The sequence below is a fragment of the Oncorhynchus gorbuscha genome, linkage group LG18, assembly GCF_021184085.1.
Source record: "Oncorhynchus gorbuscha isolate QuinsamMale2020 ecotype Even-year linkage group LG18, OgorEven_v1.0, whole genome shotgun sequence".
NCBI classification, from domain to species: Eukaryota; Metazoa; Chordata; class Actinopteri; order Salmoniformes; family Salmonidae; genus Oncorhynchus; species Oncorhynchus gorbuscha.
In genome coordinates, this window is record NC_060190.1 from 16274784 (window position 1) to 16346096 (window position 71313).

At 42.3% G+C, this 71313-nt stretch overlaps 5 protein-coding genes across 7 annotated transcripts; 2 read left to right on the forward strand and 3 right to left on the reverse strand.

Moving 5' to 3' along the window:
* Positions 1-6131: 6131 nt before the first annotated feature.
* LOC124004232 (E3 ubiquitin/ISG15 ligase TRIM25-like) lies at positions 6132-18601 on the forward strand. 3 transcript variants are annotated; one of them, XM_046312999.1, is made up of 12 exons: positions 6132-6414; positions 7758-8465; positions 9390-9485; positions 9674-9907; positions 10092-10260; positions 12557-12598; positions 12825-12932; positions 13297-13347; positions 13666-13692; positions 13990-14109; positions 16029-16088; positions 16735-18601. In XM_046312999.1, the coding sequence occupies exons 2-12, from the start codon at positions 7857-7859 to the stop codon at positions 17265-17267; spliced, it is 2049 nt and encodes a 682-aa protein (XP_046168955.1). In that variant the 5' UTR covers positions 6132-6414; positions 7758-7856; the 3' UTR covers positions 17268-18601. The 3 variants fall into 3 exon arrangements, with proteins under 3 accessions (XP_046168955.1, XP_046168957.1, XP_046168956.1); XM_046313000.1 differs by lacking the exon at positions 13666-13692 and having other exon boundaries at positions 6135-6414; XM_046313001.1 differs by lacking the exons at positions 13297-13347; positions 13666-13692 and having other exon boundaries at positions 6134-6414.
* Positions 18602-18820: 219 nt separating this feature from the next.
* On the reverse strand, positions 18821-28266 carry LOC124004233 (diacylglycerol kinase epsilon-like). The gene is made up of 11 exons (XM_046313002.1): positions 27101-28266; positions 26610-26769; positions 26308-26427; positions 25856-25999; positions 25112-25269; positions 24742-24790; positions 24165-24278; positions 23708-23779; positions 23285-23412; positions 22827-22938; positions 18821-22443 (listed from the first exon to the last, which is right to left on the reverse strand). Exons 1-11 carry the CDS (start codon positions 27550-27552, stop codon positions 22225-22227), a joined length of 1728 nt encoding a protein of 575 aa, XP_046168958.1. The 5' UTR covers positions 27553-28266; the 3' UTR covers positions 18821-22224.
* Positions 28267-29573: 1307 nt separating this feature from the next.
* On the forward strand, positions 29574-38092 carry LOC124004377 (uncharacterized protein C17orf67 homolog). Its single transcript, XM_046313228.1, has 4 exons — positions 29574-29723; positions 36653-36741; positions 37320-37472; positions 37746-38092. The coding sequence occupies exons 1-3, from the start codon at positions 29666-29668 to the stop codon at positions 37434-37436; spliced, it is 264 nt and encodes an 87-aa protein (XP_046169184.1). The 5' UTR covers positions 29574-29665; the 3' UTR covers positions 37437-37472; positions 37746-38092.
* Positions 38093-39958: 1866 nt separating this feature from the next.
* On the reverse strand, positions 39959-43719 carry LOC124003283 (chromobox protein homolog 8-like). Its single transcript, XM_046311403.1, has 5 exons — positions 43549-43719; positions 43406-43449; positions 43119-43184; positions 42905-42971; positions 39959-41716 (listed from the first exon to the last, which is right to left on the reverse strand). Exons 1-5 carry the CDS (start codon positions 43615-43617, stop codon positions 40847-40849), a joined length of 1116 nt encoding a protein of 371 aa, XP_046167359.1. The 5' UTR covers positions 43618-43719; the 3' UTR covers positions 39959-40846.
* An 11949-nt stretch (positions 43720-55668) lies between these two features.
* On the reverse strand, positions 55669-62231 carry LOC124003354 (E3 SUMO-protein ligase CBX4-like). Its single transcript, XM_046311528.1, has 5 exons — positions 61899-62231; positions 61671-61714; positions 60502-60567; positions 58406-58472; positions 55669-57670 (listed from the first exon to the last, which is right to left on the reverse strand). Exons 1-5 carry the CDS (start codon positions 61965-61967, stop codon positions 56249-56251), a joined length of 1668 nt encoding a protein of 555 aa, XP_046167484.1. The 5' UTR covers positions 61968-62231; the 3' UTR covers positions 55669-56248.
* Between the last annotated feature and the right edge of the window lie 9082 nt (positions 62232-71313).

Sequence of the window (71313 nt, forward strand, 5' to 3'; positions counted from 1 at the left end):
AGGCCTGTGTCTTGTGACCGTAGAGTACGTGTAGGTATATATGGCAAGACCAAATCAGAAAGATAGGCAGGAGCAAGCCCATGTAATGCTTTGTAGGTTAGCAGTAAAACCTTGAAATCAGCCCTTGCCTTGACAGGAAACCAGTGTAGGGAGACTAGCACTGGAGTAATCTGATACCACACCATGATATGTAATTAAATACATAATCTTTGCCCTCTTTTGACACACCACTTCTCAGAATGTTGTCCATTTTCCATCCGTTTTGAATGCAGATTTACAATTTCTGTTAATTTAACAAATAAAATAAGCAATGTACCATTCAAAGTGTGTGTGAACTTGTGTTGTGTGTGACTACGTGTTCTACTTTGTAAGAATGACTAAATTACTATTGCTGAATAACAAAATAAACAATGTCCATGCAAGGAGTCAGAGAATAGTTTAATTGGTTTATTTGAGAGTATATACACACACAGGTATACACTGTATACCCACCTTTTAGTGGGCATTGTGTATACTCACTTCTTAATCCCCAGTGACGCATATCAAAGTAGCGTAGAGGACGGTTGGAATGGGTTGCCCAAAAACCATTTCAATTAAATGTTAAAGGGGAACACTAACAACAAGGCGGACACTAACAACAATCCTTTGGGCAAAAATTAAAACTGAGCAGACGCAAATGCCGTTATGTTTCCTGCAAGCATTCCTAGCCAACTTTAGTTTATCTACTGAAACAGTGTATTGCTGGCTAACATAGCTACTACTGTGTTACAGTGGGGGGGGGGGGGATCTAATTATGTAGCTAGCTAGGTAGGTAAACAACTACCGGTAGCCATATCTATGACTGAAAATAGAAGAGTTTTTACAAAATAGGAGCTCTTTTGTATCTTGATTGTAAAACCTCTTTGTTGTAGATATGGCTAGCTACTAAAAAGCAAGCTATAACATTACAACCAGCCACCTAAAATTAGGTTTAACAGCCAACATTAGCACGACTGGAGTTGGCTAGCTATTTAGCCTGGCACCTGCTAACATGTTATGCACCACGCTTCACATTTGTAACTTGTTAGCAAGCATGTGTAACATCAGCAACTGTAAATAATTTTACTAGCTAGCTATGTAACATTGATGAGGGTTGACAATGGTTATGACCATGGATGCATTTCAATCTCACAGAGTTATAGGCATGATGCAATATAGGATTCCAAAGACATGTAAATAACAAGTATTGCATATCCCGCAAACTACCTAAGTTTACTAGCGAACAGTGAGCAGAAACTACACAACAATTTAATGTTGTAAATCTCAAAATCTATAGCTGGTTTTACTATAAAAATATTTGCCTAGTGGACATGGTTGTATGTAGATACTGTCTGCCTGCCTACCTACCTTGGCTCATTTGTACGGTCTGCTCACTGTGCAAAGGTTGAGGGTTATGCCATATTTCATTCGATTAGTCTAGATATTATTGTAAATGTAATCTTATGTGCCTGTGCACATGTATGCATGTTCAACTAGTCTACCCTAGTGTTGATGTTATGCTGGCATGGTTTAACTGTTGTTCAAACTGTACAATATAGTATTTGTTTGTGTCTTACAGACATTACCATCTGGTGCCTGTGCTTCTTCCTGGAGTGGATTCTAGATACAAAAACATAATTATTTGCCTGTGTGTAACTGTAGCTTAACTGTATCCAGTGAGCTGTTTCCTTCGAGGGATAAAACATTATTCTGGATTTCAAGCTAATGACTCATGAGGAGCTGAATAGCAGTTTGATCATGACAATCCTCCTTCCACAGCTTTACAAGTATTCCCTGAACTCACTGTATGTTTCTTTGGAATAGCAATTTCTCACCATCATCTGCTGATCACCAGTTCTCTTAGCTACAGATTGTTGCACCAGATAATGTGATTTAACCAAATATTTTTGGTATCCATTACTGGGTGTTATAGGATAGATACTGTTTGGTGTAGCACAGAGAATTTTCAACCAACATTAGCGATGCCATCATCGTCCTCGATTCGGGGAAAACAGGAGTCTCACAATGTCCATGTCCAGTTGCAGAAAGTAAACCAACAATATGTGCGCCGACATCGTGTCTTTCAAGTCTTTTCATTCATTGATCGAGACAGGAATTTTGGGGTAGACAACCACCTGTCTCGATCAATGAGAGAAGACTTGAAATAGACAAAATGTCAGCAAAAATCTTTGGGTAAATCACATTATCTGGTGTAACAATCTGTAGCTACAGTTCTCTGCACTTGTGTGTCCCTACACCTGAAGGACACTCGGACACACTGTTCATAAAAATTGGGGTGTTACTTTTACCACATAACATTGTTTAATACACAGTTCTCTTGATTTAGCAGTAAATAGTGTACACTCCTGTATTTTAGAGATTTAGACAAAGACATTCTTTGGATATCTGAATACCTATCATCTGCTACAGAGCCCTGGACAACTTATATAAATACACTACATGTGGAAAACCATTCAAATTAGTGGCTGTGGCTATTTCAGCCACACCGGTTGCTGACGGGTGTACAAAATCTGAAAAAAAGGTGTACAATCTCCATAGACAAACATGGGAGTAGAATGGCCAGTACTGAAAAGCTCAGGTACTTTCAACGTGGCACTGTCATAGGATACCACCTTTCCAACTAGTCATTTCCTCAAATTTAACCAATTCCATATTAATGCCCATGATTTTGGAATGAGATATTCAAAAAGCAGGTATTCACATAATTTTGGCCATGTAATGTATCTTCTGTGCATCTATAAGGGCAGACACATTTCAAGGACTGAAAGAAAAATCAATATTTATTTTTAGTGATTGTCTTTTATTTTTAGTTCACCTTTATTAAACCAGGTAGGCCAGTTGAGAACAAGTTCTCATTTACGACTGCGACCTGGCCAAGATAAAACAAAGCAGTGTGACAGAGTTACAAACAAATGTACAGTCAATAACACAAAATAAAAGAAAAACCTATGTACAGTGTGTGCAAATGTGGAAGAGTAGGGAGGTAGGCAATAAATAGGCCCTAGAGGCGAAAATAACTACAATTTAGCATTAATACTGGAGTGATAGATGTGCAAGTAGAGATACTGGGGTGCAAAAGAGCAAGAGGGTAAGTAATAGTATGGGGATGAGGTAGTAGGGTGTGCTGTTTACAGATTGGCTATGTACAGGTACAGTGATCGGTAAGCTGCTCAGATAGCTGATGCTTAAAGTTAGAAAGGAAGATATAAGACTCCAGTTTCCGAGATTTTTGCAATTCGTTCCAGTCATTGGCAGCAGAGAGCTGGAAGGAAAGGCGGCCAAGGTAAGTGTTGGCTTTGGGGATGACCAGTGCAATGTACCTGCTGGAGCGCGTGCTACGGGTGGGTGTTACTATGGTGGCCAGTGAACTAAGATAAGGCAGGGCTTTACCTATCAAAGACATAGATGACCTGGAGCCAGTGGGTTTGGCGACAGATAAGTAGTGAGGGCATACAGGTCAGTGGTATATAGGGCTTTGGTGATGAAACTACACAACATACTTCGTATTACTTTCTTAGCTACAGTATACATATCTCCTCGGCATACTCCATTCATGCCGCAGCATACAATACATTTTTGGACTCACCTTGTGGTGCTGTGCTCACTTGAACAGGAAGGTGGTGCGAATATTATCCACCACAGAAAGCACTGAGCTAGGCTGAAACACCTGCCTTTTGGAACTGCATTACTCAAGAAAAAAAAAAGAGACCATGTTTGTATATGACTTTATTAAACCCAATGATAATTACATATTTGACATTGTTTGCAAACTGATGTGACACGTATTAATGCCAAAATAACAAAAACCAGGCAAGCCCCCCCCAACAACAAAAAAAGTGGGGCTCAAGCCACACCTGTCCTGAATGATGGGTTGCCACTGGTCATTAGGCCTGTAGCCTGATTTGATGCGTCCATGCACGCCTCTGTCTCGGCCACTCATCTCCGCCTTGACAACAATGCAAGTGTTCTCCTCAAACCACAACGAGCACATACCACCCAGTTTCCAGTCAATTCACTAATGTTTCAGGTGGCTGACATGCAGTACTGTTAAATAATGGTGCAAACCGCAACTGAATCAACATTCCACACAAAGCAATGATATTTACTCAGGTATGGCCGGGTATTGAGGACCATGTATGTTGCATTGATCCGATCTGTAATAGACTATGGCAGTATAGCGCATGGTTTGGCAGCCAGGACCTCATTGGAAAGGCTAGATGTCATACAGGGTCAAGGACTATGTAGTAGTTTCGCTATAACCTGTTACGCTGATATATAGGTCTAAAGGCAGAGTCAATAAGAAGACGAGGTGTCAGAATAAATTCAAACACACCTTTGTCACAAATCACAAAACCTGATCGCAACCTCTGTTCAGTGAAGTCCACAAAGCATATTGCATGTACAGTAACATGACCTACAGCATGGTCAAGCTAAACTACTATTGATTACCAGAAGTCACAAAGAAAACAGGAGCTGCCTCCACTTTTCCACCATTTCAACATCAAATCACCTCTGCTTAGTCAAATACAGTAACAACTTAAAAGATACCAAAAATGATTTAGTCCAATCAATGTAAGCTAAATATGACGTGGCCAGGGGCACAACAAGGTATGAATTAATAGTTGGATCAGAAACGATGTTATAATCATTGGCCAGTACATAGAATTAAGTAAAACCACAAGTCCAAATCCCCATCTCCATCCAGATACATTCAGAGTCTTGCGAATTTAAGGGAAATTATGAAACACAGAAAACAAAATATTTTTTATTTATATTGGTATTTTTTTGGGAGAAACCTGGCTTCCCTTGGCATCCATGAATACACTCCACTGACTACATGTAGAGATGGGGGAGATGACATTGCAGATGAGACAGCAGCTGGCAATTATTGGGTGAACCTACAGGGACATGGGGCCTCTTTTTATTTCACCTTTATTTAACCAGGTAGGCTAGTTGAGAACAAGTTCTCATTTGCAACTGCGACCTGGCCAAGATAAAGCATAGCAGTGTGAACAGACAACACAGAGTTACACATGGAGTAAACAATTAACAAGTCAATAACACAGTAGGAAAAAATGGGGGAGTCTATGTACATTGTGTCCAAAAGTCTCATCCTGTGAAAGTCATGCTGGGAACATGAGCGAGGACAGAACACGATCTTTGAGTGGGTAATACCCATGCGAGGGAGATGGACTACATTCTCTTCCCGACAGTCCCAATAGTAGCTATTCTTGTGAACCCACCATGCCTCCTCCCCACCTCTTGCAGTTGATCTAGAAGTGATGGAGAGACTACAGAAAGATGAGGACAGTGTTGATCCATCTGATTTGTTTAAGAGACATCTGGATACTGTGTATCAGCATTGTGGCCATTTACAGATGGTTTAAAAGATCTACGGACGGGACGTACTGGGCCAGCATTTGTAGTACAGGAATGTGGGGTGGCAGGAAACGTATTACAGATCATCTGGCGGTATATACATTAGAGCGGATGGCCATACTGGCCTTGCTGCGGGTGGAAGAAGTCAAGTCAGACAGTAGTTATGTACTCTGATTCACGCGCAGTGTTGGAGTCTGCAGTCCTTTAGTACACGTAGCAGACAATACTGGCTTTGTGCCGTACTACAAACCCATGGTAGGGTTAGATAGATGGGTATACAGACAAGATTGACTTGGGTCCTAGCCCAAGTGTGTGTGTGAAGGGGAACAAGGCAGTTGATGTACTGGCTAAACAAGAACTTAGTCCCCTCGGGATGTTGATGTTTAGGTTTCAAATGAGCAAGAGGCAAAAAGCCTGATATGGACAGTGGTGGTGCAGAGATGGCAGGAGCAGTGGAATAGAGATACTAAGGGTAGACATGTATTCTAAGTACAGAGGAATGTCGGGAAGGGGAGGACGGCAGGAAGAGACAGAAGAGAGGGGGCTATTTTTTACAAGATTAGGGGGTGGGACACAGCCGGTTAAATAAGACTATGGGAAAGCATCCAACAGGAAAGTATGATTATTGCCAGGAAACAGAGACAGTGGAGCTTGTATTGACATAGTGTAGGCAGTATGAGTGTGGAAGAGGCTGAGATCCAGTATAAGGGAGAAGTGGATACAGGAAATTAGTTTAAAGCGTATACTAAGTAGAACGTCATTATATACAGTCTACATTTTTTGTCGTATTTTTTAAGAGAAACAGGCTGACAGGTAGAATTTTGTTTCTCCCAGTCTCTGGCCCACACTCCAGTACAGTAGGCGGCGGTAATGCACCATAACGTTGGATGCCAACGAACCCCACCGAAGAAGATGCCATAGGAACGGGCCGCAGAACTCAGACAAGTCAGGGGACATGTGTAGACAAGTACAGTTGTCAGCACACTTTACAGCCTGGTAAGTTTGATTCCGTTGGCTACTTTACTTAAAATATAATGGTTCAGGTACATTCTATTTTAAAAACACTAAAATCATGAAGGCCTAATTGTTCACTCAAGCAAGTAATGTAATATTGTCTCTTCAAAAGGGGAAACTGTAAGGTTAGATTGAAAATAAAGTAGATAATGACTATGCGCAAAGATAGTACCCAAATATTCCGTAGCTGCACCACGGAAGCAAAGATTATCAATACGTTTTGTTTTGCTGATGCATTTTGTTTCGCCAGAGTGACTGGCGACATACTGCTGTGTTAATACAGTGTTGCTGGCCTTTTACTCCACCCATTCCATTGGCCACAATGCAATTTAAAAAAAAATGTTATTTTAAAAAAGTGAACCTTTATTTAAACTAGGCAAGTCAGTTAAGAACAAATTGTTATTTACAGTGACGGCCTACACTATATGAATTACATACTGGTTTATAGAGAACTTTGTGCCGATGTTCCCCAATTTCCCCTTTGTGCCCGATGTTCACAATCATTGTAAAGCCCTAGTTATGTTGTTTTTGTAACCTGTGTGAAATGGCTAGGTAGCTAGTCATGCTCTCTAGTAGTGTTTCAAATCAGTGACCTCAGACCTTGAAGTAGTTATTTCCCTTGCTCTGCAAGGACTGCAGCTTTTATGGAGCGATCGGAGAGGGGCGGAAGCAATACTGGTTCACTGACAGTCATTTCTGAAGATTAAATAATGTGATTAGAGACTAATTTAAGGAATTAAACATCTGTCCAAGATTTTAAGGTCACTTACGTTAACTAAACTCTTTAATATGGTGAAGCTATTCCTGCAAAAGTTAATTGGACATTAATAGTCAAATCAGTGTTAAAGCAGGTGAGCTGGTTCTACTCTTTTTGGACATTTTCTGGTGCTTTGTCGCGGGAAACTGAGCTGGTCAAGAACAACATGTCAACCCTGCTACTCTATGTACGGTCAACCCTGCTACTCTATGTACGGTCAACCCTGCTACTTATTTGTCACCCCTAAAAATATTTAAGGGATTGGGAAAATTCTTTACATTAGGTTGAACATGTGTGTTTTGACATGTTAAATTCAGCTAAGTAAACTTTTTCCCACAGTTGCACTACTCCCAAGGCACCTAATTGGTGGAGCTACCCCAGTATTGGGAGCATACCAATAGCTATACCAAGTGGTCTTAAGTCTTCATTTTTGTACACTTTTTTTTTTGCAAAACAAAAAAGACCTTGCATATAAGCACCACGTAAAAAGCAATTGATTACGATTTAATATCTTTAGAATGAGTTATCAACATTGCAATGTTTTGAACTGTGTGCTTTTATTTTTAAGGTTTCCATACAAAGGTGATGTCATTTCTGCTGTTGTCAGATTAGTAGTTTAAACAGAATACTTACAGACAACACAGCAGCAGACAGTTGTAGTTCCATCATGGCGGAGCATATGTTTTCCCTCATGAGTCTCGAAGACGAACTGAGCTGTAGCATCTGCCTCTGTGCTTTCGACTGTCCGGTGACAATTCCATGTGGACACAACTTTTGCCAAGCGTGTCTCCTAGAAACATGGAAAGACAACTACAGCTGTCCACAATGCCGGACCCACTTCACCACCAAACCAGTGCTGAAGAAGAACACCGTCCTCAGCGCTGTTGTGGAAACGTTCAAAATGAAGTCGAATAAAAGCGACCTCCCCAATGAGATGGGCGACTTAATCAAGTGGGATGCGGTCAAGATGGAGCCCAAAGAGGTGGTTATCTTGTGCGACACCTGTATGGAAGCCAAAGCATTCAAGACCTGCCTCACCTGTATGGCGTCATTCTGCCTTGAGCACGTGAGGCCTCATCATGAGAACCCAGTGTTTGGCGCGCATCAGCTGAACGAGCCTCTGGGCGACTTGTGCGACCGTATCTGCCCCGACCACCACAAGCTAATGGAATTCTATTGTGTCCAACATGGCCGCTGTATCTGTGGTGTCTGTCTGCAGCAGGTGCATAAAGGATGTACCTTCTCCAACCCTGATGAACAACGGGCACTGCAAGAGGTAAGTTTACAATACATTTTAATACACCCCATCCACGGTCAGGCACACAGTGTTGTGCCAGCCCATTGCACCCATGTAATGCATTACAATCTCTGTCTAGAGGTCTGAACCTTTTTATGAGGGAAGGGGAATAGACCAGAGCGTGTCGATTCAATGGGAGCAAAATAATCATAGTGGGCAGACCAAGCAAGGAGGTGGGCAGAGCCAAGCACGAGCTAGTGAGATCCTATTGGCTCATTCTAGTATTTATTTGCATATTTCCGTTATGGAACGCCTACTCTGTGTGTATGTACACAATAACTCAATTCGCCCTTGTACTCCTTAACAACGCAGTTAAGAAACTGTGGCAAAAGTTAGTCTACAAAACCCAGTCCACTCTTACAGATTCTAGTTTTGTAAATGGATAAGTAAATGTTGGCCAAAAATCTACCCCTGGGCTTCCTCTAATCACCATATTTGGTAGTGAGTGGAAACTAACCAGATGCTTCACATTTATACATCTGGTAAAATACCTAGCATACTGTTCTGTGGGGATACCTAGTAAGTTGCTTGCACAACTGAATGCGTTCAACCAAAATGTATCTTCCGCATTTAACCCAACCCCTCTGAATCGGAGAGGTGAGGGTGGCTGCCTTAATCGATGTCCATGTCATCAGCACCCGGGGAGCAGTTGTTAAGGGTTAACTGCCTTGCTCAAGGGCAGATTTTTCCACCTTTCGGGTTACTGGCCCAACGCTCTTAACCGCTAGGCTACAGGTGTAAGGTCACAGGTTCAAGCCTCACTACTGACAGTTTACCCTATTTTGCTACAGAAGTAATGTGATTGATCACTAATCCTAAAAGAAAACTAACTATCCCATCTTAAGAGTTAGAAATGTTTTGATTTATTTGGTTGAAGATAATATTAATTCATGTCTCATTCAGTCTGATTTGAGGGGCAAGTTGAGTCTGCTGGATGGAAAGATTGACAAGAACCAGACGGTCATCTCTCAGATGAGTGACCAGCAGAGCAAGTTGAAGGTGAGCGATCACTTTTTAAACAAAGGACTCAAGAAATTGTCTTAACTACCGTATTCAGTATATAAAGCAGTTTGAAACCTTGGAGCACCTGGAAAAACTAAATATCGAATACCTACAGGAAGAGCGGTGTGAGATGCTATGAGAGATCAATTTGAGAACTCCTTGTACTTTGTGTCCACCTCCTCCAGGACTCTGCAGCCAGCAGGAAGAGAGCGCTAGAGGATGACTACCGCCAAATCCGGGAGCTGCTGGACCGTGACGAGCGTGAGGCTCTGAACACTGTGGACCGCGAGCAGGAGAGCGGTCAGACCAAACTCCAGAACCTCATAAAGAAGTTCAACCAGAACATTGTGAAGCTTAGCGCAGCAAAAGATGGCGTCAACAGCCTGCTCAGTCGGACTCAGACCGTGGCTTTCCTACAGGTGAGTCCAGTGTAGCGAAGGTGGCTTCGGTGAACTGCCCTCACTCAGGTGATGAGCAACCTTACCTGAAATCAGAAGACTTGCGTCAGCTCCCGGCCGTAGCTCAGTGGGCTAACAGTCTTGAAATTCCGATAATGACTATAATGCATCTTATTGTTGGTTTTCTACCTTTCCTTTGGGACAGGCCTCAGTTGACATGCCGGCAGTGGTGGCCTTTGACCCCTATACCCCGAAGGTGAACCTGGACTCTAAGGCCTTGGCAGCCTGTCATGCCTACTCTGCAGTCCTGAGGGAGCATCTCACACATGTACTGAAACAGCCTGTAGAGGCCAGACTGCAGATACTCAAACCAGGTGTGTGTGTGTGTGTGTGTGTGTGTGTGTGTGTACAAGTGTATAAAACACGCTTATGGGCGGCATTTGTATGATGCCTTGTGATATTTAATTCCAAAACTTTGCATGGACATGTTCGACAATGGTGATTTTTATATTGGAGAGCAATAAAGGATCAAACAATGAGTCCAATCAATCAATAATTCACAATCCAACATTTTATCCCTCAAATTGGTTACCAATCTGGTGGTTTGAGGTGTTAGTTTTCCAGATTCCAAGCATTATACTTAGGTCATCTAAGTGAAATAGTCACCACTTGCCGGCCTCCACCCAGTACCCTGCCCTGAACTGGGCACTCACCCATTTTCCCATGTGTATCAAGAATGGTCCACCACCCAAAGGACATCCAGCCAACTCAACACAACTGTGGGAAGCATCAGCGTCAACATGGGCAGCATCCCTGTGGAACACTTGACACCTTGTAGAGTGGGGATGGGCATGACATCAAATCTAACCATAGATTATTATTTTTTAAATACTGTGCTACAAAGTACCAGGCACATCTTTCTCCATGCTGGCAGGTAGCCTAGTGGTTAGAGCTTTGGACTTGTAACCTAAAGGTTGCAAGATCGAATCCTAGAGCTGACAAGGTACAAAATGTCATTCTGCCTCTGAACAAGGCAGTTAACACACTGTTCCTAATAATTTGTTCTTAACCGACTTGCCTAGTTAAATAAAAAATCAAATGCTCATTCTCCCGCCAATTCATACATATTAATTGATTTCATGGTGTAAATTGTTTGTCAATCTTTATGAAATCCCTGCTATATATCAATAGTAAATGTAGGCTAGTGTTAATCATTTGCCATTTCTCCATTAATCCAGACTGTTTGGTTATGGTAATTTCCATTTATTCAATGTATTAATACGGCATAGCGTTGTCATTCTCGCAGTGTACAGGTTGTTTGGAGAACTCAAACGGTCTAATGTTTATCATACAATGTAACCAGCTACATTTCCTAATCTAATGTTTTGCTTCTAGTTAATCTAGCATTTTACCAGAGAGAAAAGAGGCTACACATCAGAGCGCTGTCTGTTGATAGAATTTCAGTTCGTGAATTCTCATCCGAGTGGAGAAGTGCAACTGAAGCACACAACTTGTCTGATGCAGAGCAGAAGCCACAACTAGCTCCTTGACAAATCATATGCTAACCAAGCACAAAGAAACTCGGAGTTGGACAAGCAGCAGCAGAAATCTCGTATTATATCTTTTGCCACTGCAAAGCGCAGCTGTGACTTCACCAGAGCCGAGCAGGTAAAAGCGTCTGCATGCTTCCCAACCGAAACACTTCGGTAGAGTTTGTGCATATTATTGACGTTTTGGTGAGGTTTGTTTTCGGCTAAAATAGTCTGTTTTTCAACTCGTTCATGCACGTTAGTTTGATAAAAAAAATTGCGCAACTAAAATCGTCTGCAAAAACGTCTCGAGTTATCGTCGATTTCATTCTGACTATTTTGAGGAAGTGTATACAGGCTGAGGCGTCTCAATGGGCAAAACGTACTATTGACGCATTTTTCTCCTATTCCAAGCAAGGTATGCGGGAGTATGCGAGCACACGTTTGGCTAGGGTAGCCAAGTTTGGCTCCTATTCCAAGCAAGGTATGCGGCAGTATGCGAGCAAGTTTGGCTAGGGTAGCCAAGTTTGGCTAGGGTACTTGGCTAGGGTAGCCAAGTTTGGCTAGGGTAGCCAAGTTTGGGTACTTGGCTAGGGTAGCCAAGTTTGGCTAGGGTAGCCAAGTTTGGCTAGGGTAGCCAGCCGAACTGAAGCATGCTGACGCCTTAATAGAGCCCATAGTTTCAGTTAATGATTCTCAAATAGCAATCAAGAATTAGAATGTGTCTAATGGTTATGATACATTATTCATGGTTGCGCACTGTTTGACATATAGATAAATGCACACATTGTCCAGTATGTTTTAATGATTATATATTTTTTTCATTAGAGCCCTGAAATTATGCGAGTACTCTTAAAACAGTCAAACTGTCAAATGCCCATCCCTATTGTAGAGGCCATGCCCCGACGAATTGAGGCTGTTTTGAGGGCGAGTACAACTCAATATTAGGAAAGTGTTCATGTTTTGTACACAGTGTATTCAGTTATATTCCGGACTCTGACATCGCTTGTTTCTTAATTATTTTTATTGTATTGTTATAACTGCACTGCTGGAGCTAAGAAAACAAGCCTTTCCCTACACCCGCAATAACATATGCTAAATATGGGTAAATTACCAATAAATTGTGATTTCTTCCCAACAGCTGAGAGGTTTGCTCCTCTGCTGCCAAACTTCTATGAAATGGGTGAGTGCCATTATGCCCTCCTCTTTATAACTACATAACTCCTGCTGGCATACAGTAACAGTTGTAACTTCAGAAACATGGCTTGTATGGCTAAATTGTACAGCCATAATAATTAGTGAAATCAGTAATAGACTTGTTGTGGTGGTCACTCAGTGTAATCACAACCGTGGGCACTGTAATTTCCTTTGATACAGCGTGACACCAAGTGTCATCTGGTCTGTTTCAGGAGGCATGCCACCACAAGGTCATCCGAGAATGCCTAGATCCCACAGCCCAGGAGCTCCCCTCAGGGCAAACCAGAAGAAGCCTCCACAAGATTCAAACCGAGAGAGAAGTAGGCTATTACATGATGGGTCGTTGTGGCCTTGTAGCCTGATAAAGATTCCCCTTTTTAGTGTGTCTAGGTACATTTTTACCAAGACACTACATTGAACCATTCGACAAAACATAGAATACAATACACCGATTAGGTTTTTCCCGTTTCCTTATCAGACCAGACAAAAACAGGACAAACAAAGCTCGTTCTTGTCAGTCAGAAACACCTGTGACATGAAGGATTCAAAAACAAGATAGCAGATTGTTTTACTGTCAGTAAAGACTTACTGCCAATTCTACCACTATTTACACCTCTAAAGGGTCAACTATGACCCTCAGTTACTTTTTTGATCCTACACGTCTCAACCATTTCTCCCTTTCAGAGTCGGACAAGAAACGAGATCACAAGGAATGGAAAGAACATAAGGCTGACAGTGAGAACTGATTTCAGTGTTTTTCTGTGTGTTTACTTCAATAACTGCCAAGCTCAGATAACAGGTGTGCTGTGCATTGCATGTTTCAAGTAACATCACAAGTTAAAATGTTATTAGTTTATGATCTAGTTTAACAGGCTTATGGCTATTCAGTCTGTTCTGTAAACCTTAGTTGGAGAGAGTGCTTAAATGGATATTTCGACATTGTCAAATAAGCCAATTTTGGCTAGATGCTCCCATAGACTTCCAGTCATTGTACTACTACTAGTTAGCAATCGCATCAGAAACTAACTTCAACTTCCTTCAAACTGCACACAGAGACACAAATGGTTCATCGGACTCTGGGTAAGAAAACATTTTTAAAAAGGGGCTTAATTGTCAAAAAGTCTATCCCTTTAACCTACATAGTGCAACAAACCTGGGTTTATTAGCGCAGATATCGACTGCCGCTCGAGCATGTTTTTGGGGCACAGTCGACAGCGCGCTGGACTTCGGGCTAGAAGGTCGAGGGTTCAAGACCTGCTCTGTGCCCGTTTATTACATTTACGCAGCAGCTGATTCATACAATATTGTGTAAAAGAACTGCCTGCCATCATTGGATATGAAAATATATTGTAAATTAATTGTTTGTCTTCCCATCAGAAAATTCACAAAAGCCAGCTAATGCTCCCAGAGAGTCCGCCACTCCTGTTCCACACACACCAAGGGACCACCCCAGAGGACAATCAGCAGAACCCAGACCCAGGAACATGGAGGACCGAGGTAAATGTTGCTTAAAATGATATTCTCTGCTCATGCAGCCGAATACCATAAATGAGCCTCCAATGACAAATTTGAATGCAATTCTGGATACTTGTCACAACTCGGGGGCAATTCTAGCTAGATGGTCTAACTTATTTAGGATTCCCTGAACATATCCAGTTTCTCTTAACCAGATGAGAGAGTCTGATTTCTTGGTTCCAGAACGTCTGCTTCTTGTTGAAGTAATTGTGCTAAGCGAATTGCAGATTGGTTGATCCGACAACTGGCGCGTGCACGCAACATTCAAAAAGGGCTTCATGTCGATGACCGAAATAAACTACTGCTATGGAGTCAAGACAGCCCAATATGTCACAAGTCCAGAACAAGAAACTATTGTAACATACAATGAATATGTTCATATATTTACCAAAATTGTGATAGAGGCGTGGGTGCAAATGCCAGAGAGGGTGCCGGGCAGATAGTTGCGGACCGAGTAAATGCTTAAGTGAAGTGGCCCAATTCCAAAACCTTAATAGGCCTAGCTTACACACATGGGTGACTAGTAATGATGCTTTCACTTCAGAGAGCACTGTCATTGCAACTAGTGATATTCATGTCAAGGCTATGGCCTATGTCACAATTGTAATGGTAGGCCCATTCCATAGCCTATGTAGGATGAACAATAATTTGAGTGCTTTTCATGACAACAGTGTGTTTTGTTCTAAGTCGTAACGCCAATGATGTTTGCAAAATCTGCACTATTTTAATTAGGCTATTTATCATGTTGCTTAGATTTATTCATTTGAGATTAGCAAAGCGTCGCAGCCTACTGTACCTGCAATTCTGTAAAAGACCTCCTTGATTATACAGCTTGATGGACAGGGAATGCAACAAAGGCAGACTCTTCTTACAGCTCTACGCACAGTTGCCTTGCCAAATTGTTTGTACAGGAAACTTCCAGTGGACAAAATATTGCTAAGTAATGGAGAGTTTGTAGGCCTATAGCAGTAAAGGCAAAATCACATTGGCTATGTACAGGTTGAGTAAGTTTTTATTTATCCATTATTTTACCAGGTAAGTTGACTGAGAACACATTCTCATTTGCAGCAATGACCTGGGGAATAGTTACAGGGGAGAGGAGGATGAATGAGCCAATTGTAAACTGAGGATTATTAGGTGACCATGATGGTTTGAGGGCCAGATTGGGAATTTAGCCAGAACACCGGGGTGAACACCCCTACTCTTACGATAAGTGCCATGGGATCTTTAATGACCTCAGAGAGTCAGGACACCCGTTTAACGTCCCATCCGAAAGACGGCACCCTACACAGTGTACCTAATCACTAACCTGGGGCATTGGGATATTTTTTTTTTTTGACCAGAGGAAAGAGTGCCTCCTACTGGCCCTCCAACACCACTTCCAGCAGCATCTGGTCTCCCATCCAGGAACTGACCAGGACCAACCCTGCTTAGCTTCAGAAGCAAGCCAGCAGTGGTATGCAGGGTGGTATGCTGCTGGCAAAAGTTGGCCAGATATGAATGATTGTGCAGAAAAACTATAACGTTCCAAAAGATAATCTTCTGAATGATTTAAAGGATAGTTGAGATCCAATCATTTGTTCCCTTTGTAATACACAGCAAACAATGAAGGCTCTGATGTCAATTGGATTTTCCCGCAAAGGGACCGGCCATAGCCAACGAACAACAGTCTTTATTCACCAGGACAGGCTAAGATCAAGTTAACCTCTTAGGTGGCAGGTTTGCTTCAGAGTATTCGTTGCTATGGTTGATCAGGCTATAGGTCGAGCGCTCTTTCTGGAACTGGAAATGTGCTCAAATTCTAGTTTGACAGATCTCACTAATCTGGCTTTCTGGAATACCCCTCTGGTAAGTCACCTATAACGCTATACTAAACTAATGGCATGGTATTTTTCTTACAGGACAAGCAAGTGTTCCCCCAAGTATCACGTCTGCAGCGAAACGAAATGACCTTCTACGATGTAAGTTCACCAAGTGTTACGAAACCACGTAGCAATCAGACTCTGGCTCGATCTAGGGAAGATAGGAGGTTTGCCAGAAGATACTGACCCTACCGTTACACTTGTTTGCACTGGGGGTCAGAACTCAATCGGGGTTACGTTAAGACACCGTGGAGCCGGCGTGAGATATGGGACGGAAAACATACCTCGATGCAGGAATGGGATATGCCCCTGTGCTCCAAATTGTACTTTTCATCCACACTGCTCCATCGGAATCTTCTGGCAAGTTGCAAGTCTGTAACCTCTGAGTGTGCGTTCAACAGAAGTCAACAGGGTGTTGTAAGTGTCTCTACGGGAGACGGCTCATTGGCTTGGGATGCTGCTCTTGATCAGCTTCTAAGATTGTTACAGTAATTGGCACTCAATCACTCACACCTGTGAGCAATTACTAAACCCTTAACATTGCTGGTAGTCCTAGCACCTGGCCTGGCAGCTGCTGCCAGCAGTGGAGAGATGTCTGTAGTGGAAATAGACTGTCTGTGGTCTAACCACTTATCTACCTATATTCTTAACACTAGCTTGAAAACAAGTACAGCATTCTGAAGGAACTTTTAGAAAAATGTGTGTTTGTGAGAGAGAATCTTACCTCCTGTCTCTCCCTCACCAGATGGCACCGTTCTCACCCTTGACCCCAAAACTGCCCACAAGCGCATCTCCCTGACAGAGAACATGACCATGGCCTCTGTGTCAGACGAGCCCACCCATTACCCCGATGGCCCCGCCCGCTTCTCCGTCTGCAGCCAGGTGCTCACTTCCAAGGGCTTCTCCCGCGGCCGTCATTACTGGGAGGTCAAGATGAGGAGCAACAACTTCACCGGCATCGGCCTGGCCTACAACAGCATCGACCGGAAGGGTCCGGCTAGCCGGCTGGGGCGTAACGCCCAGTCCTGGTGCGTGGAGTGGTTCAACGTCAAGCTGTCGGCCTGGCACGCCAGCAGTGAGACTGTACTGCAGAACCCGAATCCGATCTGCGTCGGCGTGCTTTTGGATTGTGAGGAGGGAACGGCCACTTTCTATAACGTTCAGGACCGGGCATACCCTTTCCATACGTTTGTGTTCCAGTTCGCCGAGGCAGTGTACCCGGCATTCTGGCTCTTCTCCAGCGGCTCGTCTGTTAGCCTGTGCAAGCTGCAGTCTTAAGAAGTTAACACAACAAACACACACACATTGTTCTCCCTCGCAAATAATTATAATGTACAGCATCTGGGTCAATAAATTACTTAATCATACTGATGTTGGAAATGTACATTAAAGGTTATTATTTGGTTGTAGTCACTGGCTTTAGTAATAATGCAGTGTAGGTAATCCTTTTGGACTTTGGTCTCTTGTAACTACAGCAACCTCCTAAACCTGCAGCATTTATTAATCACTATCTGATGAAGACTAAGCACTTCCATACAGGTAAAGAAACATTACAAATGATTATACATGTCTTGATCAGCCAGTTTTATCAGAGCTTATGATCTCTTGGTAGTACACAGTAATCACATGTAAAATACACAAAAGAACATGAATAACATGTATGTTATCTACTGTATATGAACAGTACCACACCGTTCAGAAGGCCATGTACTGGCACACATGCAATGCTTTTGCTGGTGTCAGGCATTCCGCATTAGGGAATGTCATATTCAATAACACCACTGGATATAGAAGCAATGAATAGAGCAGAAAAGCATCCGCAATATGCTTGATACCCCCACAGGAAAAGTGGGTATCGTTCACTGTTTTCTTGATCTAATACATTTTCGCTCGTGTTTCACACAGCCTGTAAAGTGAAGGGGGTTTCCGCATGGTGCAGTGTGCTGAAAGCACTTCCTGACACTGCTACTACAGGCTTGATAGAACCTAGCCTGGTTGCCAGATCTGCATTTGGTTGAGAATTACAGTGAACAAGGCAGAGGATTTAGTTGATCTGGCAACCAGGCTAGATAGACCCAGCCTGGCCCATAAGAACAAGCAGAGGTCATTTAGACCCTGTAAACAGAAGTATTTCCAAATCTTGGTTTTGTAAATAGTGATGATTTTAGGGCTGGTGTTTTGCCTGTCCATGTGACCAGACAAAGGAAAAACTCTGGGTCCAAGTTATAGCTAATGTAGTTATAGCCCATACCTAGGGCCTTCTCATGTAGAAGGGTACATATGTCTGTTGGTGTTAGTTTGGACATCTGTGTATGTGGGTGTCACATTGTCTGTGATGTGACTGCATGCTTCTCATAATGTCTGTATTGTCGATTAGATCTTTTCCATTTATGGATATATAGCCATCGCTACGATCGGAGAGCAAGTTGAGAAGAGCACGTGATAGATTAATTTTACTTTGCAAAGCCCAATGCCAAATGGAACAGTTAGTGTAATTGCCTTCTCCCTCTATAGAATTGATTCTGTTTGTGTATAAGGGGTTTAATCTTGTTAAAGACAACTTGATAATGTCCCCTCATGATGTACTATTATAAGCAATCTGTGCTAATATATTCCTGTTTGTGGCTTATTTGTTCCTCATATCTACACACACATAGCTATATATATATATATATACACACATACATACTGCATTTGGTAATCATATTACTTCAAACTGCTCAGGAGTAAACTTATTGCAAGTGCATGGGAAGGAAAAGTACTGATATTGCTTTCATATTATATACTTGCAAAACTAACAAATGAAATAATATGTACTTATTAGAAAACAATGAAATTCATAATACATATGAAAATATTTATTATGGGTGTTTTCAAATTCTAATTTACATTGCTTATTACATTCAGTGAAATTTTCCGTTTCAACATCTTCAGTAGCAAATTCCGTAAAGACAATAATTTTCATATTTGTCCCTTTCATGTTTGTCTCAGGTTTTTAATTGCTATTAAGTGATTGTTTGCTTACAATAGTCTTATTTTATCCATCTCTATCCATCTTTTCTTTTTAAATGGCCAGGAAAAAGATGGTAGACTTCGTACCATTAGATGGAGACAAAATGGAGTCGTATGCGTTCCATTCCATCAATAAAGTGCTGTTATGACTAACTGGTTTCTTTGACACTTTCCACAGCAATCTTGTGCATTTATGTACAGTGGTTTGACTGAAAAAACTAAATGTGTAGCTAAATATATTTCCAAATATACTGTTCCTCATGGTACACTGTAAATTTCACTCAAATCTTTACAGGAGTATCAGCAATAGACTATCACATGGTCTCCTTCCATCGTTAAGTGTAGACATAATGACGTGTACATAAACTACCAAGACGATCCTTTACCATTCAATATCTGAAGACAATCGAGTTGAGAACAATTGGTGGCAAACAGTACATGCTCTCATCCAGCAATGCAGTTACATTTCTATAAAACCTTACAGCCAATAGAGTACCACAGTATCACAGAGTCATAATACTCATAAAACCTAGCGGTCAAATCCCATGGGGGTCTTTTAGAAACACTTAAAATAAGGGTTGTGTTTTGTGTAGGCTTACCCTGGTGTGATGTTTTGATAACCATGTAAATCTCTAGGAAAAAGTGACCTTTATAAATATATTTTCCTGTATTTACCCCCCCAAAATAAAATGTTAATTAGCTGTTAATGTGGCTATCATAAAGAACTACAAATTCCATTATCTGGACAAGACTGTTGAATTGAAGGAAAAGTAAGAATCTCTGGATTTATTTATCTAATGTTAAATGTAGTAATGAGTAAATTGGCAGGGTAGCCTAGTGGTTAGAGTGTTGGACTAGTAACCGAAAGGTTGCCAGTTCGAATCCACGAGCTGACCAGGTACAAATCTGTCGTTCTGCCCCTGAACAGGCAGTTAACCCACTGTTCCTAGGCCGTCATTGAAAATAAGAATTTGTTCTTAACTGACTTGCCTAGTAAAATAAACATTTAAAGGGACAGTTCTGTGAACGGTCTTGTGCAAGTTTTAAATTGACACAATACCTGTTCGCAAAGGTGTCAGCTAGAGATGACGTGCAGGGGTTTGTAGTTTTGCATGTCTACTTTGACGCTGATTCGAATCTGAGAGTAAATGGAGCCGAATATATTGATAAGTCACCTTGTCCGAGATAGATTTACATGATATATCAAAACGTCACGCCAGGGTAAGCCTACAGGAAAACACAGCCCTTAAGTGTTTTAAAAATAGGAAAAATGAATGGTGGAAAAACAATTGGAACCATTTCCCTGTTTGACCACTAGGTTTTATGAGTATTATGACACCTCCAGTGTGGGGCTCTATACCCCTTCAACTCAACTCTGGACTTAGCCAGTTCAACTGCATTTTTTCATTCTTTCCCTCTAAACAGGGACTGATTTAGACCTGGAACACCAGGTGTGTGCAATTCATTATCAGGTAGAACAGAAAACCAGCAGGCTCCGGCCCTCGTAGGGTAAGAGTTGAATACCCCTGCTCTATAGTGTTTGAAATAACATTTCTGTCCACAGTTAAGATGCTCAGACTTGTTTCTAGAACATTCAGGTTTGTTGTAAACAAATTAGAAGCGCAGATACACATCAAATGGGTGCCAAGCAACGAGACGATTATCCAACGGCTTAACACACACAAAGGGAATGTAAGCACTTGTATTTTACAAGCATTGGCATTATATTAATAACTATGGCCCTCCGAAGCTTTAGATGAACATTGACAATCCTCCCGTTATACAGTTGATGCCAATAGTTGGCTTAAGGACCAAGACTTTTAGGAGACGTTCCAGGTCATATTGCTTGCAGTCACGCTGCACAGATGATTAGGAATGCTGATCTAGGATCACTTTTCCCTTATAGATCACAATGAATAAGATTATGTGGACAGGGTAACCTGGTGGAACCAATCTGATTGCTGTGCCAACCATTCTGTTCTACTGCAAGTGATTTGAAATAGAATGGCGAACGCAGTGATCAGACTGGTTCCACAAACAGAGGGACCTGCAGAAGTGCTTAGGGGCAGGTGTGCAGTGTGATTGCATAACAGACAACCTGGAACGCCACGTATAACTTTGTATTATGGCTGTAACAAACCTACTGATATCTCAACCTTGACCTCACTAAAATGACAAAACAGCATTATTCCTGAATGACATTCCTGAAAGGTGACGGAGATTCAGAAAAAAAAAATCATTAAAACATTGTGGTAACAAACATGACAGTTGACACACCATAGAAATAGAATGGCTAGATGCTAATCTATTTCTATGTGACAGACATAGGGTGTCACCTAGCAGTTTGTCTACTGATACGCAGCATGAAGACAAAGTGTTTGAAATAAACAATCTTTCCATAGTAGACAACAAACAAAATAGATACGGACAGAGTAATATCATAACTATACTTCTGAACACTGAGCAGTCGGTTTTGAGGGACAGTACAATTCTAACTATGTCCTACGGAGTAATTCCTACAGTGCAACAACGAAGTGCCCACACAAAGAGAGGTCTAATCAAGAAAAGGACAAAATATTGCACAAAAAAAAGGCATTTAACAGACAGTGGATTATTGTGGTAGATATTTTGTCGCCAAATATTACAAGGTCGAAATTATAAAACCTGTGAATAAATCCTTTAGAAGCATCGGATATTTCACTAGGAATGGTTAACTAAGAGTCCTAAAAAAAATCATTTTAAGAAATATAGTCAAGTAATGTTTTCTTAAGACTTAGTAACCACTAACTAGTGTCTGTCCAGTACAGCACATTGGGGATTTGGCCAACATGGCAATAACAGTGCATCATCATGAAATTAAGAGTAAACAAAACAAACGTCCAGTGATTGACTTACTAATATAAATATATATTCTATCATAGGAGTCGGAGTGTCGAGGTCAATGCTTCCTCTTGAGTCAGGGACACACGGGGTCCATGTTGGGAAACACTGCCAAACTATAGAACTGTTATAACTATAAAACAAGGGATCAGTGCAAATATACAGCCCATCATCCACTGAAACATCTCCTTCCTTCCTTCCTTTACCCCGAGGCGGGAATATGCCTGAGCTCTGGCTTACATCATCATCTGGGAGTGCAATCGTGGCATTATGTCATCAGCATTTACTACAACGAACAAAGGAGGGGTATGGATGAAACATTGAGGTGGTGGAACTTGGGGGCTCAGGCACGAGCAGAGGCGGGACCTGCTGGCTTGGGAGAGTCATGGGGGGCGGAGCTTTCAGCCTCGGAGGTGCTGGATTCGTCGTCGTCGTCCGTCTGCTCAGCGCTGTGATAGAGCATGAAGGCCTGGGTCTTGTGGGTGATGGTGATGGTGCACGGGCCCTGGGCCCACGGCTCCCCGTCCACCTGCATGGGCATCCGGGACGTCTTCAGCACCAGCTACAGAGAGATACAAAGGGAGAGGTGGTAAGAGAGATGGGCGGAGGAAAGAGAAGAGAAGGTTAAAAACAAAACAAAAAACTGGAAGAGCTGAACAGCAATGAACACAGTAAAAACATTTAAAGTACATTGACATTTATTGAACATGAACTAACCTGACTTTTAAAAGACAAAACTAGCAAATGACCCAGTTACTTATAAAAGATAGCTGAATAAATACAGTACCAGTTTGAATAAATACAGTACCAGTTTGAATGGCTATGGTCAAAATGACAGAACCAGGAAGGAAACACAGAATACACAAATGTGTCAGGTACACCACTGCTGTCCTCTCACACTGTGGAGATAAACCGCAAGTGGTGGTGATGGTGCTGTAACCTCACCCGGACTGTGTGGGCCTGGCCCAGCCGCACCGGGTTGGCCATCTTGACTTGGATCTGAGCACAGTGGAAGGAGCCAAACACACCCACCACCTCGAGCAGCCCGTCATCCAGCCTGGGGTAGAGGACAGGAGGGGGAAGAAAAAAAAATCACTTAGAAAACGACACCATCGAAAAGCGTTATAGAGCATTCATAAAGGCTTCATAAGGCCTAGATATATGCTTCACAAATCACGACATTAGCTTATGAATGATTTCTGAAGCATCTCTAAAAGGTCTTAATATAGAGTATATGAAAGCTCCACAAAAAAGGACAATGTGATCTTGAGTTATGATTTCAGTGATAATTACACAAACAACTTTTCAATGGACATCGTCCGTCTGATGGTAAGGGCTTTCGAAGCCTTGATTGTCTCCATTTCTGTATTGTCTAAAGTCCTGTGTGAGCCAGTGGTGCTCACCGCGTAGGGGGGTAGGGCTCGTCCCCCATGCCCTCCCACAGACGACAGCCTCCGCCCCAGTAGCCGATGTTACACACAATGATGCCCTCCAGACTGGGCAGGGCCACTCTCTCTCCATCCAGCTCCAACTGTGGGAGCGCACACACAATATTACTCAATTATATGAGTATCCGCTAGTTCAAGGAGGCATCCAAAGATTATACAACGCACAAAGAATGCTCGAGTTCATTTGAAGTTTGTGACATTTGCCAAGGCAACGGAACATTCTATTCAATTCTTCGAGGCATAGAGGTGAAAGACTGCACAATAGACATGAGTCGTTCCATGAGGCCACTGTGTGTGTCTGCCTGTGTGTTGTTCGTGTGTGTTGTTCGTGTGTGTCTGCCTGTGTGTTGTTTGTGTGCGTCATTGTGCACACCTTACCTCAATCCTCTTATCCAGGTCTTTGCATTCTTGAACTAAGCAATCTTTGGTGCCATACATGAAATATACAGCCTAGAAGGAAAGGCAACAGTTTGACTGTTAAAAAGGGGAAAGTAATATGGACAAAGGACACGCGTTATCAAAAGCAGGTCATGTTTGAACAAATTGAAATATTTATTACATTTTCACCCAAATAACCACTCCTGGACTATTCTGAATCAGCCATTTATAGAACAACAAACCACATAATTAATATTCAGTAAGTAAAAGCATTTCCAAATGCATTTGACTAAGAGAGAAAAGTAGCATTAAAGAATTATTTCCAAATTGATGTGTCGACCATTACACTCAAGCAACCACCCTGGAAATTTCCTCTCACACTGTATGTAAATTCAACCATGTGAAGACATTTGCATACGTTTGTGAATATTTTCAGATGCGTCTTTGGCCCACTGACCTTGTTGATGATGCGGCTGGAGAAGAAGGAGGGGGTCTTCTCACGGTGGGTGTGGAAGTTGAGCGCCATCAGGGCATCCGGGCCCACTGAGAAATAGTTATTCATGGACAGGACCTGATGAGAAAAGCACACACGAGTTAGGAGGTCCTTTAGTGAGCAAATCAAGAGTATAAACAGAGAATAAATCAATCACATAGGCTATTCCAGTAAGCAGGATTATTAAGTTAACCAGCTAACGTTGATATACAACCGTATAACTTGTTTTTCTGGTTCATTAAAAACGCTGAATATGTATATTGGTTGTTGTTTGTCAAGTCAATTATACCTCGTCAATTTTAAGTCCTTTTTGGACAGTTAGCTGGCTTACTCATTGATACAGCATTCTGGAACAGCCCCATGATTGCAGTGGATCACTTGGTTGCAGCATGGTTCTGGCAGTGGCAACACCAGAGTTACAGGTGTGACTCCTGTATGGGCCACACACTGAATACAGTACGTGTTGCTGAATTGTATCAAAATGCAGGGCAAATGGACAAGATCAAAAGAGGCTAACTAGAGAGGGTGAAATACAACTCACCTTTGGCTTACGAAAGTAGAGCCCCTTTGAGGCTACCTGAACTTTCCACCTGTCAGGACATGTGGAGATAGAAATGTCATACTGGATCATTTACAACCATGCTACAACACAAATGGAACTAAGGATATTGAGCTTTGCAGCATAAGCACAGAAGGCTACGTTACATGAGCTTTGTAGCATTACTACAGGAGGCTATATTACTTGAGCTTCGTAGCATTAGCACAGCAGGCTACATGACTTGAACTTCGTAGCATTAGCACAGCAGGCTACATGACTTGAGCTTCGTAGCATTAGCACAGCAGGCTACATGACTTGAGCTTCGTAGCATTAGCACAGCAGGCTACATTGCTTCCTCTGGCTCTCCACTGACCTGTCCATCTTGACCACCTCTGCTTCGAGGACGTTCCGGAGCACCTGCTCCACAGGGATCTCCCCGGCGTAGCCCGACCCCCAGCCCAGGGAGTTGGACAGATCGTTCCCTGTACCCAGGGGCAGGATCATCACCCTGGGGATGAACTGATCTTGGCCCTGGAGACCAATACACACATGTGAAACAGACATCATGGTGCTGCTAACAGATCTTCCTCCGCTGTCCCTGTTCCCATACCGGGATCAAACCAGTGATCCTATTTCGCCTCTATGGCCTATTTATTGCCTTAGCTCCCTACATTTGCACACACTGTACATAGATTTTTCTATTGTGTTATTGACTATAGGTTTGTATATGTGTAACTCTGTTGTTTTTGTCACACTGCTTGGCTTTATCTTGGCCAGGGCTTCAGTTGTAAATGAAAACTTGTTCTCAACTGGCCTACCAGGTTAAATAAAGGTAAATAAAAATGTTCATAAACACACGTGACCGCCCTCCTTCACAACGTACCAACCGTTTGAGCTATCAAAAACTATCTAATGTGATCGCTCCATCGGAAACATCTCAAGCTAGCTGAAAATGTTAAAACAGGCACGCCATCTATAGACGTCTTATTCAATAATAACCAACAACAACAGTAGGTACAGCAACGTTAGTTGCAACAGCAGTTAGGACAGTCTGGCATAGACGTGCACGACTCTCATCTGCTTCTGCCACTGTCATGTTACACAAACACAGCTTTACCTTGAGCTTCATGGTGTCGATGGCATCCAGCACCCAACCCACGGTTCCATCCCCCCCACACACCAGCACCCTAACACTGCCTGGAGGCAGCAGGGTGCACAGCTGCAGAGCCTTGGAGGGAGGCAGCTCCGACAGGTCAAACACCTGAGAGAGGAGGGGAGGAGAAAGGAAAGGAGAGGAGGAGACGAGTAGAGGAGAGAGGAAAGTAGACGAGAGAGGAAAGGAGAGGAGGAGAGGATAGCAGACAGAGAATGTATGATATGGGAGGAAACAAAGTAGAAAAGGTGGACGGGAGGGGAGGGAGATGTTTATGTATCCCACCATCACCGAGCCACCTCCACAATCACTTTAACTCAAAAGATTGCCTACTGTGCACCAGTTCAATTTGACCTACACATCTTAATAATTACATACTATGCTCCTACAGGATGCTACACAGAGGACTGACTGACCTGGACAGGGTTGAGGATGGTGCGGAACTCTCCAAGCAGAGCCTCCCCCATGTTGTTCCCACTGCGAGTGTTGGCCAGGACCAGCACTGGAGTCCAGCTGCTCCCACAGGCAGACGCCAGCTAGACACACAGGTAAATTTGTTTGATTTAGCCTTTATTTAACTAGGCAAGTCAGTTAAGAACAAATTCTGACTGACTCAAGAGGGACTGGTAGTCGCTAGCAACCACACAATCGGTCCCGAACCACCATTTGGGCCACCATAACCCCAGACACCGACCCCTCCCTGGGTGTGACCTCTGACCTTGCTGTACTCGTCGGGATGCCTGCGGCGGAGCTTGTTGACGTGGTGGAGGTAGTGAGGGGGGATGATGAGGCTGCGGAACTCGCCCAGCTCACAGCGCTCCCCGTCCGACAGGCTGGCCTTGCAGTCATCGTGCACCATTGTCTGACACCACACACACCTGCCAAGGAACAAACACACACCCATCAGTGGATCAAGCGCAATTTCTGTGGCGCTCACTGTAATGTCAAGGCAAAAGGTGGACAGAGAGCTGGTTAAGAATTGTACACATGAAAGGAAAAGGACATGATATTAATTCCTGTCAATTTGTAAATAAAGCAATTTCAGCTTCGACCATGATTGAAACATTACAAATAACACCCCCCCCCCCTTCTTTCGTGCCAAAACCAGACAAATGTTAATGCCTTCGCATCCTGCTGGGCTTCACTTTGATTCATGTGTCAGACATTAATTCACACACAAACGACAGCCTAGAAGCAAAATAAGATTACCTGAAGTCACACAGCTTCGGTTGGTTCCCACATTGCTCCTTGCAGACCACACAGATACTGCAGAGAGGGACGTTTCCCCGGACCCAGCGGTGCTCTAGTGTCCCATCCGCTTGGGACGGAGCCATAATCTCTTTGCAAACAAGGCTCCGGTCGGCCCGACGCAGGCATGTCTCGTCGGTGCACACTCCGCAGCAGTCGCAGAATGCCCCTTGTAGAATGTGTTGTTGGCATACACAGCAGTAGGTGGGCTTGTTGAACAGGTCGGTGCAGTGCCAGCCGTGCTTGCTCTTGCGGAAGAAGTCTTTCATGTGTATTTTCCGTTTGGAGCGCTGGACACTGCACCACAATGTAATGATCACGGGCACTACGACAGCGAGAGTGGTCCAAAACAGGAGTGTCCACTCTTCCCGTGACGATTGTTCACGGTTTCCATCGTCCCCCTCCATTGACATCCGAAGAAGAGTGGTTGGTATTAACGTGAATAAACTAATCAAATCATAGAATATCACGAGAATTCATATAAACATTGTGCGCAAGGCGCGCTCATCATGGTGTCCATCCAATAGCTACGAGAAAATGACAACCTTCTCGTGTAGCGAAATAACGCACAAAACAAGGCTCGAGCGAGATTGTAAACAATGACTGCCGTGATTTTTTGTGTGTGCAAAAGACGTAGCTAGACGACGACCACCAACATTTGAATCATTAGCTTACTGTTGTTGTTATCAGAAGCTATGCTAGATATAGTTACTGGCCACCTGATGTGCTCCTCACCTCTCCAGCAATGACTACATTAAAAGCTAGTAATCAATCGTCTGTAAAAAACATAAGTTTTTAAAAACATCGAAACGCATGCACAAGCATTTATAATATTAAAGGTTGCATTGAAGTGACAGCTTCATTACTATATCAATAACACGACTCAACAATAGATTCGTCGATAAAACATATGTCCAATCGCAAACAGTTGCCTTCCCACCTAATGGCAGTGTTCAAGCGCGTCAAAACCGTGTTGTATCATGGGTACATTTTGACTGACTGATCTGCAAATAATATTGAGCAGTGATTTACATAGAGATAGATATAGGACTCATCTTTGTATCTGTGCAATTATAGCGTCTGTAACAACATGGGTAGCGCCATTGAGGCTATCTCCATTTTGAAGTAATCCATTTTCTTCTTCCCGATTGGCTGATCCCTCCCGATGACCCGGTTGGACAAAACTCCAAAAGGGTCACTAGGAGGGATAAGCCAATTAAGTCCCACCCACTTGACCACATTAAAATGGTGGAAGCCCTCAATGGCGCTGCCCATGCTAATAGCTCTTTGGCCACTAGAGGCCTCTATCATTCTCTATGGTTATTTATGATGCAAGTGATTTGTAAATCAATTAGTTTCGAGTCGTCTTTAAAGCGGCCTGCAATGTCGAACGCGCCGATTATTAATAGTGTCGGCCGTTTTAATTGGCCAATATGCTAACGTATACCATGACGTAGGTTTTTACGTAGTGCTCAGCTGACTCTGGCAACTAAATAACATATCATATATTGTTGAGGGGAAAGATTTAGAGCTGATTTTTTTTTTGAGCTTTTCGTTCAGTATATTAAAATAGTATCACTAACATTTGCCTTAAAGGCATCAAGACACATCTACATAACATATTTATATTATCAACGCAGACAGAGCTTCACATTCACTGATAGGCCTATTAGGATGTCATTTCTTAAATCTTATATTTAGGAAAAACAGACACGTTATTTGTGCATTTATACATGATGATAGAAAGAAGTTGAACAATAACGTTATTACATTACATTTGGCTGGAATGAATGTTAAAAACTAGGTAAACTGTCAAAAAATCTTGCAATCCAAACAGCGATAAGGCCAAAACACTATTTTCACGGCACTTCGATACTGATGCAGGTTTGCAGGATCATTTACGAAGGAAGTTATGATACTGAGGTTAAGGTTTGGATAGGGTTATGGTTAGCGAAAATGCTATCCTAACCTGCTACGGAAATCACTTTGTATTGAAGTTCCGTAAAAAAAAGTGTGGCCCAAGGCCGATAAGGCACATGGCCTAGTTTACGGGAAACCAAGAACAAAACAGAAAACAGCCTTTAAAAATCCCTGCCTTGCGAAAAACACATCCATTAATCCTTGACAAATTATCTCTGTATAAAATGAGTTTTGCGCGCCATCTAGTGGATAGAATCAGCTTTGCAAATTTGAAATCTTACGCTAAAACTGCAACTGGATACAGATGTAATTAATTCATGCTAGAAGAATAATCTATTTGAGTACGGTATCAAAGTTCAAACTGATGAAAAACAAGTACATTGCATGCTATAATCAACACCAAATAAATATACAAATAAATAAATGTCTCATGCCAGAATAGCAGGCACAGTGACGCCCAACAGATGTTTTCACAGTTATGTGACCCAGTTTTGTAATATTTGGATTGGGGAGGTGATCGGTGACGTAGAGGAGAATTTACCCCCTCATCTCCTACGGACTGGGGTCTCAGTGCAGAAGTAGCCGGGCAGGTGAGCTGAGACCAAGATGAAGAAGTTTGTGGCATTTTCAATCTGTCTGGTCCTCTTGACCATCTACACAGCAGGTAGGCTCATTTTGAAGAGGTCAATTGCCTTTAGAAAAATGTATTAATTAACCTTTTGGTGGCTTGTGAGTCTTTTAGATGTCTCTAATAAAAGTTTATTTTTGCATTTTTTTCTCAATTTTAATGCAATAGAAATGTTGTTTTAAGAGAATATGAATATGCAGTTGTTATGTAGTAATTAATGCTGTAATTTATTTGCTCAAATAATTACATGCATAAGAAAAGTAATTACTGCATAATTAAACTTACAAAATAAGTTTTTGTGCAATTCAATCATGCACAGAAAAGCAAATATTGTGTTGTGTCATTGTAACTAGTAAATATTAAACTAAATACATTTCTGTTGTATGAAGATATTGCATGAAAATATGAAAATAAGCTAAACACATCATTTCTCATGTAAAACCGAACAAATATGACATAATTGTTTTAACTACAGGCACATAGCTCATTTAAATACTGCATTGTATTACAATATCATGTACTTCCATTTTGAAGCTCTTATCAATGCAGTTTCAAAATCATTGCAAAAAGCCTGCATGAGCCCTGGGTGGTGCTTTGCCACGTCGCTGTGTGTGCCTGGCGCTGTTGACAGAGCCAGCCAGGTTCATTTTAATACCCCCTCGCAGGTTGGCCTTTGGGGGTCACGTGCTCCATGGGCTGGCCTGGCTCTCTGGAGAGTGGGGGGAAATGAATGGGTACTTTGTTGCTCCACCAAAAAACAGCCTCCTAATGATATTCTGCTGCTGCTGGGGGACAGACAGAGACAGACCTCTATGAGACTAGGGCCTGCATCTCAAATGGCACCCTATTCTCTATATAGTGCACTACTTTTGACCAGGGCCCAGTGCACTATGTAGGGAATAGGGTGCCATTTGGGATGTAGAACAGGGGCTGTTGATCTGCATCCTCAGCCTGGTACATTAGAGAGTACACGGCTCGACATGTACTATCCAAACAAACAGCAGCTTCTCCCCTATATCCTGTACATGCTGGGTGTGTGATGAGGGGGTTGTTGTTGACTGTGTCGAAATCTAATGCAAGTTTTTCTTCCTGTTTAATGGCTGCAACTGAAATGGCAAGTCTGGAAATGTAGGTTAATGTTGTGTTTTGAGTTATAAAAGTCAAGAGCAACCAGATAGATACAGGAGGAAAGAGTGGGTGACAAATAATGACTGATTTCAGGAAAATTACAAGAATATTGTTTTTGGTATATTGTGCACAAAGTACCCTATGTCACTGATGGTTGCAATATTTTTGTTTGAGATAGATGTAGCCAAATGAAGGTTGACATTCATTGTCATGAATCTTGCCATGGAGGTAGAACTGAGCAATTTTCTGCTAGATGGGCCAGCTGCTAAGTCAAAATTGGCTTTAAAGTTAGGGTTAGCGGCGTGGTTAAGGTTATGGTTAAGGTTATGCCTACATACAGTGCCTTTGGAAAGTATTCAGACCCCTTGACTTTTTCCACATCCAGAGATGTTTGATCGGGTTCAAGTCTGGGCTCTGGCTGGGCCACTCAAGGACATTCAGAGACTTGTCCCGAAGCCACTCATGCATTGTCTTGGCTGTGTGCTTATGGTTGTTGTCCTGTTGGAAGGTGAAGCTTCGCCCCAGTCTGAGGAACTGAGCACTCTGGAGCAAGTTTTCATCAAGGATCTCTCTGTACTTTTCTCTGTTCATCTATGCCTCGTTCCTGAATATTCTCCCAGTCCCTGCCGCTGAACAACATCTCCACAGCATGATGCTGCCACCACCATGCTTCACCGTAGGGATCGTGCCAGGTTTCCTCCAGAGGTGACGCTTGGCATTCAGGCAAAAGAGTTCAATCTTGGTTTCATCAGACCAGAGAATCTTGTTTCTCATGGTCTGAGAATCTTTAGGTGCCTTTTGGCAAACTCCAAGCGGGCTGTCTTGTGCCATTTACTAAGGAGTACATTTTTTGGTACCCTTCCCCAGATCTGTGCCTCGACACAATCCTGTCTCAGAGCTCTAGGGACAATTCCTCCGTGTCGGAGATCTTTGTGGGCTATACTCGGCCTTGTCTCAGGATGGTAAGTTGGTGGTTGTAGATTTCCCTCTAGTGGTGTGGGGGCTGTGCTTTGGCAAAGTGGGTGGGGTTATATCCTTCCTGTTTGGCCCTGTCCGGGGGTGTCCTCGGATGGGGCCACAGTGTCTCCTGACCCCTCCTGTCTCAGCCTCCAGTATTTATGCTGCAGTAGTTTATGTGTCGGGGGGCTAGGGTCAGTTTGTTTATCTGGAGTACTTCTCCTGTCCTATTCGGTGTCCTGTGTAAATCTAAGTGTGCGTTCTCTAATTCTCTCCTTCTCTCCTTCTTTCTCTCTCTCGGAGGACCTGAGCCCTAGAACCATGCCCCAGGACTACCTGACATGATGACTCCTTGCTGTCCCCAGTCCACCTGGCCATGCTGCTGCTCCAGTTTCAACTGGCCTGGGCCCTAGGACCATGTCCCAGGACTACCTGACATGAGGACTCCTTGCTGTCCCCAGTCCACCTGGCCATGCTCCTGCTCCAGTTTCAACTGTTCTGCCTTACTATTATTCAACCATGCTGGTCATTTATGAACATTTGAACATCTTGGCCACGTTCTGTTATAATCTCCACCCGGCACAGCCAGAAGAGGACTGGCCACCCCACATATGCTCTCTCTAATTCTCTCTTTCTTTCTCTCTCTCGGAGGACCTGAGCCCTAGGACCGTGCCCCAGGACTACCTGACATGATGGCTCCTTGCTGTCCCCAGTCCACCTGACTGTGCTGCTGCTCCAGTTTCAACTGTTCTGCCTTATTATTATTTGACCATGCTGGTCATTTATGAACATTTGAACATCTTGGTCATTTTCTGTTATAATCTCTACCCGGCACAGCCAGAAGAGGACTGGCCACCCCACATAGCCCGGTTCCTCTCTAGGTTTCTTCCTAGGTTTTGGCCTTTCTAGGGAGTTTTTCCTAGCCACCGTGCTTTTACACCTGCATTGTTTGCTGTTTGGGGTTTTAGGCTGGGTTTCTGTACAGCACTTTGAGATATCAGCTGATGTACGAAGGGCTATATAAATAAATTTGATTTGATTTGATTTTGATTTGATTTGATTTGATTTGAATTCCTTCGACCTCATGGCTTGGTTTTTGCTCTGACAACTGTGAGACATTATATAGACAAACATTTCCAAAAAGGTGTTTTTGCTTTGTAATTATGTAGTATGGTGTGTAGATTGCTGTGGACATAAACATTTGATCAGCTTTAGAAGAAGGCTGTAACGTAACAGAATGTGGAAAAAGTCAAGGGGTCTGAAAACTTTCTGAATGCACTGCATCAGTACATACACACAATATCTAGGTCTAATAAATAGTGCAGTGCAAATTACAATACAATATATATAAAATGACTGTGTCGATTCACAGTTCCCTTTGTGTCCTTGTATCTGTTTTTTGAAACTAGTTTATTGCTAGCTTGAGTTGCCTAGGGTGGCAGAGAGTTCCACGTAGCCATGGCTCTCTTTAATACTGTGTGTTTCCCAGCCTCTGTTCTAGACCTGGGGACTGTGAAGAGACCTCTGGTTGCATGACTTGTGTTGTACCAATGGGTGTTCGAACTGTGTGCCAACTGCTTGAACAGACAGCTCAGTACCTCCAACACATCAATATCTCGCACAAAGACCAATAGTGATGCAGTCAATCTCTCCTCAACTTTGACCCAGGAGAGACTGACATGCATGATACTGACACATTCCCTCCGTGTACATCGAAGTGCGATACGTGCTGCTTTGTACTGGACCAACTGCAATTTACCTTTGTCCTTCTTTGCCGCACATGACCACACAGGTGGGCAGTAGTCCAGGTGAAACTACACATGACCACACAGGTGGGCAGTAGTCCAGGTGAAACTACACATGACCACACAGCTGGGCAGTAGTCCAGGTGAAACTACACATGACCACACAGGTGGGCAGTAGTCCAGGTGAAACTACACATGACCACACAGCTGGGCAGTAGTCCAGGTGAAACTACACATGACCACACAGCTGGGCATTAGTCCAGGTGAAACTACACATGACCACACAGGTGGGCAGTAGTCCAGGTGAAACTACACATGACCACACAGCTGGGCATTAGTCCAGGTGAAACTACACATGACCACACAGCTGGGCATTAGTCCAGGTGAAACTACACATGACCACACAGCTGGGCAGTAGTCCAGGTGAAACTACACATGACCACACAGCTGGGCATTAGTCCAGGTGAAACTACACATGACCACACAGGTGGGCAGTAGTCCAGGTGAAACTACACATGACCACACAGCTGGGCATTAGTCCAGGTGAAACTACACATGACCACACAGCTGGGCATTAGTCCAGGTGAAACTACACATGACCACACAGGTGGGCAGTAGTCCAGGTGAAACTACACATGACCACACAGCTGGGCATTAGTCCAGGTGAAACTACACATGACCACACAGCTGGGCATTAGTCCAGGTGAAACTACACATGACCACACAGGTGGGCAGTAGTCCAGGTGAAACTACACATGACCACACAGCTGGGCATTAGTCCAGGTGAAACTACACATGACCACACAGCTGGGCATTAGTCCAGGTGAAACTACACATGACCACACAGGTGGGCAGTAGTCCAGGTGAAACTACACATGACCACACAGCTGGGCATTAGTCCAGGTGAAACTACACATGACCACACAGGTGGGCAGTAGTCCAGGTGAAACTACACATGACCACACAGCTGGGCATTAGTCCAGGTGAAACTACACATGACCACACAGCTGGGCATTAGTCCAGGTGAAACTACACATGACCACACAGGTGGGCAGTAGTCCAGGTGAAACTACACATGACCACACAGCTGGGCATTAGTCCAGGTGAAACTACACATGACCACACAGCTGGGCATTAGTCCAGGTGAAACTACACATGACCACACAGGTGGGCAGTAGTCCAGGTGAAACTACACATGACCACACAGCTGGGCATTAGTCCAGGTGAAACTACACATGACCACACAGCTGGGCATTAGTCCAGGTGAAACTACACATGACCACACAGGTGGGCAGTAGTCCAGGTGAAACTACACATGACCACACAGCTGGGCATTAGTCCAGGTGAAACTACACATGACCACACAGGTGGGCAGTAGTCCAGGTGAAACTACACATGACCACACAGGTGGGCATTAGTCCAGGTGAAACTACACATGACCACACAGCTGGGCAGTAGTCCAGGTGAAACTACACATGACCACACAGCTGGGCAGTAGTCCAGGTGAAACTACACATGACCACACAGGTGGGCAGTAGTCCAGGTGAAACTACACATGACCACACAGCTGGGCAGTAGTCCAGGTGAAACTACACATGACCACACAGCTGGGCATTAGTCCAGGTGAAACTACACATGACCACACAGGTGGGCAGTAGTCCAGGTGAAACTACACATGACCACACAGCTGGGCATTAGTCCAGGTGAAACTACACATGACCACACAGCTGGGCATTAGTCCAGGTGAAACTACACATGACCACACAGCTGTGCAGTAGTCCAGGTGAAACTACACATGACCACACAGCTGGGCATTAGTCCAGGTGAAACTACACATGACCACACAGGTGGGCAGTAGTCCAGGTGAAACTACACATGACCACACAGCTGGGCATTAGTCCAGGTGAAACTACACATGACCACACAGCTGGGCATTAGTCCAGGTGAAACTACACATGACCACACAGGTGGGCAGTAGTCCAGGTGAAACTACACATGACCACACAGCTGGGCATTAGTCCAGGTGAAACTACACATGACCACACAGCTGGGCATTAGTCCAGGTGAAACTACACATGACCACACAGGTGGGCAGTAGTCCAGGTGAAACTACACATGACCACACAGCTGGGCATTAGTCCAGGTGAAACTACACATGACCACACAGCTGGGCATTAGTCCAGGTGAAACTACACATGACCACACAGGTGGGCAGTAGTCCAGGTGAAACTACACATGACCACACAGCTGGGCATTAGTCCAGGTGAAACTACACATGACCACACAGGTGGGCAGTAGTCCAGGTGAAACTACACATGACCACACAGCTGGGCATTAGTCCAGGTGAAACTACACATGACCACACAGCTGGGCATTAGTCCAGGTGAAACTACACATGACCACACAGGTGGGCAGTAGTCCAGGTGAAACTACACATGACCACACAGCTGGGCATTAGTCCAGGTGAAACTACACATGACCACACAGCTGGGCATTAGTCCAGGTGAAACTACACATGACCACACAGGTGGGCAGTAGTCCAGGTGAAACTACACATGACCACACAGCTGGGCATTAGTCCAGGTGAAACTACACATGACCACACAGCTGGGCATTAGTCCAGGTGAAACTACACATGACCACACAGGTGGGCAGTAGTCCAGGTGAAACTACACATGACCACACAGCTGGGCATTAGTCCAGGTGAAACTACACATGACCACACAGGTGGGCAGTAGTCCAGGTGAAACTACACATGACCACACGGCTGGGCATTAGTCCAGGTGAAACTACACATGACCACACAGCTGGGCAGTAGTCCAGGTGAAACTACACATGACCACACAGCTGGGCAGTAGTCCAGGTGAAACTACACATGACCACACAGCTGGGCAGTAGTCCAGGTGAAACTACACATGACCACACAACTGGGCAGTAGTCCAGGTGCGACAAAAATCTGACTTTGTAAGACTTTGTGGCTCTGCCGGCTAGTGACCACTTTGCAGAGCTGCCTCCCGGGCAAAACGTATGACAATAAATGCCAACCTGCGTAGGCAAACAGTGATGTTGCACAGTCAGCTCTTTGAAAACGAAGGGATATGGATGTCTTGAAATGCTTTCTCTCTCTATCGCCAGATGCAAACCCAATCATCAAGGAGAGCTATGCTAAGCAACTTCTGCGGACCAAGAGGCAGAAGCCTGGCCACCCCGATGAGCCAATGAGGGTAAAGTTCAAAGTGGAAAGGGCATAATTAGAAACCTGCAGCGGTGTGCTCATCCTTCTAAGAATCCATAAAAAAATGTTCACTTAACGGTTACCCTGTAATTTCTTCTGTTTTGATATGATAACGAGAGCTGCTTATGGCTTGATAAATGAACGGCATTCTCTCTCTCTCTCTCTCTCTCTCTCTCTCTCTCTCTCTCTCCCTCTCTCTCTCTCTCCCTCTCTCTCTCCCTCTCTCTCTCTCTCTCTCTCTCCCTCTCTCTCTCTCTCTCCCTCTCTCTCTCTCTCTCTCTCTCCCTCTCTCTCTCTCTCTCTCCCTCTCTCTCTCTCTCTCTCTCTCTCTCTCTCTCTCTCTCTCTCTCTCTCTCTCTCTCGCTCTCTCGCTCTCTCGCTCTCTCTCTCTCCCGCTCTCTCGCTCTCTCTCCCGCTCTCCCTCCCTCCCTCTCTCTCTCTCTCTCTCTCTCTCTCTCTCCCTCTCTCCCTCTCTCCCTCTCTCTCTCTCTCTCTCTCTCTCTCTCTCTCTCTCTCTCTCTCTCTCTCTCTCTCTCTCTCTCTCTCTCACTGTATCACCCTGTACAGGAGCACTTGCTCCACATGCAGGTTCTGGATCAGAGGGCCCAGGAGACCAACATGGAACACTGGCTGAACCCCCACTGCTACCCCCGCTGTGACAGGAACTACGGACACCCTGTCTAACCCCCAGTGACCTCGCCTTGACTCCTCACAGCCCAGGTCCCTGTCTGTCTGACAGAACCATAAAACATGCCTGCTTGGGTCCCCTGAGTCATGTTCAGTAGGGAACAGAGTAGCAAAATGCTGTGTAACATAAAAAGTACTAGAAAGTACATAATATCACTACGTTTCAGACAATATGCTGTTTCCTGCCTATTGAAGTACCCATAATTAGCCTATAGGATGAAGTTGCATTTCCCTCCTGATTGGTTATAGTTAGAATTGGGGTAGGGTAAACTGATTCCAGATACATTCTTTTTTTTTTGTCTACAGGAGAACAACTTTTTTTCTGTGTGGCGGAGGGCGCTGACGGCAAGAATGATGTCGACAACTGTGATGACGACAATGATGATGATGACTATGATGATGATATGAGGGTGAAGCTCAGAGTGTAACTCTATCACATGCATTTCATGATGAAGCCTCAGCATGGAACATTAGTGGCCATCAATAGAGATGTCCACAGCTTATTCCAGCAACATTAGCGTAGAGTTAACGTATTAAATGATGTTAACATCATAGAGGATACATAATCAGTTGATATGTTGATACATTGTATTATGTAAAACAATGTTTAAAAAACAATCATTGAATAAATAATCGAATCAAATTGTTTAAAATGCTGGAATCTTGGTGTGTTCTTCTTCGGGTTTTGAAGTAGGACTTTAGTTGGACTTTAGAGAAAATAAAAACTAAGAAAGAGGAACTGTGAACTGGTCATGTGGGTTGACCCCGCTGCTTATCCGGGGTTACTATCGTAGTTTACTGATGTTTGGGGAATTTAAAGACAGTGCCCTTCTCTCGAGTTCACTGTGTGACTCTGCACTGTGCTGTTACTTTCTCGCGCAGGAGGCTCTACAGAAGAACGGCATGCTATTGACCACAATGAATAACAACTTGTGAAAGGAAAGAGGGGAATTATTTGACACAAAGTATTCAACGCTTTATCGCAGCTAAACTGAATGGCCGGGAGCACTAGGCTAAATCCTACGCAGTTCTGGACGTGTGAAGGGAGTAAATATATCCAGACAATAACAAATCCAGTTATTCTCCGAAGTGAATGTCGTACAAATAATTTTTAACATTGCGTAATATATCAATAAACTGCTAATATATATGGCCGTATACGACTGAACCGGCACACATTTTACACGCAATTTAAGAAATGTGCTATTGATGTTTGTGCTGATTGATTGCCAAAAATATCGAACAATTATTAATGCATTTGGTCAAATTTGTTAGGAACTTTTATTTTATTGTATTATATCCCCATGATTCAATGACAACATCTAACCCCCGACGTGTGTTTCACCTGGAGAAATTGCACTGTAGCCTATCAGTATTCAGATTGTTCAATTATCATCTGCTTGTGGCATGCGAGCATCATTGAATGATTCTGCAAAACGAATGCACCCATAGGCGTACAAATAGGCCACCAGAACCAACCAAGTAAAAAACGAAACAAGAGTAAACACGCAACAATCATGCAAATTGTGCATAACATTTAAGCCATCGCCTATACTGAAATGACCAGTCTTTTGTCAGGCAGATGCATTCCTGTCAGACATAAGTGTAATAGCAGGTTATAACACATTGTATATTTCGTAGGCAATCTATTATAGTTCTGATGACATGTTTGGTAACACAGGCCTGCCTACCTACCTTGTGACCCCGCATAACCAGCGTGTCCATTCCGCAGATACCGATGGGCGCTGGATTGCATTGGTTTATGATTTGAGAAAATTTGAAGGCCAATATCATTTAGCAAAAGTACAATTAAATGTTTCCTGTAGGCCCAATGTCAACCACTTAAAATAATTGTAGGCTGCGATTTTTTCTGTGAAGAGCTTTCAGGACCTCTGTGGACAGCACAATTACATTTAAATATAATTCAATAAAACAACTCTTATTAAAATGCTTTGTCAGCTGTCTCTGAGTCCCACCTACCCTATTATTTTAGAAATCTTTGTCATTTTAATAGATATAAGACAGTGAAGTTAGTAGAGTATTTTTAATGAACGCAGATAGGGCTATAGATTTGAGTTGCGTCCTGATTTGTTTTGAAACTATCTGAATCATTACAAAATATATAAACCAAGGTCTAGGCCTTTGTGGACCTTTGCCAAAGCACACTAATAATCTCAATGAAAAACAGGACCTATTTCTCTGCTATAATTGACACTACCATATTGCTAAGAAAATGTCATTACGCACCACGGCAAAGAATAGGTAAACCTATTCCTTCAGTTGGCTTATAAATCAGAAATATGGTCAACGTTATTCTTTACACTATTTGAAATTAAGACAACGGAAACATGCAAACTAAAGCAACTTCTTAAATCAAAAAATCCCATGTCACCAAAAGATTTCTGAAACCTGTAATTCCATAAAGCACATTTGCAATTATCATCAGTCCTTTTCACAGCCAAGACAAACCATGAATCTGAAAATCTGAAGGAAGAAATCATGACAACCAGAAACAGACACAATTTCAACAAGTTTACTGGAAAAAGCATCTCAAAAGCAAACTGTGACATCAGGTTGTGATCATCCTGTTACATTGAAAGCATCTGATTTGTATGTCCAACACAGATGTCAACAGAAAGCCCTTGTGTATAATATGTCAATATAAGTTCTTCGACAAAGACAGCGTCATAAACACCAAGCAGCCTTCCCATTTTTATTAACAGCTTATAAAAAATCTGGAAACAAGATGGACATCTGCTCAACTACTGACCTATAGCATTGTAAAGGCTATATAAACTCTTACAGAGGACATGTAGGTCAACAAGACATAGATTTGATACACTTTTTTATTAAACCTTCCAAAAAGTGCTTGATAAACGTTTGAAATGAATAGGGTAAGCTACACCTCAAACTGAAATGGCATGACCTGGAACAAATAGTTCACACTATAATTGGCCTAGGATTTCTCCATATACATTTTTCTCATTGGACATGTGAAATCAAATGACAAATGTCCCCACATTATACCTCTAACATTTAAAAGGTACTAGCTTGACATAAATATAGCCTGTCTGACAACGTATACTGTTAGTTCAAAAGTGGATCGTTGAAAACTACAAGCTGTTTGTAAACAAGTAAATGCTGTACACAAGGCATGCAACTCTTTCAAATAGCCTATGGGTGGTGATTAGCTTCAATGGACTTCCTTTCATTTTGGTCGTTACATTTAATAGACTTCCAACTATATTATATTTATACACATATGCACATACAATCCTGCAATTTGCTTTTATACATTACATAAAAAAATCTGACTGATAAATGACACTATAAAGTCTGGACTTTTCCAAATAATTTGATAGAAGATTGACAGAGAGACAGCTGAAGACAATTAAAATCAGAGCCAATCATCTTTTATCTTTGAAGAATCCTTGATCTGTGCTACTCTCCCGGATAGTCACTGTCAAAAAGTTTGTGGTCACATCAGTCACCAGAACCTTCTCCACGTTGTTCATGCAAGGCTTCCAAGTCACTTCGTCTGTTTGGCCCAGGATCCGTGACACAGGGATTTTGGCGATGAGTGAAGGCTTCCCCCTCTGTGGAAGCTCTTCGCTGGGTTGATGCACATTCTTTTTGGATAGGTGCTTTAGGTGTGGAGGGGATAAGTAATTTGAGGGGCATTCTTTAGTCCTGCAGGCCTGGGAGTCCGAGCCTATTCTGTGTGAGTGCAACAAGCCCCTGTCTGGGCCGTAGTGCTGCTGTGTGCTCCCACTAGCCACGGGCCTCATCTGCTTGTGGGGATAACCACCCAGCTCCACCTGGTGCCTGTGGGCTAGTTTAATCCCCCTCATCTCAGACCCCCTCTCTTCACCATCAGACAGGCCCAGCTTGGCCAGTTTGAGTGGGCCGTATGTCGCCTGCTCCTCTGCCCTCCTCTTGTGGGGCTCTGTGGCGGCAGAAGTAGCATTGAAGGGATTGTCCTTAAATCGCAGCTTGGGTTTGGGCCCTCTCTTCTTGGGGACAATCACAAAGGCATCGGGGCCTGGGGGCCTCTGGAGGACTGGTTGACGGTGCTCTCGGACTGGTTCTGGGGGCCTGACCCGCACACTCTCGCCCCTGTTGACGGTGCTGGGTGGAAAGATGGTGGGGACCACGGCCCTCAGCCCCTCTCGGGCTCTGGGGGTGATGACAGGCTCTGGGGTCGGGTAGGTGACGCGTATCCCCCGGACCGCATCGCTCCTGAACTCGTATGATTTGGCTTTAGCTTTAGCTTGAGCCTAAATGGGGAAGGAAACCAGAGAATAACCACTTCTGAATTGGGGAAAATCTTATCAACAACAAAGACGGAAAATTGAAAGTAGGCTACTGCCGATGGCAATATGGGCAATGTTTTTCCACTGCTCCAATTTCAGTGGGTATAATGTTCTCTTTCATAAGGACAGATTTAAAATGCCAGTTGAGGATACTCTTTATTTGTCATTATAGATATATAATACGAGTATGCCAGCAGCTTTATAATGGCTTAATAAATAATGTGCACTTGCAATTAGCAAAACAATGTTATAACAAAGAGTATAATTGTAACAATACATGTATACAATTATATATGAAGACATTTACAGGCTACACCAGTTTGTTAGCATTTTTACGTTTTCACAATAGTTACTTGTTATATATGTCTTTTCAGCTCAGTTTGAAAACATCTATTTACAGGCCTGGGAGAGAGCCTGCACTCTAAATAAGACGCTGGTATTAAGCAATTTTCATAGTCGGCTCTGGTGCATTCGTTTGATGACGTCTTCAAAGTTTAAGATTTCATTCAAAACCAATTACATGCAAACGTTTGGTATTAGCTATAACGATTGCTTTACTCATTATTACACGTCAAAACGTAATAACTTTCAACCGTGCCGAATAATCGATGCACGCCTGAATAGATGAACCCTCGCATTTATAAGCACATTTTATGTGCCACACCTGTAGGCCTACATTGAGTTCATTTCGAAATATAAACAATTAACCTGGCATGTTTATTGATCAATTTGGCTACCTGTCAATCCAAAACAATTTACCATGATTCGGTTCAATTAGGGTAAAACAAATTGAGGTCTATTAGCACCAGCTTAACTAACTAATTTCCTTAAATACACATTCACACCTACACAAATACACATCCAGCACTAAATATGATTTTGCCTTAACACCAGTACACAAAAGGTGATTCTCATGGGAAAACATGACATCCTTCGGGATCCTTCAAACTCGCACATTCACGTGTCAGTGCAAAAACAGCTATTTATTAATTAACCAGATGAAGACCCTGTGGATACATAGTGGGTGGAGACTGGTATGTTTACATGCCACATGCTAGAAATCGTGTCCAACCATGCAGCCATAAATTCAGTAGATTTCATTGCGTGTTGGATGGATTATTTTCAACAATGCATGCATATCAACATAGCTACCTTTAGCAGGAATGTCTTCGGTTTCGGGCCTCTCTTTTTGGGCCCAAAGAGTTCCCTTTCGCGCTCCCTGAAACAGCAAGACACCCATTTTGAGTATCAAGAGAGCGAAGTGCAATAGGCGACTTGCGTGACGGATGCATTTTATTTTGCTGTGCTGCTAACATTGCATGCAATGAATGTACAACATGAACAGGCCCACATCCATTCAATTTACCTCTCTTCGAAAGCGACGAAGAGGCGGGAGTCCAAGATATTTTCCTCCGGTTCCCAAGTGCTAAATCTATGGAGAAAATACAATTGACAGGGTTTAGTTTTCCACCACATTGGGAAAGCAAGCATAGATACGGGCTAACGTTAGCTAGCTTGCTAACACTGCAAGCGTGCTGCGCTGACTTTGTCACTAGCATATGCCACCTAGCTAGCAAGCGAACGCTACAGCTAGCAGTCAGCAACATCCATGTAGAAGCAAGGTTCTCTAGCATTAAATTCAACGCAACTTACTTCGGCGACCAGCCCTTCCATTTCACAAGGTATTCCATTCGACCCTGCGTGTCATCAGAAATATAAAAAAGAACGCTTCGTTAGGGAACAGCAGTGGCGCGTCAAAATAGATTATGCAAGTTAGGAAAATGTGTTTCACATACTCTCCTTATTCGGCGTTTGATGATAGATTCGGCTGCGAAAACCCGTTCCCCAACTGCAGACAGCTCCATGTTTACTTCAATCCAGCTACCGTTAACTAAAGCTTGGTGGTGAACGCTAGATATTTTTCTCCGCTGTCTCTCGGAGTGAATTCCAGACAGCCCATAATACTCCTGCACAGAAAAGACGTCATCAAAGAAATCATGCGTTGCCTAGGAACCGCAGTCGGTGGAACCATTTAGAGAAAGCCCATTGGATTAGCCGTTGCTACGTGCCCGCGGTTGCTAGGTGAGTAGGAGGAGCGTCCACTTCTGAAAATTCTTGAGGGGAAAATGGTGGCTTTAGCGCGGTGGATCAATTACTCGGATTATTCGGTCTTTAAAAACATATGTCGCCAGATATTAAACGCAGAACATGTGCAGAATGAAAAGAAATGAACAATGGGAGCAACGTTCCTCAAATATAATACGCCAAAGAGGTGAAGGAAAGCAGATTGGATGTGTGCACAATTCAGTTATCAGCTGATCTGTCATACAATATTTCAGTATTAAAGTGCTCTTAATCAATAGCCTACAGTCATGTAGGCTAATTGTATGAGGAAACTAGGAGACAATCTAGGCCTAAAGGAAATGTCCTATGTCTAAATAGAACATAGGCTATAGATCACATTCATGTGCAATAGTTTATCCTAGTTCGAGCGTACGTCATGTACGCTCGTTTATTCCATGTGTAACTCTGTTGTTGTTTGTGTCGCACTGCTTTGCTTTCTCTTGGCCAGGTCGCGGTTGTAAATTAGAACTTGTTCTCAGCTAGCTGACCTGGTTAAATAAAGGTGAAATAAATAAAAAATGGCGTTTTAGTTTTGTATTTATTTCTCTTTAAATAAATGGTGTCAATTATAGTCTCCATTCAGCAGGCTATTCGTTTAAACCTAAGCTACAGTTTCCATACAGGTTTGACTTCATTCAACGAACACAGTCGAAGATATCTAAATGTGGGGATCAGAGAACACATTGCACAGTTAGCCTAGTCATAAGTATTTACCTAATTTATAGCCTTTAAAGTTTTTGACTAGGCGATTGCCATCCAATTATTAGGTAGGATCTCAAATCAAATGAATTAACCTGAACATAAACTTTAGACTAATCGGAAAATAATGTGATTATAGCCTACCAAAAAGATGAGCAAAACAGAAATTGGCCTATTGTTTAAGTTAGTGTAGGTCTATGTAACCTAATTAATTGAGTAGGGCTAGGCTTCATATAGAAAAATAAACGTTTAGAATAGAGCTTGTAGGCCTATTCATGGGCCTGAATTAATCAACATATTTTCATATTTTCAACACTCAACAAGATATATATTTAGGTCTATAATTTCCACGAATCTGTCACTTAAAACTAACCGTAAAATATTGTAATTTGTGGTCTCTAATCATTCAGTCTCGGAAAATGTGGTCGCTGACTTGAAATAGGTGCTTTAAATAATTAGCTTACTTTCATTACGATCTGCTCAAATAATTAGACACGTGTAATAAATCACGCCATCCTGTTGTTTACACATGCAGCATAAATCAGTCAGCTAGGCCTAATGCGTTTATCCACGTTACAGCAACAACTGAAGGGGTATGTGGAAAATATAGGCCATTTGTAAAAGAAAGAGGTTTGTCCGACAAAAATAGCTCAAATAATAATAATAATAATATCCTTGTATTTATCATTATTGTTAATTGGATAGGCCTACATATTTATTGTAATTGTTTATTTATTTAATTATTAATACTACTAATAATTATCATATCATAATTATTGTTATTATCTATATTATCATTACTATGTCAATATTATTTCTCTAAAATAAAATGTATATGGCATTATAGCACAGATTCAAATGAACAGCATACCTGTCGGATCAGAAAAGGTCCATTTCAATCATGTCCCGCCCGCGTGTTTAACTATTGTCAAACTTTCCATTCGATTTTTTTTGTCAGAGCATGAATTTGTCTATACATGAATTTGCAATGCATTCAACTAATGGTTAAACTCACAACACCAATTGATTGGCGGCAGGTAGCCTAGCGGTTACAGGCGAGTCGCTCTGGATAAGAGCGTCTGCTAAATGACTTAAATGTAAATGTAAATGAGTAAGCAACCGAAGGGTTGCCAGTTAGAATCCTGGGTCTGGCGGGAAGTGAGCAAGCAACCGGAGGGTTGCTGGTAGGCCTATCAAATCCTAGATTCCATTACCTGCTGTTGTGTCCTTGAGCAAGGTACTTAACCCCCCCACAACAACAGCTCCCCGGGCGCCCAGTGTGGCAAGTGTGGCAGTCCCCTGCACCTCGCCACAAAACCTGAAGGCCTATATGAAGGGTTTGGGTTAAAAGCAGAAGTCACATGTCGGTTGAACCTTTTTTGCAATTGACCGATAAACTGATCTTCTTAACCTGACAGCTATTTGGCTGATCACACATCTACAAATCATTCGCAAATATATTTAATTGAGGACTAACAATAAGATAACCATATCCTCTTGAAACTTCATATTAATTCAGACCTCATCGCCAAGTTCCCTTAAAACAAACTCCAAAAGTGCAGATTGCTTTCCCAAAACGTTTATACATTATGCCGACATTATGAACTAAATCACACGAACAAAAAGGCATTAATTTAACACAAACATCCTTCCATTTAAGAATATAGGCTTACATGAATGATAATGTCCTAATTAGTTTGATCTATGCCTATTCATATAAATAAAGCTATATCAGATAGGCTAATAAATCCGATAATATTGCTGTTAAGGCCAACACATGAGTTGAGATGAACGCACAACTATTTGGCAAAAAGTATATTGATTCAAATCTATCTCAGCTGTCGGTCTTTATTAGGGTCAAAGTTTATTTGCACGTGTGAGGAGCGACAACGTTTTCTTCATCTTATACTTCTAGTCTATAGGCTTTTACTCTCTGGGACCATTTGGCCGTCGCGAGCAACTAGTTTAGGAGAAAATTCATATAGGCCTATTATAACATTGTTTCCCTGATAGACCCAGCCATAATCTATTTCAAATCACAGATCTTGACTAATAAACAATACTTAAATACCCTTTTCCGATTGCTCGACAGGAAGGGAGAGAAGAAGTAGGCCTAACGTATAATTGAACAACCTAACTGAGATAGCCTAATGGTTGTTTCAGTGTAGCATGCATGTCACTTTTAATTCACAGCGGACCACCCTAAAGCTTAGAGACATGCAGGTCCATGCAGCCTGTAACACAAAGCAAATCTCAAACGCTGACTGCATGCCTAAACCACGAAACAGCTGAATTAGACGCCTATAGGTCAATCTTGATCCATTGGAAATGGCAATGGGCTAATGGCAATATTGCGCTGACAGGCTGCAATGGATAAGCTGCAATGGATATGGTTGAAACAAAGGACGCCCTCTTTGCCAATCAATGCATATTATTGCATTGTTTGTTACGATATCAATTAGGCCCATGACGGCGTCCATGCAAACACATCAACATCTAGTCAATTACAAGCCATTTCCTAATGTAAATGCTCTCAAAATCCCTTTTGGGATAGAAGCAGTACAGGACAAAGACATGCAGAAAATAGGCGAGACGGGCTATTGAACCGTCCCTCATGTTATTATTCGTCATATGCATTAACATTAGGTTTTCATTTTGTCTCTTTTATTTTCCCACAGGCAAACATGATGCCAGTAATGAATTTTGTGCATCGCTTTACCGGAGGAAAACGGGCTGCTGGACTCCTTTTATGGGGTAAGCATTGGTCTCCGCGCGACTGCAGTGCAGCAGTGGTTGCAGCCATATATGGGTGCATGGTCGACCTGTTAGAAGATTATTGGTTCGCTCGTATCTGGGCAACCGCCATTACCCAGTGCTCAGCAAAGCTAAAAAAAACGAACATCTTGCACAAGGGGAAGAACGAATCTTAATGTATCGTCTCCTATGCAGACACGCGAACACATACTTGCCACAAGCGCGCACGCACGCACACACTCTCTCTCTCTCTCTCTCTCTCTCTCTCTCTCTCTCTCTCTCTCTCTCTCTCTCTCTCTCTCTCTCTCTCTCTGTCTCCCTGTCTCTCTCTCTCTCTCTCTCTCTCTCTCTCTGTCTCCTTGTCTCTCTCTCTCTCTCTCTCTCTCTCTCTCTCTCTCTCTCTCTCTCTCTCTCTCTCTCTCTCTCTCTCTCTCTCTCTCTCTCTCTCTCTCTCTGTCTCTGTCTCTCTCTCTGTCTCCCTGTCTCTCTCTCTCTCTCTCTCTCGCTCTCTCTCTCTCTCTCTCTCTCTCTCTCTCTCTCTCTCACACACACGCGCACCATCGCACACAGGTATCATGCATTTCAAGTCCTCTTGCGCTTATCAACTATTTTTGTGAGATTTGCATAACAACACAACTTCTTAGCGCTAGTTGTCTAAAAGCTTGGCCAACAGCTCTCACATTTTGCATCGGACATAATTAAAATGTCACCTTTATTTTCGTCCAGTTGGTCATTAAAGGACGACACATCTATAACCAGGACCTTCAAGCTATTTTCATTAGGCCTCTAACCGAGATCACATTGCCTTCCACACTATTGTGCCAACACAAAAGTTCAAGGTTACACTTTTTGTTGATAAAGAGGAGGGATGTGGAATGTGTGCGCAGAGGGAGGGAAAGAGGCATCCGCAACTTCTGTTTGTTTCGATAGAGCTTAATTGTATAAATTACAAGGCCAATCTGTGAAAAGAAACAATGGTACAAAATGTCACTGAGTTTCATTTGATTTACAAACAAATGAAATCCACAAGACCCAGCGCGTTACCATGACTAGCATATTCATAATGTCAATCCTTTCCAAACATAATTTAGAACAATATAATTCCCATAGGAACAATTTACAGAGAATGGAATGTATAGGCCTAAATTAAGTAACATTGGTTGCAAAAGAAACAACATGTGTGAACATTTTGAGATGACTGAAATAGACTGCCAAAAGTGATCAACGCTCTCGCGGATAGGGGTGTTATAAAATATATCTATATCTCTATTGTTGGAGGCAACCAGAACAACATTTATCTAATGATGTAGTATGATAAAGCAAACGTTCATAGTTTTGTTATATTGCCACATATACAACACTTGGGTTTGTTCCGTTGGCAGGCTGGTAACATTTTTTACTTTATAGTCTCCAGACATTTAGGCTACAGATATTAACCTCGTAACATTAAGCTATCTCGTTTATTTAATTGACATCCGTTTCGGTGTTGTCACATGCGCCCAGTTTAAAACCTCGATAAAAAAATAAGATGGATAGACTAAAAGAGACAGCCATTTTCTCTCTCGTTCTCCGCGCGTTAAGGTGCAGAAAGCAGTTTTTTTTATTCGGGGGCTCCGCGGCAATGGAATGAAATAAAATGGTCGAGAATAAAGGCTTCTGCACTGCGATTGTGGTTTATCAAGCCGATGGGTTTTTGCGACGCATCATCCCTGAAGTTTCGCAATGAGGCGTAGGGGCTAAGGGCAACTTTTGCTCTCTCGACTGTGCATCTGCGACGACTCTATTTACAGTCAGTCCGCCATGTTGATGATAATTTAACTTGAATTATTCACACTCTTTACACTGTCCCTAGTTGCGTTTGTAAATCTACTATATAAAAAAAACTGAATGACAAATAGTGAAAGACAGATGATAAATCGGTCACAGGATGAGCTCATTTGTCATATTTTCCCACATAAATTAGCTTAGCATTGTGGCAAATGCAGGGCATAGCCTATATAGGCTACCATATAAACCAGAATGTCAACATTTGTTTGTCAACACTGGCAAATAAGTAGGGCACACAGAAACATTGGCTTTATAGACAAAACATTTACATTTGAATCATACATGAACAAACAACCAGGAAATACACAGCAACAGCTGATGGATTTATGAATGAGAAAACTTTCAGTGCCATTGTAAAATAACAAACAAATATCATCGCTCCAATCCGGTATGGAAAATGCTTCTATAATAAATATATTTCCTGTCAATCTGCAATTTAGCAAGTGTGTGTGTGTGTGTGTGTGTGTGTGTGTGTGTGTGTGTGTGTGTGTGTGTGTGTGTGTGTGTGTGTGTGTGTGTGTGTGTGTGTGTGTGTGTGTGTGTGTGTGTGTGTGTGTGTGTGTGTGTGTGTGTGTGTGTGTGTGAGCGTGTGCGCGCGCGCAGGTTAGAGAGAGGACATGCTGTACTTCCAACAAATTGGACCAAAAAGTATACCGGACTTTAATCAAACTTTTTTTTTTTAAATAGACCTAAGGGCAGAAACCCACGTTTCCCTTTCGGGAGAAATTAATGTCAAAGGTGCATGCGAAGTAATTGCAGCAATCTCTGTAATTCGGAAAAATTATTAGATTTACAAAACATGCCATAAAACCCGGTTTTGCAGGTCACTTTGTAACTAGATACCCTGCTTTTTACAATTGGTTACCACATTGTCCATGTAACATCAAAAGGTTTCAAAATCATTTATGAGAATGGATTGGCAGGGGAGAAGAGAAGGCATGAGGAGGCAGATCAAGTTGGTTAGTTGAAGACCGAGATATTTGCAACTGTATTATTGTTTCGCCCTATTAATTCCCATTATTGTGGGCAATGACTGATTTACGAAAATCGGGATTTTTTTTCAGGGTCATATAGCCTTCTTAGGCCTACATCTGATCAGCTAAACATTGCGTCACCCCACTTACAAGGTATGAACGATTTGAGCGTAGCCTAAAGATTTAATTGTATCGGTATAGTTTCCAAAGTTAAATTAATTTATGAGGAATTATAGGCGGAGTATAAATGTCTTCCTTCAATAGAAATGGTTCAATGACGCACCATGGTAAATCATCTCGATGGAAATAGGCCTGCAGCCTATAATTATATAGCAATTTTAATACATCAATTATGCCATCCATTGAATGTTGTTTTTGGGATTATTGTTCCAACTTCTGCAAGTAGGCTACAAGCCCGTGGAGCCACCTGATTGCAACAAAACAAATGAATATGCTTGCAAATTAGCCTACATAAGCGACAAAGGCCTCATTGGCTTTACGGGTGTTGATACATAGGCTTTCTTTCTTCAGTTGCATATAGACAAACCGTTTTGTTGGACAGCCTCATACACGTTGTGAATGAAACCATATGCATCCAAGGTGGATTTCATAGGCCTAGGCTAGAAACTCAGTCATTTCCCCACATGTGAACAACAATCATGGATTATGGGGTTGTACCCTGGAAGAAGGTAGCTGACTAAACTCAACTCCATGGTGAAGGAAGTCTCTGATTAACTCCAGCAACAGAGTTGAGTAGAGACCAGGCTTTGTGGGATTCAGCTCTGACTACTTCGGTTTGCCCAAGGTCAATAGAACACTTTTGCACATTTTAAGATGCTTCCCTTGTACCTATGTTTGTCATCTGTAGTTGCATGCCTTTTTTTGCACGCTGAAATCCATACTTTTTCAATAAACATTAATCACATACAACCACAGACTTTTTGCTCATTGCTGTTGCTCTAAGATGGGAACTCAGCACAAATGAGCATGTGCCAATTGAATCCCAACAAGGAAACAGTCAGTGGTTGTATTTGATTAATGTTTTAGTAAAAAGTATTGATTTCAGCATACAAAGAAAGGCATGCAACTACAGATGACAAACATAGGTACAAGGTAAGTGTTTCATAATTTAAAAATGTTAAAGTATTGACCTTGGGTGAATAGGTGGAGTTGGTGGATTTGATCAGAAACAACCTTCACCGTAGAGTTGAGTTTAGTCAGCTTGGAATAACGAATTAGATAAGATACTGTCCTTCAACATTTACTGTATATACACTACCGTTAAAAAGTTTGAGGTCACTTAGAAACGTCCTTGTTTTTGAAAGAAAGAAGCACATTTTTTTGTCCATTAATATAACATCAAATTGATCAGAAATACAGTGTAGACATTGTTCATGTTGTAAATGACTATTGTAGCTGGAAACTGCAATTTTTTTATGGAATATCTACATTAGGCCTACAGAAGCCCATTATCAGCAACCATCACTCCTGTGGGCCAATGGCACGTTGTGTTAGCTAATCCAAGTTGATCCTTTTAAAAGGCAAATTGATCATTAGAAAACCATTTTGCAATTATGTTAGCACAGCTGAAAACGGTTATGCTGATTAAAGAAACAAAACTGGCCTTCTTTAGACTAGTTGAGTATCAGCATTTGTGGGTTCGATTACAGGCTCAAAATGGCTAGAAACAAATACTTTCTTGTGAAACACGTCAGTCTATTCTTGTTCTGAGAAATTAAGGCTATTCCATGTGAAAATTTGCCAAGAAACTGAAGATCTCATACAACGCTGTGTACTACTTCCTTCACAGAACAGCGCAAACTGCCTCTAACCGGAATAGAAAGATGGGTGGGAGGCCCCGGTGCACAACTGAGCAAGAGGACAAGTACATTAGAGTGTCTAGTTTGAGAAACAGACACCTCACAAGTCCTCAACTGGCAGCTTCATTAAATAGTACCCGCAAAACATCAGTCTCAATATCAACAGTGAAGAGGCGACTCGAGGATGCTGGTCTTCTAGGCAGATTTGCAAAGAAAAAGCCATATCTCAGACTGGTTAATAAAAACATCACGCAATCATGCATACAATAGTCATTTACAACATTAAAAACTTCTTTGGGATTGGTGTCCCTTCCACGGGACGGTTGAGCTGACATAGGCTAATGCGATTAGCATAAGGTTGTAAGTAACAATAATTTTTCCCAGGACATAAACATATCTGATATTGGCAGAAAACTTGAATTCTTGTTAATCTAACTGCTCAGTCTAATTTACAGTAGTTATTACAGTGAAATAATACCATGCTATTGTTTGAGGAGAGTGCACAATTTTGAACATGAAAAGTTATTAATAAACAAATTAGGCACATTTGGGCAGCCTTGATACAAAATTGAACAGAAATGCAATGGTTCATTGGATCAGTCTAAAACTTTGCACATACACTGGTGACATCTAGTGGCCAAAATCTAAATTGCAGCTGGGCTGGAATAATACATTATGGCCTTTCTCTTGCATTTCAAAGATGATGGTACAAAAAATACAAACAGTTGTTTTTTTCTTTGTATTATCTTTAACCAGATCTAATGTGTTATATTCACCTACATTTCTTTTACATTTCCATAAACCTCAAAGTGTTTCCTTTCAAATGGTACCAAGAATATGCATATTCTTGCTTCAGGGCCTGAGCTACAGGCAGTTAGATTTGGGTATGTCATTTTAGGTGAAAATGGAAAAAAGGGACCAATCCTTAAGTGTCTACACTGTATTTCTAATCGATTTGATGTCATTTTAATGGACCAAAAACGTGTTTTTCTTTCAAAGACAATGATATTTCTAATTGATCCCAAACTTTTGAGCGGCAGTGTATATACTTTAAACTGACCATGGAGGAGATGTCATCTGAAACTAGGAGAGCTTATTGTAAAAGAGCATGAAGTTAGTTTACTGTGATTGTGATTGACCTTAGGCCTATATGCATTTGCCCCAACACCTTTGACTCAACTTAAAGCACTATTGTATAATGAGTGTGACCAACACATATGTCTACAGAGTTCTCTAGCCTGCTGCTAACCTTTGTGCATCAAGAAAGAATCTCAATTCAGCAGGCAGGGGCGGCCCTAGTCATAAGCAACACCCCCCATACCTCCCCAATGTTTTGTTTGTTTGGTGAATTAGTCTAGCCATATCTAAACTTGTAGTAACCATGGTTGAATTACTGACCAGGCACGCAGGGCACGTGCCCAGGGGACCTGACCTCCAGGAGGCCCCATTAATATAGTTATTGACATTGGTGGAAAAAGTACCCAATTGTCATACTTGAGTAAAAGTAAAGATACCTTAATAGAAAATGATTGAAGTAAAAGCAAAAGTCACTCAGTAAAATATTACTTGAGTAAAAGTTTTAAAGTATTTAGTTTGAAACATACTTAAGTATCAAAAGTACATGTAATTGCTAATAATATACTTAAGTGTCATATTAATTATATTAAGCAAATCAGACGGCATCATTTTCTTGTTTATTTTAATTTACGGATAGCCAGGGCCACACTCCAAACAAAGCATGTGTTTAGTGAGTCCGTCAGATCAGAGGCAGTAGTAGGGATGTTCCCTTGATAAGTGTATGAATTTGACGATTTTCCTGTCCTGCTATGCATTCAAAATGTAACAAGTACTTTTGGGTGTCCTGGAAAATGTATGAAGTAAAAAGTATCATTTTCTATATGAATGTATGAAGTAAAAGTACAAGTTGTCAAAAATATAAATAGTCAAGTAAAGTACAGATACCCAAAAAATCTACTAAAGTAGTACTTTCAAGTATTTTTATTTAAGTACTTTAAAGCACTGGTTAGTCACTTTCACTCATCATATTACATTGGAATAAGACATGGCATTAGGCCACTGAAATGTTTTGCCCGCAAGGTGGGGGGGCCCAACAAAATTTTGCTTAGGGTTACCAAAAGGCTAGGGCCAGCCCTGCAGCAGGCCAGGAAGCGAGGTTAGTACTGCATCTATTTTAACCTCCAGTGCGAGAAGCAAGTCATGCGGTTTCTACAAGATTGTGTTGCAAGACCGCAGTTCATCATCTTTTGCTCACCCGAAGACACCCTCGAAACAATGTAGATCTGTATCACCCTAACATCTGATCATGCATAGTCACGTAGCCCAAAAAGAAGAGATTCGGCCCATAACTTTCTTACAATTTTATTCTTGCAAAACACATCAGAAGAAGCCATTTCAGTGTAGTCTGCTCACATAAACAACAAAGTCCCCCTTAAAGCAGTTACAATGCATATTTGAAGAACCATGTGCTCAAAGGGGTTTCAAACAGAACATTGAGAAGGTCCCATGAACTCATGTTTTTTGATGGTACCAGAATAGGCTACAGACAAGCCTAGGGTACCATATGCCTTGCCCTTGAAATGAAAACACTGAATGCCATTGAAACACTAACAGTGGTACACGCCCACAAAAGGCCAATGGCCTATCAAACGCATTAGCATTAGAGTGTAGGCTATGAGAACATCGCTCATAATTACTTCTGTACGTCTAGTCATACCGGAGAGTGAAGAAAACGGCGTGAATAAAAGAATAGCCGGACATTTCCTTAAATGCATTGAACATTAAAGGCCACCTGGGTTAACTGTAATGTTGATTTAATCACCCATAGTTTACATTCTGAATATGACATGTAGGTGAATTCATCAATACAACAACATTTCAATGTGATTGTTAGTTGATGTGCAACACCTTTTAAAGTGATTGTTAGTTGGCCTACAAGACCTTCTAAAGTTAATACTATATAGATCATTTCCAACTTCCCTTCATGTTTCTCATTCATGTTGAATAGCTACAATAAATAGGATCAATTATAAACATAGCATTATTTTTTAAATTAATCATATCCATGTTATGGATCTTGAAGAAAGAACTAGGCCAATGGGACATGAATTGATATCTAAAATCCCACATTGTTACAGCACTACAGGGAATGAATGATATTAGTGGGTATTTCACATATTTACAATAATTGAAACCAGTAATATCTATCTTCCTAAACGTTAACCTCAGATAAGAGGCTAAGGCCATCCCCTTCGCAGCAGCCATTCACCCCCCCTCAGCCAGCCTACAACAGTGCAAAGTACATCTTAACTCTAAGGTCCTTCATTGACTTGTGCAGTTTGACCCGGGAGGCCCTGTTAGTTTGGCTCTCCCTGTCGTCTCACATGGCACGATCTGTCCAAGCAATGGACTTCTATCTTCCTTGTCTGAATATGTCCATCTTGCAAACACACACACACATACAGTACTAGTCAAAAGCTTGGACACACCTACAAATTCCAGGGTTTTTCTTTATTTGAGCTATTTTTGACATTGTAGAATAATAGTGAAGTCATCAAAACGATGAAATAACACACATGGAATCATGTAGTAATCAAAAAAGTGTTAAACAAATATATATTTTATATTTGAGATTCTTCAGAGTAGCCACCATTTGCCTTGATGACAGCTTTGCACACTCTTGGCAGTCTCTCAACAAATTTTGAATGGTACTGCACATGCGCACACACGGTCCATAATTTTGCAAAACCTCACTACACATGTACTCACAGACACACAAACGTATTCACTTGCGTGCACAAACACCACACACAGGCAAATAAACTGAAAGAGAGTGTAATTTACCGATAATCAATATATAGACTTTTTCTTTCTCAATATATAGACCTTAAACAAAGACTGTAAAGCAAAACGGATATAAAGCCTTTATAAAAAGTAAATAATTATTTACAAGAGTAAGTGCTTTTTCACTGAGCCCTGATACCATGTGTCAAATAGCATATACTAAAGTAGTTTGTAACTCAATTAGAAGCTTACATCATCAAGTATGACAACAACTCTGGGGCTCATTTAGAGAATGATAGCCAAAGCTACGTACATACAAATTATAGAAGGGTTAGGAACCCGAAACAAAATGAATCTCAACCCCACTAAATGCAAACTGTAAGGGCTCTTATTTACATTCAAACATCTGAAAATACCAATATGTTCCAACACACATTTGTACATATTCACACATTTGCTATTAATCCCTCGTCCTCAGATCGCCTTTTTCAGCTTCGTTACACTGTAACGTATTCCTTAAATGTCACTGTGAGACAGTTTGTTGTAATATCCGTGATGACTATATTCCCAAGGAAAGGCTTGAATGAAGGAAAAGGCTCCTCCTCCACAGTATGTTCTGTTGTGATAGCCAATGGCGGTTTTGTCTGTTCTGTTGTGATAGCCAATGGCGGTTTTGTCTGTTCGGCAGTCTTCTCCTCCTCGGCAGAAGGAGCCACCTGTGTCTCTGTGGGAACTGGAGCCTCCCGTCTGGACCTCACACAGCTGAGGTCCATGGGCTCGTCCTGGTTAGACTCCAGGAAGTCATAGTCCTGGTGGCCATTGTGGCTATGGTGGCCATTTTGGTCCATGGAGTTGCTCTGAGGTGGTGAGGACACAGTGCAGGGTGCACTGATACTCCGGGAGTTTAGAAACCGTTTACAGCCACCACGGTCCTCGCCCTTGTCTGCCTCTGAAAGGTGACGTTTGAAGGCTGGAGAAGAGCCGTTTACTCGCTGAGTCCTTCTATGAACCCCCATCTCAAAGGGCCAAGGGGCAAGGTTAGGTTTGGTGGTCAGCCTCAGGGGCTGCTCTGTCGCACTAAGCTCCATTTTGGGTGAGTCGACCTTCTCAGCAGGACACTTAAATACGTTAGATCCGTTAGATCCTGAGTTGAGGGCGTGTAACTTAACGTCTTTGTTGCAGTCTTTCGCAAATCCGTTGGTGAGACCCAGTTTCTGGACGAGCCTCATCTTTTCAAGTTGATTTTCTGCAGCATCATCATCATCATTGTCCGGCTGTGGCTTGTCAAGGGTTTCCACATCTCCGTTTTTAATCCTCGCCGCCTGCATGCCGTTCTCCATGTACTTGCTCATGACAATGACGATGCGTCCATTCTTGTTTTTGTTCTTGACAATCTTCAGCTTGCTGTCGCTGACATCGTTGGCCTTCAACAGCGGTGCGTCCTCTTTGGCCGTGGCCTTGCTCTGCTCCGATTCGCCACTGTGGTCGTTGAGGTGAGCCGGAAGCTTCTTTAGCTCCATGGTGATATCTTTCACTTTGCTCAGGCAGCCAGAGTCCTTGTCCCGGACCCACTTCTGCTGTAGCGCGGGAGGCAGGTTCCAGCTGTGGTTGGTGGGCAGTTCTGGAGCTTTGGTGGCCTCCCTGGGCTTCATGCACTGGGTGCTGTCATACATCTTGGGGTCAGGCTGGTAGTGGTGATGTTTCTTGCTGTTGAGCTGGTAGTAGAGCTTCTTCTTTCCGTTGGCCTGCTGCTCGGCCTCCCTCTCCTTGGCCAGCAGGGGCTGGTACTGGTGGTGCTTCTTGCTGTTCAGCTGGTACTGCTGGGTCTGGATGGGGTCCACTTTCTGCCGGTTTTCCTCGTCCAGGGTGGTCTCCTGAAGGCCTGAGAGGACGCTGGATCTCCGGGCAAAGGACGGGACCTGAGAAAAACACAGCTGTTAGTTAACTGATAGATCAACTTGTTGACATGATTATCTGACTGACTTTCTCTCTGTAATGAAGGTTAGAAAAATGCCATCATCAAATGGTGCCCTCTAGATGACCTTTGAGTGAGTCCTGAGCCCTAAACTTGTGTTTAGTTCTAAACTTGTGTTTAGTTCTGTGAGGGCATTTCATACATATTTTGTCAGCCCTCCCACCCTCCTGGCCATCAGAGTTACATTTCAGAGTGGCTCCTCTAGCCGCTCTGACCTCAGCTCTGAGGAATGCCATAGACTGCTTTGTGCCCCATCACTGGCTTCCTCCTATGTGTTACCACCAACACCGCCCTGAGAGGAACAAACACTACCTAGAGGGGGTTCCTTTTGCTCTTTCGATTTGTGATTGATGTCTATATGTACTTTTCAGTCATTGCTTTAAGATTGAAGACATTTTGGAGACCTAATCTACCCAGTCTATCCCTAACCTATCAACAGCATGTGCCCCTAATCTATATGACAGTCATTCAGATTTTAACACCTATTTTGTAGTCTTATAAAGGATTTAGAATTCTTAGAAAGCCCGTTTCAATTAAAGAATGTGTTGGTCTTAGTGTTGGATGGCAAAAATGTACTCAATCTCTTATAGTAACATTAATTAATAGTAACATTTATTTCATCAAATGTATAGTAATCAAGGAGTTAATTGTCAACTCTCCAAAATATGTGAAGACTCACCTGGCCGATCAGGTGCTTTGGCTTTGGCCCTCTTTTGCGATATCCCATAAGCTGCTCGTATCTCTCCCTGTGTAAGACAGAAAACACCACCATGTCACTCAAACCATCCACAATAATACATTCTTTAGTAGTTAACAACATAATGTAACAGAGTTAGGCAGCGGGGGGGGATATTTCAAATCTCATTGGAAGGGGCCTGATTTGTGGGATTTGCCCCCCCCCCTGTAATTGAAACTGTGAAACTGTATTTAGGTCAGAATACAGTACTTTAACTACAAAAGGGGACTACACACAATAAAGTACTTTCATTGCTTATGCAAGGATGATGTACTAACAATAATGAAATACAGTAATGCAATGCAGTAATTTATGGGAAAATCCCATGCACCATTGAATCCTAATTGGTGACATGAAACATCAGTGGAATACCCCTGTCATATCCCCATGTTTACCACTAGATCCTCTAACTGAACCCACGAGACATGAATTACAAATATCATACTTAATGTAGTGTAGCGTCTACAGCCATATATCCTTATTACTTGTTTACCAAGTGTTGCTGCATATCAAAGTCCTTCTCATGTCAAAAAATGTATGGTTTAGGCCTGACTAAATTGTCATTACTCCAAAGATAATGTATGGCTTAGGCCTGACTAAATCGGCATTACTCCAAAAATAATGATGTATGGTTTAGACCTGACTAAATTGGCATTACTCCAAAAGGAATGTATGGTTTAGGCCTGACTAAATCGGCATTACTCCAAAAGGAATGTATGGTTTAGGCCTGACTAAATCGGCATTACTCCAAAAGGAATGTATGGTTTAGGCCTGACTAAATCGGCATTACTCCAAAAATGATTTCCACATGGAATTAATAGTTTTCCAGTTCAACATTCAATCCATATAAGGATGGAATAGATTCAGGGCCTGAATGAACTACACATCTATAGACCATGTAACTGGTGGGTAGGATACTTTCCCTATAGCCCACTGTTTTCCATGCTTTCTCAATAGCAGTAATTCAATACCCAATGAGTACTGATGTCAACCCCCCTCCTCGAGCACATCTAATTACTGTGGCGACTCAGTATATTTTCATAGCCTGGTACTCTGCCCGGTGAGGCCCCCTGGAGAGTCACGTAATTAGCTACAATAAAAACTCCCCCCGTTCAGAGACAGAGATAATGGCGAAAACAGACACCGCCCTCTGTCTACATTTTCCCTACTGAGTGACCCATCTCTTTTAAAAGCTGGTGTGCGCACACGGTGGGAGAGATTGACAGCAAACCCCGACGACAGGCCGAGTCACTGCATGGTTTTTGCGCCATAGTGCAGTTGTAGTTGTGTGTTCACGTCCAGGAAACCCACACGGGAGGTTTAGCAATTACCGGTTAACAGTAATGCCTGTCCAGCAAACAAGTCATCTTGAAAAGGCACAACGGTGTTTTCAAGCGGATGCTTCTACGGTTGTTTCAGGAATATCGCCTATTATTAGAAGCCTAGGGGGCCTTTTGTCTAATGTTGTTCCCAGTGCCTTCCTCATTCAATACATGGTGAGATGAAGCAGGGATGGGGGACAAGACAAAGCATGCAGTCAAGGAATATTTGGCCCTGGTGTCCGCATAAGCATGTAGCCTGTGAAAGATGATAGCCTATTGTGGTATGGGCAAACTAAAATCAATCAATCTATTATTACAGGCCTAAGAATATCACATAGGGACAATTCATTGTCCAATATGGTCGACCACGAAATTGTAAGTCATACGCAATCTTTCCTAAATGTTTTCAATCCGATTTGTGTGGTCACTGTGTAGGCCTACTGCTATTCTAGGCCTACTGAGATTTATAATTTTTTTTTTTTTAAAAAAATTAAAAAAACAACTTATGACTGCATCATGTCTTTCTGGGGTTTGAAAAGTTTTGCCATAGGAAAATGTAATTCAATTAGGGCACATTTTACGCACACCACGGGATAGAAGTGGTGCGCTGTGTGCGCACGTGCACAGACACACGCACAGACACACGCACAGAGCAGCGCCCCCAACCCTCATTGACTACACAAGGTCGGCTCGTCAAATCGAGTCTGTCAAACTCACCTGTTCTGGAAAGCGTCAAGCAGTCGCGGGTCGAGAATGTTTTCTTCTGGTTCCCACGTGTTATATCTATTAAGACAGAAAGTAGGACAGAGAGAGGGCGAGAGACAGAGAGAGCGATAGAGAGAGACATTAATATCAACAGAGGTCGCCTTCTATCAACCAAACTACAACCATATATCAAATTTGGCCGTCATCTGCTTGGTTGCTGACAGAATCCGTTGTAAAGTAGCAAGGCAACTTCTGTAATCAGGTTAGCTGTTAACAGTTAGCAGTCAGTCTTGACCAAATAGGCCTATATCAAAACATAAACATTATGCATATTATTGATAAATGTGTAATAAAGTAAGAGCAAAGTATAGCCTATACTCTGGAAATAGGTCATTATAAAGTGTTAATAATTGCTAGGAAGTATACTTCACAAAGTCAACACAAGCAAAACGGTTACTCTATGGGAATCATGAGGGTGATTAGGGTAATGTGGGGTAACAAGCCCCCGGGGTAACTGCCCCTCCATATATATATATATATATTCAAATTACGTTAGATCTATAAGCTTTTTATAGATATACAATTATACAATCATATTGTATATATACAATCATATTGCAAGTCCAAATCATCCACAAATAACTTCATTGAGTTACAGTCATTTTCTTTATATTGTAGGATGGTTTGGGCATGATTTGGTGTGCAAATAAAAAGAGGAACCTTACATCAAAACCTCATCATAGTGAGGATATTAATAGTGAGATGTGCAATGCCATTTTGCTTCATTATTATATGTATTTAATTTAAATAAGATACCTAGATTTGAGCTTTTAAGAGTTAATTACTAGAAAATGTTCTTGAGGGGGGGGGGGATAGTTACCCCACGTTGCCTTAATTTTCGCTCAACACATAAATTAGTGATGGCATCCTAAGCGCCATCGATCGAATCAAACATTCACTTCAACGCGCGCAAAGACGCACGCGCCACACACACACACACACACACACACACACACACACACACACACACACACACACACACACACACACACACACACACACACACACACACACACACACACACACACACACACACACACACACACTTGAAAACTTGAAATATTAATTTGCATTACTAGGCAGTACTAAAGTAGGCTATAGTATTTTCAAAGCTAACTTACTTTGGAGACCATCCTCGCCACTTGACTAGGTATTCCATCCTCCCCTATACGGAGATGAGAGAACATATTGGTTCATTTGATTATAAGCGGGTCTTTGACATTGTCTATCTGCAAAAACACAACAACAACATAATTTACTTCCATCAATTACGCAATATATTGCATAGCGATACCAAATAACCCTGTTTGTGGACATTGAGCAATCATATATTTGAAGTGATTTCAAACCTTTCGATTCCGCTTCTTCTCGATGCTCTCCACCGCAAAGACGTGCTCTCCCGCGGCGGGTAGCTCCATTTTCGATGCAAGGGGAAGGTTTCTCTTCCAATGGCTGTAGAAAATGTCACCCCTGCCCGCGTTTGTGCTGTTTTTCCGTCGTTCAAATTGATTCGAGAGATTTCCCTTCGCTCCGATCTTCCCTCTCTTTCCCTCTCACTCTAGTCGGAATTCGTTGGCAGCGGCAGTGCGATACGTTTGGCTTTGCCTTGCACACGAGAAGGGGTTGCAGAAAACAGTTCATGCAAAGAGCCATTGATGTGACGTCAGGAGGAGGAGGCGCTTTTGGGGGCTGGGGCAGTTTCATGCTTTTATCCCATGGATGTGTAGGGTGAAATGGAACTGCACGAGGGTGCTATGAAAAGTATAATAATGTGTTATGATATGTCAAATTGGGAATTGTTACGCAATTATTGCCTTTTACGCCATGTCATGCAAATCATGAAAAAAGGAATCAAGGCTGCCATTGCCTATGTATGCTCCATGCCCATTTCCTTCGACCGATATTAATGAATGTAGCCTATTTGTTAATGTATTCATTAACGTTTTCACAATTGTTACAAGTGTATGCCAGATAGTTCTAAAGGACACAGCCCTGGTTTCCTTAATTAAAGGCTGAGACCGATTGGATAAATTAAGTGAATGTCATTGTGTGAGTGACTCATCATCAATAGGCCTACTGAAATACAACTTTGGTATCCCACTCCAAAAAATAAATATATGTAACAGTTCATTATGGATCTGGTAGGCACCTATGTAGCCCACCACTGAATGATACCGATCAATAAATGGTACCTTGAGCATTTAACCCCGGTAGAAAACAAACATTATGCACACTGAAATAGTATGTACCAGCTAAATCAGGTATAGAAGATCGTATTAATCACTCCCCAATCTAATTTATACATTCTAATAATAATAACCATCATCACCCTCATATGATTCTGATAACTGTAATATGGGTTTCCCATGTTATTTATGATTTTTTTCCAAAGACTTCACACTGGGATCTTTGAAAGAAAATCCATAAACGTGAGCTTTCCTATTCGCCTTGGTGACTTGGCTAACATACCCAATGGATGAGCAAGGATGCGTCGTGCTGGTAGGCATTTTCCATAAATATCTACCCTTTCCATTAATACAAGGTCATATGTAAAACCATTACCGAGCGCCAGTGTCGCGGTACGGGGCATCGAGTGAATTTTCTCTGCACATCAAAGGCCCGTGGCTGTGTCAGAGATATGTAGGTCACATCAGTTGGTCTTAAACCCCGTTGGCATTTCTTCCACCGTGTTTATTTCTGCCATCCGACTCTTGACGGGCACCAGCCGCTGCGTTATCACTTGGGCGAGAGACGCATGGGCCTACCTCTGGTACATAGAAAAGCCAATGTGCGTTGTTTTTTTGCACCTTACAACAGCACAGTTACTGCCGCTGGTGGTGGTTCGTGTGTCTCTTATGCCCGCTGTCTCTTTGAAACACGAAAACAGGTTGGACATGTTGACAAGTGCGCTATAGTCGTCGCACACGCACGGTTGTACACACACACACACGCGCGCGCACACACACACATGAACGTATATTTGGCTTATCAAATTATCTGTTATATTGTATAAGCCTACACATTGTAAAATTATTGGTATTTGTCTATATTGTTATTTATTTCGTTATATGTTTTCAGTATAAAGGCGCAAGCGTCGAGTATCATTTTAAACCTAAATAAAATTCAGCAGCGCAAGGGTTAAAGGAGAACAGTTCATGCAGGCGGCAATGTTCAGCCTATTGCAGACAGGCACGACTTCCTTTCCTTATAAGGCAATGAGCTCAAAACGCCAGAGAAATATCAAATGAACGAGTTGAACGACCAGATTCACCGGAGTATTTGCGCACAAAATCACTCCCATACTCACGCTGGCTATCAAAACATTCATTATTTTTCAGTAGGTTCAAAGGAAAGACCACAAAGCATTCTCATTGTGGCTCGAGGAGCAAGCTTTGAGCGGTCACAATAAAACAGCAATTCTATAACATTCGCAATCTTCTTCGAAATAATGAGCCATACCGTTGACTGCAAGGGCCACAATACTCAAATACACTTATTTTGATGAAAACCATTTGCGTGGTTGAAACGAAGTTTTGCCTTCTATTTTAGTAGATACGGTATTCTCCAATAACACCTGATCCTTGATATGCGCATGGAATTAATTATATTTGTATGTCACCAAAAGGCTGTGACTGTCGTATCAACTATCTTGTTTAGGCTTTGCATAATATTACAATTTATGAGCCATATCAGTTAAAGATTTAACAATGGATGTGGTTGGAATTATAAAAATGGACACCACCACACAATTTCCACTTCACTGTCTTTCAAATTGCGCATGGCACATGTTTCAACGGTTCAAGGGAACGTGATGCACGTGCAGTCCTATTAATATGCTATCATGTCCATGCGAACTCCATACGATGCTCATTCAGTTCTGAGAATAACCCCGACATATGAACTGACCCTTTCAGTAACTAAAAGCTCAATGTCACTTGTAAAAAATTCCAGCAAAGGGAACTAAATGACAAATCTGAGGAAGAATTATATCATAGACTAATCCCGCAGCATGTCATAAATGCAACCAGTCAATCCAAAACTACAGTAATTCGATGTTTATTGGGGACATTATGAAGTCATCACATGATGAACCTCTAACCCACAGAGATAACGCATGATTCATCTTACTATAATAACCCTATGTGAAACTCAGGTTCAATGTTTTAGTGGAGATTTGCATTCTTACATAGATTGATGACCACACACGAGACTGCAAAAAGCCTACACAATTTTCTCTTAACTTTACATTACAGTTGGCATAAAAGGCTTTCGAAGTCATTCATTTGTCTTGACAGAGAATTATGTTCCTGACAGCACAAGGTATACCAAATAGGTTACAATGGACTGAGGGATCTATTTCATTTAGGCTATAGTTGCCATGGTTGTTGGGATGAACAGCCAGATTGTATAAAGAATTTGAGAAGACTTGTAGTGTGATATGCCCTCCTTTCAAGTAAATCCTCTATTATATACGTCAAGCTTTTATAAAACAACTAATTGAACCCCTGACATGTACTTCATAGCCTACATATGTCAAATGGGATTTCAACTAAATGTATTGAGCAAAATGAATGAACAAAAGTAAACATACCCACTAAAAACAAATGGTTCTATATAGTGCCAAATAAGGGTTCTTTGGCTTGTAACCAACCTTTGTTTGACGGTTCTATAAAGAACAATGCTCATAAAGTTCTAATTGGAACCTGTATGGTGCTATAAAGAACCATTTCCTAAGGTTCTAGAAAGAACCATTCAAAAAAGGTTCAATATAGCACCGAAAAAAAGATTTCGCTATGGTTAGAACCCTTTTTGGGGCTATGTAAAACTCTATTTTTATGATTCTTTATAGAACCTTTATGGAAAATGGTTTTATAAAGAACCTTTCTCAATCATCTCAAAGGCTCTTTGTAGAACCGTACAGGTTTTCTATTCTGGTTTAATAGCCACATTATATTGTTAAAATTAAAGAGGTTTTATTATTGTGTTTATTAACAAGTTGAATCAGGTGTGATAGCTCTGGAACGGCTGGGGCTCTGGAATGGCTTTTGAGAAACAGACAGACATTACATTTACATTAGGTCTACATTAACGGATGCAATGACATACATTAGGTATGGGAGAGAGAGAAAGATGATTTATGCTAAGCAATGGGAAGGATAGGGGACATGGTTGGTCAGAAATGAAAATGATGGCCCTCAGAACAGGGTTAGGGGAGGGTGCAGGGTAGGTACAAAGAAGAGGAGGGCATTTGGGTCAGGGGTTTTTAAGGGAATCGTTGCTGCATGTATGAATCTGTTTGAAGGGATGTGGGCAAGAGAGCAGGGAGAGCTAGGCAGTGTACAAAAGGGGCAGTATGTAGTGACAGGATGGTTTATACAACAGAGCGACATCTGAGTAAGATGACATTTAGCCTACACGTAGGAAATAAACTGACTTTATGTGTGTCAGAGAGAAGAAACCTGACAAAGATCAAATGACGAAGAGCTTAAATTACGACCAAGAAACTCTCGGGAAGTGTATGGAGAGAAGACATGAGGGTTTACACAAGAGGAAGGGACCAGGAATGAGGAATTTATTGTCCAAAAATGTAATGGTGGAAAATGATAAGAATAATAAAAAGGATTTAGAACTGAAAGGGACTGTACAGACAGGTAAACCAGGAGGAGTCTCAGGTGGATGTGACAGATAGGGGAAGGGATGAAGAAAGGTTTGAGAGTTGAAGCAGGAGAACAAAGTCTTGGCTTCGGCGTTGACTAACTGAACTGGATAATATAGCATGGTGTTTATATGATAATTTAGGTGGAATTAATGACACCTGTTAAACTATTATAAACTATCACGATTTGGAAGATCAAACAAGTAGCTGTGGAGTTCTTTGTCATTCAGATCAGTGACTTTTATTCAAATCTATCATTTTAGTCCTTCACCCACAGATTAATCCTTACTTTCAATTGTGAAATTAATCATTTCCAGGTTGGGGAACATTCTTATGGGAATAAAGAATCAAATGTGTCACTGTGAGTGACGAATATCTCTATTGACCCTTCAATATTCCGGTTATTCAAGAAACATCGGCTCTGATATTCAGTCATTCATAATAGGGACCATCACAAAGCTCTCAAATGAATAAACACACATATGACTCATTCATAATGGCTTTTATGCCAGACGCCAACAGCAGCCTTCCCAGCAGCCTTCACCAGTCACGACGCAAGTCGTTCACGTCTCTCCACACATCAGGGGAGAGAGAGCCACGATGACTCAACACTCTCCTTAGAACAGGCAGTGTAATTGGTTGGGAGTCGACGGAGCAGCTCAGGACGTCAGAGGCCAGTAACAGTTATGACTTTTGAACAGTCAGCTGACTCACAGTTGACAATGTTCTATTCGTGTTTTTCTTCTTTTTTTCCCTCCCACTCTCTCGTCTCTCTGCATCCGTCTCTGTCTCTGCATTTGTCTCCGTCTCTCTCTCTCTCTCTCTCTCTCTCTCTCTCTCTCTCTCTCTCTCTCTCTCTCTCTCTCTCTCTCTCTCTCTCTCTCTCTCTCTCTCTCTCTCTCTCTCTCTCTCTCTCTCTCTCTCTCTCTCTGCATCTGTCTCCTCTCTCTCTGCATCTGTCTCTCTCTCTGTCTCTCTCTCTCTCTCTCTCTCTCTCTCTCTCTCTCTCTCTCTCTCTCTCTCTCTCTCTCTCTCTCTCTCTCTCTCTCTCTCTCTCTCTCTCTCTCTCTCTCTCTCTCTCTCTCTCTCTCTCTCTCTCTCTCTCTCTCTCTCTCTCTCTCTCTCTCTCTCTCTCTCTCTCTCTCTCTCTCTCTCTCTCTCTCTCTCTCTCTCTCTCTCCTCTCTCTCTCTCTCTCTCTCTCTCTCTCTCTCTCTCTCTCTGTTTCTCTGTCTCTCTCTCTCTCCATCTACCTCTCTCATCTCCCTCTACTCTCTCTCCCTCTCTGACTACACGGCCACACCAGATTAGACCAGTTCATCAATCTGAATATTGACCGCGCCTTTTACGACCCCCCCGCTCTTCGTGGCGTTCAAACGGCTTCTTCTGCTTCAATGGTAGCTCGGATTCTTTAAGCACCAGAACATTACAAGCAGGAAATATTGTGAACCGTCAACAATCAGAGCAAAAAGACAACTATAAAAAAGCTCCCGTTGGTCTATTGTGTGGACGTATGTGATCGTTGGTGTGATGTATTGGTTCACTGGCAGCCAGGTGGGGTTAGTTGGCAGAAAGGGAGCGTCTCGCTGGTCTTGGTACGCTATAATATCGCACCTCTGATGGCGAATGTTAACCGCCCCTAATCATGTGTCTGGCAGGGAGCGCCACAGACGCCATTTGTGTTGCCTGTCGGGGTCTGGAAGAGGCCCAGTGAGAGAGTGGTGCTGGTGATATAGGGCCAGACGGGGTGAGTAGAACAGACTGGCCATGACTGGGAGGGCAGACAGGCTGGGAAAGCAGATAGACAGGTTGAGTGAGCAGACAAACGGACAGACCGGGAAGGCGGCACACTCTTAGAAAAGAAAGGGTTATTCGGCAGACCTTGTATGATAACCCTTTTTTGGTTCGAGGTAGAAGCTCTTTGGTTGCAAGAAAAAACATTTCACCTAGCGAAGAAATCCCAAACCTCTTTAAATGAGGGCGCCCACGGCTAGAGGGCCGTAGTAGGGTGCTCCTATAGCGGGCATGCATGTCAGGAACACCGGCAGGTGCATTTAGGACCATATTTTAATTTTCGGGTTTAAGAACCTTTTTCTAAAAAAGGTTCTATCTGGGCCAAGATTACCTTCTGCCATGTAGATCTTGCAGAACTTTAATAACTGTAGATCATTTTAGAAACCTCCACAGAGCTCAATAATCCTCATTCTCCTGTCGATACTGTATGGTTTGTCACCCTGTCCGAAATAGGAGAATGAACAACTGGAAGTGAGTATTACATTAGTACACCAGTGACACTTCAGCCTGGACATATATACAGTTGAAGTCGGAAGTTTACATACACTTAGGTTGGAGTCATTAAAACTCGTTTTTCAACCACTCCACAAATTTCTTGTTAACAAACTATAGTCTTGGCAAGTCAGTTAGGATATCTACTTTGTGCATGACACAAGTCATTTTTCCAATAATTGTTTACAGACAGATTATTTCACTTATAATTCACTGTATGACAATTCCAGTGGGTCAGAAGTTTACATACACTAAGTTGACTGTGCCTTTAAACAGCTTGGAAAATTCCAGAAAATTATGTCATAGCTTTAGAAGCTTCTGATAGGCTAATTGACATAATTTGAGTCAATTAAAGGTGTACCAGTGGATGTATTTCAAGGCCTACCTTCAAACTCAGTGCCTCTTTGCTTGACATCATAGGAAAATCAAAAGAAATCAGACAAGACTCCAGAAAAACAAGTGTAGACCCCCACAAGTCTGGTTCATCCTTGGGAGCAATTTCCAAACACCTGAAGGTACCATGTTCATCTGTACAAACCATAGTACGCAAGTATAAACACCATGGGACCACGCAGCCACCATACTGCTCAGGAAGGAGACGCGTTCCGTCTCCTAGAGATGAACGCACTTCGGCGCGAAAAGTGCAAATCAATCCCAGAACAACAGCAACGTACCTTGTGAAGATGCTGGCGGAAACAGGTACAAAAGTATCTATATCCACAGCAAAACGAGTCCTATATCGACATAACCTAAAAGGCCGCTCAGCAAAGAAGAAGCCACTGCTCCAAAACCGCCATAAAAAAGCCAGACTATGGTTTGCAAATGCACATGGGGACAAAGATCATACTTTTTGGAGAAATTTCCTCTTGTCTGATGAAACAAAAATATAACTGTTTGGCCATAATGACCATCGTTATGTTTGGAGGAAAAAGGGGGAGGCTTGCAAGCCGAAGACCACCATCCCAACCGTGAAGCACGGGGGTGGCAGCATCATGTTGTGGGGGTGCTTTGCTGCAGGAGGGACTGGTGCACTTCACAAAATAGATTGCATCATGGAGGGAAAATTACGTGGATATATTGAAGCAAAACATCTCAAGACATCAGTCAGGAAGTTAAAGCTTGGTCGCAAGTGGGTCTTCCAAATGGACAATGACCCCAAGCATACTTCCAAAGTTGTGGCTAAATGGCTTAAGGACAACAAAGTCAAGGTATTGGAGTGGCCATCACAAAGCCCTGACCTCAATCCTATAGAAAATGTGTGTACAGAACTGAAAAAGCATGTGACAGCAAGGAGGCCTACAAACCTGACTCAGTTACACCAGCTCTGTCAGGAGGAATGGGCCAAAATGCACCCAACTTACTGTGGGAAGCTTGTGGAAGGCTACCCGAAACGTTTAACCCAAGTTAAACAATTTAAAGTCAATGCTACCAAATCCTAATTAAGTAAACTTCTGACCCACTGGGAATGTGATGAAAGAAATAAAAGCTGAAATGAATCATTCTCTCTACTATTATTCTGACATTTCACATTCTTAAAATAAAGTGGTGATCCTAACTGACCTAAGGCAGGGTTTTTACTAGGATTAAATGCCAGGAATTGTGAAAAACTGAGTTTAAATGTATTTGGTTAAGGTGTATGTAAACTTCCGACTTCAACTGTATAGGCTCGACTGAGAGTTTAGAGATCCCCCAACATCCCTCTAGCCATGATGGCATCCTAGTGAATCCAGAAGTGACAGAAAGAGAATCCAGAAGTGACAGAAAGAGAGAGAAATAGAGAGAGAAAGTGAGAGAGAGATAGGAAGAAAAACAGAGAGAACGAGAGAGAGAGAGAAAGAAAATGAAGAAGAGAGAGATCCCGATAGGCCCCAGTGGTCATTTACGAGTGAGAGAGAGAGATCTAGAGAGGCAGAGGGAAAAGGGGGGATCTCAAGCCGAGGAGTGAGGGTCTAGGATTGTATTCAATGTGCCTGTGAGTGTGTCTAAATGTTAAGAGCAGCCTGCAGCCACCCTGACAGGGCTCGACGGGGGATGATTACTCTGTGCCATCACACTGGCTACCCAGCCAGGCCCAGCCGAGTGCTGCTGACTGAAACTACTGAGGAAGGATTATTATTAGCCCAACACCATGATTACCATCCGGCTTAACGAAATGCTGCTTTCATTTTGGGGGAAACTCATCCAAGATGGATGACCTGGGGCCGATTTGAAATGGAATATCCTTTCGGTTTAGGGAAGCTAATTGGGGAAGGTAGCTAGCTAGCTGGCTAGCGTTGGTTACTGAGGTAGAAGGAAATCGACTGAGTCCATTACATGCTGTCCTACCTGGATATGGCATTAATGTGAACTTATCCAGTATGTTTTGATGCAATGCTTTAGATTTCCATTTCCATGCTTTACATTTGAAATTTCTTTTTTTTTGTGCCAAACCAGAGGAGCTGGTGCTAAAATTGGAATATTAAATGTAATATTCAATTCAGTCCTATTAGATGTAATACGTTAACTAGATACAGCTGTTTTGATCATATGGATCTCATCTAGGTGTTGTATTTTGTATATTACATCTATTTTATGTGGTGCCATAGACAGTAGTGAGTGCGGTGCTTAGCAGAATGAATGGCAACAGTGGGGCTGCGTTTTCTGGCTCACTGCTCCGAAATGGTTCTCCTAGAGTCATTGTCACCGTGACTGCGGTGTGGAGGGAGTCTCTCTCTCTCTCTCTCTCTCTCTCTCTCTCTCTCTCTCTCTCTCTCTCTCTCTCTCTCTCTCTCTCTCTCTCTCTCTCTCTTCCTCGCTCTCTCTCTCCCTCTTTTTTTCTCTCCAG

Coding starts and splice junctions, on each gene's coding strand:
- LOC124004232 (XM_046312999.1), top strand. CDS start 7,857: ATGGCGGAGCATATGTTTTCCCTCATGAGTCTCGAAGACGAACTGAGC. Junction 13,348..13,665: donor GAAAGAACATAAGGCTGACA/GTGAGAACTGAT, acceptor AACTGCACACAG/AGACACAAATGGTTCATCGG. Junction 14,110..16,028: donor CAGGAACATGGAGGACCGAG/GTAAATGTTGCT, acceptor TTTTTCTTACAG/GACAAGCAAGTGTTCCCCCA.
- LOC124004233 (XM_046313002.1), bottom strand. CDS start 27,552: ATGTCAATGGAGGGGGACGATGGAAACCGTGAACAATCGTCACGGGAA. Junction 22,939..23,284: donor GAGCCCTACCCCCCTACGCG/GTGAGCACCACT, acceptor CCTCTACCCCAG/GCTGGATGACGGGCTGCTCG. Junction 22,444..22,826: donor GCCAGGCCCACACAGTCCGG/GTGAGGTTACAG, acceptor ATCTCTCTGTAG/CTGGTGCTGAAGACGTCCCG.
- LOC124004377 (XM_046313228.1), top strand. CDS start 29,666: ATGAAGAAGTTTGTGGCATTTTCAATCTGTCTGGTCCTCTTGACCATC. Junction 29,724..36,652: donor CTTGACCATCTACACAGCAG/GTAGGCTCATTT, acceptor CTCTATCGCCAG/ATGCAAACCCAATCATCAAG. Junction 36,742..37,319: donor ACCCCGATGAGCCAATGAGG/GTAAAGTTCAAA, acceptor CACCCTGTACAG/GAGCACTTGCTCCACATGCA.
- LOC124003283 (XM_046311403.1), bottom strand. CDS start 43,617: ATGGAGCTGTCTGCAGTTGGGGAACGGGTTTTCGCAGCCGAATCTATC. Junction 43,185..43,405: donor TGGAAGGGCTGGTCGCCGAA/GTAAGTTGCGTT, acceptor TTTTCTCCATAG/ATTTAGCACTTGGGAACCGG. Junction 41,717..42,904: donor CGAAGACATTCCTGCTAAAG/GTAGCTATGTTG, acceptor TTCCCCATTTAG/GCTCAAGCTAAAGCTAAAGC.
- LOC124003354 (XM_046311528.1), bottom strand. CDS start 61,967: ATGGAGCTACCCGCCGCGGGAGAGCACGTCTTTGCGGTGGAGAGCATC. Junction 60,568..61,670: donor TGGCGAGGATGGTCTCCAAA/GTAAGTTAGCTT, acceptor CTGTCTTAATAG/ATATAACACGTGGGAACCAG. Junction 57,671..58,405: donor CAAAGCACCTGATCGGCCAG/GTGAGTCTTCAC, acceptor TGTTTTTCTCAG/GTCCCGTCCTTTGCCCGGAG.